Source organism: Procambarus clarkii, chromosome 22 (assembly GCF_040958095.1).
Source record: "Procambarus clarkii isolate CNS0578487 chromosome 22, FALCON_Pclarkii_2.0, whole genome shotgun sequence".
NCBI classification, from domain to species: domain Eukaryota; kingdom Metazoa; phylum Arthropoda; class Malacostraca; order Decapoda; family Cambaridae; genus Procambarus; species Procambarus clarkii.
Window position 1 is genome coordinate 34,320,284 of NC_091171.1, and position 72,089 is coordinate 34,392,372.

General features: G+C 44.6%; 1 protein-coding gene across 2 annotated transcripts; it reads left to right on the forward strand.

The window, feature by feature from the left end:
- Positions 1 to 14,467: 14,467 nt before the first annotated feature.
- On the forward strand, positions 14,468 to 41,089 carry LOC123758745 (roundabout homolog 1). Of its 2 annotated transcripts, XM_045743394.2 has the most exons (4): positions 14,468 to 14,767; positions 34,601 to 35,179; positions 35,559 to 37,094; positions 37,252 to 41,089. In XM_045743394.2, exons 1-4 carry the CDS (start codon positions 14,716 to 14,718, stop codon positions 38,337 to 38,339), a joined length of 3,255 nt encoding a protein of 1,084 aa, XP_045599350.2. In that variant the 5' UTR covers positions 14,468 to 14,715; the 3' UTR covers positions 38,340 to 41,089. The 2 variants fall into 2 exon arrangements, with proteins under 2 accessions (XP_045599350.2, XP_069184934.1); XM_069328833.1 differs by lacking the exon at positions 14,468 to 14,767 and having other exon boundaries at positions 33,604 to 35,179.
- Positions 41,090 to 72,089: the final 31,000 nt, after the last annotated feature.

Consider the following 72,089-nt stretch of genomic DNA (forward strand, 5'->3'; position numbering starts at 1 on the left):
GCCCAGACAGGTACAAAAGGAGTGTTGTTAACGCATATGTCGACCGTGCTCTCAGCCACAGCTCAGAATGGAAGCAATTCGACGAAGAACTCTGTAGGGTAAGGCAGGTCCTAGTCAACAACGGCTTCTCCAATGGTTTCGTCGAAAACATCATAAGAAGGAAAGTGAAACGCCATGCAACCTCTGAAGAGACAACTAACACAACACCTATACCCCCTATTAGACTATTTTACAGGAACTTCTTTTCCACAGCTCATAAAACGGAGGAAAGGGTCCTGAAAGATATTGTTAATAGAAACGTTATCCCTACAGACAAAAATCAGAGGATACAACTGACGATTTACTATAAAACCAGAAAAACGGCCAGCCTACTCATGAGAAACTCTCCAGACACAAAGCAGAACGCTTTAAAAGAGACCAACGTCGTATATGCCTTCAAATGCCCTCTTGGGGACTGTAAGCTCCAAAAAAAACAGTATATAGGCAAGACAACATCTCTTTCTAGGCGTTTAACGATGCATAAGCAACAGGGCTCCATTAAGGAACATATAATCTCTTCCCACAACCAAACCATCGCCAGAGAAATCCTAGTAAACAACACAGAAATCATCGATAGATACAGCGATAGCAGACGGCTTGACGTTTGCGAGGCACTACACATTAAAAAGTCAACACCAGCAATCAACAGCCAATTAATGCACAACTATATTCTACCCACCTCAAGACTCCTCTCCAATATATATAGAAGCATCAAGAAATATGGACCAATAGGCTTTCTACAATCACTTCCATTCAATACCCATTGTTTCGTGTTCTGTCTTGTGTTGATGAAATTAATACCCTATTAATACCACCTCACCCCATCCACCTCACTCAAATGTAGATATATATATATATATATATATATATATATATATATATATATATATATATATATATATATATATATATATATATATATATATATATATACATATATATATATATATATATATATATATATATATATATGTATATATATATATATATATATATATATATATATATATATATATATATATATATATATATATATATAGATATCACAATGAGGATGATGAGAAAATTATCAGTAGAACTAACATAAACTAATCATACTATGACTTTGTGGATATTTGCACACCCTCAGCTTTATACATCAACACATTCTGGGACTATCCTGGCTCAAAATGACACCAAACACACACACACACACACGTATATATATATAAGCTAGGGGCCCGGTGGCTGAGCGGACAGCACGCTGGACGCGTGATCCTGTGGTCCCGGGTTCGATCCCGGGCGCTGGCGAGAAACAATGGGCAGAGTTTCTTTCACCCTAATGCCCCTGTTACCTGGCAGTAAACAGGTATCTGGGAGTTAGTCAGCTGTCACGGGCTGCTTCCTGGTGTGTGTGTGTGTGTGTGTGTGGTGTGGGGAAAAAATAGTAGTTAGTGACAGTTGAGAGTCGGGCCGAAAGAACAGAGCTCAACTCCCGCAAGCACAACTAGGTGAATACACACGCACACACACACACACACACACACACACACACACACACACACACACACACACACACACACACACACACACACACACACACACACACACACACACACACACACACACAATCTCCCATTGTTAGAAGAAATTACCCTAGATGGAAGACTATCAGATATAGAGGTGACAGCAGAGGAGATAATGGAACAGTTGACAACACAGGATGCAACTAAAGCGGTTGGACCAGACAAAGTATCACCGTGGATACTAAAAGAGGCAGCGCAGGCTCTCAGCGTGCCTCTGGCAATGATCTTTAATGAGCCACTTAGGTCGGGAGAATTTGCCTCCTTCTAGTTTCTGGAAGGAGGCAAATGTCGTACCGATTTTCAAGAAAGATGATAGGGAGGAGGCACTTAACTACAGACCCGTATCACTGACAAGCATCCCCTGCAAAATACTTGAAAGAATAATTAGGCTAAGACTTGTTGAGCACCTGGAGAGCATTGGGTTTGTAAACAAGCACCAACATGGGTTCTGGACAGGGAAATCATGCCTAACAAACCTTTTAGAATTCTATGACAAAGTAACAAGGATAAGGCAGGACAGAGAAGGCTGGGCAGACTGCATATTTCTTGACTGCCAAAAGGCCTTTGATACAGTACCGCACATGAGACTGCTTTACAAACTTGAGAGGCAGGCAGGAGTAAGCGGAAAGGCCCTAGCATGGGTGAGGAACTACCTAACAGGAAGGAGCCAGAGGGTAATGGTAAGGGGCGAGAAGTCGGACTGACGAACAGTAACGAGTGGAGTACCTCAAGGATCGGTGCTGGGCCCAATCCTCTTTCTAATTTACGTAAATGATATGTTTGCAGGAGTAAAATCATACATGTCAATGTAACACCACTCTATTGTAACACCACCCTAAAGTGTACCACTATAATGGAACACTAAACTATCCTGAGTAACACTTCCTCATCGGTTGCACTTAATAACACTGTTATGAGCTGACATATGATGGTTACACCGGAACCAAAGGTACACTGCCAATAAGGAAATGCTAACACAAGGATTAAATACGCTGCCACCATCTGCCTTTGACCATTGAAACTATATCAAGCAACGAGGCAAGAAACATTGCTTGACTAGGAGAGTACTTTCTATGACTGTCATTAATTATGAAAATGGTTGTCAGCCACTATATCCAAAAGGCTAAGAGGATTCAACAATTGACAAAGACGGGAAATTTAACGAGTTTATTGAGACCAAAATTATGTCAATCACCACTTATAAATGCTACGCTAACACTGGCAAAAAGTTAAGAAATTTGGACATGGAACAAAGAACTCAGAGATCACACACATTACCTTAAGCTATCTGTCTCTCCCTGGCTGAGATGTTCTTCACAGCCCCGTTCTCGATCCCGGTGTACCGCCCTCTGCCCTCCTATGTTCCTACAGGCCCTCTATATACAACCCCCCACAGGGGGGAGGAGGAGATCTGCTGTTGCTACCCACCAAAAGTGTACAAACACTCAAGAAATATTTCAATAAGCTTGTTTGACATTCACCATACACTCTTCAAGAGAGGAGTTATTAACTACGTGTGTGGCTGACCTCTGACCTGGCCAAAAGGGGGAGATCCAGAGATGTTTACACATAAGAATCTGGAGTCTAATTTCCTTGCATGAAATATTACATACTTGAAACTATGCTGACTAAGACTAACCCAGGAATTTTTAATCAATATACAAGATAAACCGGAGGTCATCTGGGCTGACCTCTTGGAGAAAGCTTCCCTGGGTGTGAACTCTAAGGGGGGGGGAGGTCCTGGGTGTTACATCAATGTTTGCGGATGACGCAAAATTAATGAGAAGAGTTGTGACAGATGAGGATTGTAGGATCCTCCAAGAGGACTTAAACAGGTTGCAGAGATGGTCAGGGATATGGCTACTGGAGTTCAACACCAGTAAATGTAAAGTTATGGGATATGGCTACTGGAGTTCAACACCAGTAAATGTAAAGTTATGGAAATGGGATCAGGTGATAGACGACCAAAAGGACAGTACACAATGAAGGGAAACTGCCTACCTGTAACGATTCGAGAAAGAGACCTGGGAGTGGATGTGACACCTAATCTAACTCCTGAGGCACATATAAATAGGATAACGACAGCAACGTACTCTACACTGACGAAAATTAGAACTTCATTCAGAAACCTAAATGAGAAGTCTTTTAGGGCGCTTTACACTGCCTACGTGAGACCAGTCTTAGAGTATGCCGCGCCATTATGGAGCCCCCACCTGAAGAAACACATAAGGAAACTAGAGAAGGTTCAGAGGTTTGCTGGTGGCTGAGTGGACAGCGCTTGGGCTCGTAATCCTATGGCCCGGGGATCGATCCCCGGCGATGGCGGAAACAAATGGGTAGAGTTTCTATCGCCCTGATGCACCTGTTTACCTAGCAGTAAATAGGTACCTGGCAGATAGACAGCTGCTTCCTGGGTGTTTGTGTGTTGCAACGGCTCACATAACATCGATCTGACTTCAGTTATACTCAAAATGCCTGCCAGTAATCCCTCTCTCTCTGTGTTGACGGTAGATGCTTAATCATTCCAAATATCCAGGTGGTGGTCTCCCTGCTGGCAAGGTGGGCCATCCCGTCCTCTACACCTCCCAAACCGTTAAAAACATCACACATTCTTAACTTGTGTTTCCTATCAATCAAGTTTATATTTCTGGGACAGTAGGACAATTATTTCTTCAAGTCACCAACGCGATTCTTCGCGGCAGGGGATCGTATTCCAGGGACCTTCCCGAAACGCTACGCGTACTAGTGGCTGTACAAGAATGTAACAACTCTTGTATATATCGCAAAAAACAAAAAAAGTGTTGGTGTGGACATGAGGCACCGCTCGCCACCACACCAATAATCTCAATAGCCCTTCCATAAAAAAAAGAGTTGTAAATAACCACATGAATAATAATGTTTGAGGGGAAATACTGAATGAAGAAATATGTGCCAGAGTAGAGCATGTGCGTGAAATAGGTACAAAGTCAGCTTTTTCTTCTTGCTGTTCTCAGAAGATAGAACTTTGATTATTGTTTCATTGTATGAGTTATTGCTCGTGCTTAGCTGTAAAAAAATAATAACAACAGGTAAACTCAATTTGGGTGAAAGTAAAAGTAATCGATTATGTCTGATTCTCTCTCCCTCTCAATCAAAAAAGAGAGAGAGAGAGAGAGAGAGAGAGAGAGAGAGAGAGAGAGAGAGAGAGAGAGAGAGAGAGAGAGAGAGAGAGAGAGAGAGAGAGAGAGAGAGAGAGAGAGAGAGAGAGAGAGAGAGAGAGAGAGAGAGAGAGAGAGAGAGAGAGAGAGAGAGAGAGAGAGAGAGAGAGAGAGAGAGAAGGTGCTCAACGTGTAGCGAACAGGGTGAACACCCTCTTCGTTCTTGTTCATCTCCAAGAAGAACTAATGAACACTCACTTTTTCTTATAAGCCCAACCACTTGGGCTGGACGGTAGAGCGCCGGTCTCGCTTCATGCAGGTCGGCGTTCAATCCCCGACCATCCAAGTGGTTGGGTACCATTCCTGTCTCCCCGTCCCATCCCAAATCCTTATCCTGATCCCTTCCAAGTGCTATATAGTCGTAATGTCTTGGTGCTTCCTCCTAATAGTTCCCTTCCTGTGTCGCCAAGCTTCACCTTCTTGTCACGTTTCAAAGTTTTCCCCTCACAAGCCTTGGAGTTCCTGCAGGTAAATACGAAATAACTTTTTGTGGTTCTTGGCGCCTTCTGTCCCGTGACGACTTTCATTAATTTGGCTGATTAGTCCAGGGGGACAAAATCAAAATACTCAGGGGAAGTTGTACCGTACTTTATAGATCAAAATAATCAGGGGATCTCGTTCTACCGCACTTTATCAATCAAATAACGGGGGGGGGGGGAGAAGTTGAATCATACTTTAACTAATCTGTCAAGAATTTGTTCTGAAATCTTCTGAGATACAGGAAGCATGCAGGCCATTCTTACTACTGACTCCTATTTCACAATCACACTGTTTGAATTATTAAATTATGTCTGTAATTGGCAGTGAGTTGTCAGACACTGGCACCAAACCACTCAACTTGCTGCCAACCAAACTCAGTTGGTATTGGTGAAAAAATGTCCAACTCTTTCGATTTGCCGCTTCGTAAACAAAATGCAACTGTTTTCTCTAACCAGGGTTAGGACTAATCAAGCATTTATGGAGCCACTTTCGAAAGCTCTACATCTTTCCTTAATCAAGGCGGCTTTCTTTACATTTATTAAACAGATGATGACTTCCGAAGCACTACGAGGTTGTTTATAACAATAATAACCTTGGGTTGTGACGTTGCCAATCCCGTAAACTGTTTAATAAATGTAAACAAAGCCGCCATGAAAAAGAGAAGATGTACAGGTTTCGCAATTCGATACGCAAATATTTGGTGAATCCTTGTCCAGCAACGAATGAACCCAAGCAACCCACCTAACCCATCTAGGGCCAATATCTAGAAAACCGTCAAAAATGCGAAATAATAAGTGAGAGGTCAGGGACCTTGTTACTGCTCAAGTCTGAGTTTATTGCAGAGTAGTTATTAAGGAAACTGAGTGTTTTGCGTATTTCTAATTATCTGAATAATTTTGTAATGATTATTTGCCATAATTTCGCTAAAGATATCGTATAGTAAAGCTAATTGTCATTGTATGTTTAATCAGAGAGGTGTGTATACCTCGCTTCTCGGTATATATACACCGAGAGTTTACTTATTTTTTTTTTTATTTGTAAAACATTAAATACAGCATAAAAGATACAGAAACATCAAAGCCAAGCATAATCTCTACACCACACATCAACATACACCATAACACAAAAAAGAAAAACAGAACAATCACAATAACAGCACACAGTAAGCATAGAATAACAAGGAACACAGAATGACAAAAATACAGATAACAAGGCACATAGAGCAATATAACATAGAAGTGAAACAAAAAACAATAAAAATACATAAGAACATACAAAAAAACTGCACAACCCAGACGGGGCGGCCAATGGTGTCAGTAACGACAAATGTGTACAAAGAAACACAATGAAACCATGAGTAAAAACACAAAAAAAAAATACATATATACAACGTAAAACAAAAGCAAAACAAATTACAGAAAAAAAAATCAGAATGCGACACATAACCTGTACAAGAAACACAGGGCATTTATAACAAAACGGAACCACACAAGGAACCGTAAGTACAAAAACAAACAAAAAGAACAAAAAGATATATGCAGACGACCAGAAGGCCGTAAGAACACAAGTACATAACATACTATCACCACACCAAACACACAAATACAGCAGCACAACAAGACAATCAGCCACGCATAATACACACAGAGCCGGAAGTATAAAACCACACCCAACCACACAGAAAATATACAGAAAGACACGGACACACAGACACACACGCAAACCCCACACAAGCAAACCCACAAACAAAAAACCGGAATACGCAGGAACCGGAAAAACAAAACCTGCCCCATCCCAGACACACACATGCAACCCATCCTCACAACCACACACCCATGCGCAAGCAACACCACAACACACAGTAATCATGAAGGAGAATATTTCTCAGGGAACTTCTATGATGGATACTTCCGCTTATAAGCCTCCCAAATCAAATACTCCCGTTCGGTAGGGGAACGGCCCTCACGACACCGTGGGTACGTCATAAACTCAGGTACCACCAAATCCAGCGGAAGCGACCGCCCCCAACCAGAGGACACCGAAGACGAAGAACTAGTCAGATGAGGCAAGAACACCGCCGACGTGGAAGCAGGAGATACCGGAACAGCCGGCAGAGGCTGCCGAGGCAGCAACACCGCTTCTGACAAAGCAGGAGACACAAAAGAAATGGCCGGGGGAAAATCCTCTTCCCAAAACAGATTAACAGGTGCAGCTGCAACCCCAGTGCAAGCAGCTGCCAGGTGCCCCTCAAGGCCACAACGAAAACAGGAGCGAGGCTGCCCTGCATAAAATGCCCTCAGAGTGTACCCCAGCAAGGTAACCGTGGACTTGAGCCTCAAGGGGAGAGTCCGTGTACCACAGGAGAACCACAGCCGGAAGAGCCGGAGTTCATTCGGAGGGAGACCACCGTACCATACTGGCCAAAGAATCTACGAAGCAGAGCCTCCGAAAACTCGAAGGGCACACCATACAATGCCACATAGGAAATAGAGTGGCAGTGGTCGGTAATGGCGACCGTGCCGCTGTCCCCAGGGAGGGTCAAAGTCCATTCATCGTAGCGGGCTACGAACTCCTTGTACACTGCCGCAGAGTTAAACTTCGCTAGTGCCAGGTGGGTCGTCAGGAGCTGGAGCCCGTATACCTCGTCCACATGAACACGCAACATGTCCAACATCATAATCTCAAGAGCAAGGTATGAAGCACATCCTGAAAATTCCAAACCAACGGTCGCCGTCGAACAGGGGTGAGGGGGATCCCCATGGCACCGACACACTAAACAGCACCCTCCCCCATGCAACACCAGGCAGGTCAGGTAGACACGCCAGAGCCCCCTGGCGGCCAAGTCGGCAAACTCCCACCAACTATCGGAGAGGTCAGGCAACAGGTCCTCACCCCACTGTAGCCAGGGCCGGACTCCTCTCGGTGTATATACACTGAGAGTTTACTTAGGTCCTCTTCAGGGCTACAATATACTTGCTGGTTGGTCAGTAAGCTATTGTGGTATTCTTCACTGTCCTACATATCTCCTTACTTGTTCATATCTAGCCTACATATCTCCTTATTTGTTCATATCTAGCCTACATATCTCCTTATTTGTTCATATCTAGCCTACATATCTCCTTATTTGTTCATATCTAGCCTACATATCTCCTTATTTGTTCATATCTAGCCTACATATCTCCTTATTTGTTATATCTGTCCTACATATCTCTCCGTCTTACATATCCCCCTCATCCTACATTTATCTATGATTTGTGTATCTTTGCCAGTGCTCCATTACAATGATTTATGTTCTTAATTGCCTAGCTTGGACCCCTAACTGCATAGCTTTTAACTGCTTGGATTTTTAACTGCCTATTAACCTCTGAACGATTATTAAGGCCTATATCAACCTGTGTAGGAATATTTTGGCTACCACAGTAGCTTGTTGACCAACCAGTAAGTATATATTCTAGATCTGAACATAGCCCAGGACCAAAGTAAACTTTCAGTGTGTATATACAGCGAGGAGGGACACCTCTCGTTGTATACATCCCTGCTTAGAGAGAGAGTTGAAAATGCACATTCAGAACGGCCAAGGGGGAAGGAGGGGAGATGAACTCATCCATCTTTACACAAAGACTAATGAATGGTATTCAAATATTGACATCACTGAGAAGGGGTCCCGGCACGTGTTTACAACTAACTTTACGACCTCATAATTGTGCTGTTTCAGGGAAAGTTGTGAACTTAGTTTATTGCGGATTTTATTACGAATAAAAAAATCTTGTTGTTTGGAGTTAATTAAGGAGGAAGGGAAGAGGGGGAGGTGGGAGTCGTTTTACATTTATCAGGTCACTTTGATAAGATGATAAGACTGGAAGAATATGTGGAAGGCTTGTTGGGGTGACACGAGGCGGGTCCTGTTGCTTCATACCAGGCACCTCTAGTGATGGCTGCATGGGCCGTCCTCTCACCCACTACAGTGATATAGGCTGTGTTACTCCACCCATTATAGTGATATAGGCTGTGTTACTCCACCCATTATAGTGATATAGGCTGTGTTACTCCACCCATTATAGTGATATACGCTGTCTTACTCCACCCATTATAGTGATATAGGCTGTGTCACTACAATCACCTGTGGTTAAGTGCTCAATAACGTACTGCACAAAATTATGTCTAATCAGCCCGCCCTCCTAAGGTTTCCCAACGTCAAGAAAACGGGTCAATTTAAAGTGTCCTCTCCTAACCTACCAGAGGACCCAAAACGGAAAACGGGACAGTACGTCACTTTCGCGAGCCGCTTCCATTTTCTAGTACGATCATTTTTGGCCTTATGTACGCATACGAGGGAAAAGCGATGTTCTCTGTATGAGGACAGGTTGTAGGAGGACAGGATGTAAGATGACAGATTGATGATGACAGGTTGTAGGAGGACAGGTTATAAGAGGAGAAGTTGTAGGAAAACAGGTTGTAGGAGGACAGGTTGTAGGAGGACAGGATGTAAGATGACAGATTGTATGACGACGGGTTGTAGGAGGACAGGTTGTAGGAGGACAGGTTGATCTAATAGCTCTCCAATCCTGTCCAAGGAGGACAGAAGAAAAGTATATATGCTGGTTACCACACGAACGCCCACGCCTATGGTTGAACATAAACTAAAAAGAAAAAATGGACCATTGGGGGATCGAACATCGCAAGAATATTATCCTGCAAGAATTATCCTGCAAGAATATTGCAATCCAAACCACTTCGATTTGCCGTCCAACCAATCCAAGTAGTTGGGACATTAACAGGCAACAAGGCTATATTTCCTCCATGCAGACGGAGCTTACAAACTCTAAGTATGGCAACAGCATAGGACAAAGAGAAGCGATCCACTTGTATCGAGTCCCGGTCTATGTAAATCTGGAGGCAAAAACTAGCGTTAATTTCCGGTAGCATCTCCCACTTGCTTGGCCCACAGCTATGGCTGCCTGTGGTGGTGGTGGTGGTGCAATTACAGGTGATGTAGCTCTAGGTGGTGCTGCAGGTGGCGCAGCTCTAGGTGGTGGTGGTGCTGCAGGAGGTGGAGTCCTAGGTGGTGGTGCTGCAGGAGGTGGAGTCCTAGGTGGTGGTGCTGCAGGAGGTGGAGTCCTAGATGGTGGTGCTGCAGGAGGTGGAGTTCTAGGTGGTGGTGCTGCAGGAGGTGGAGTTCTAGGTGGTGGTGCTGCAGGAGGTAGAGTTCTAGGTGGTGGTGCTGCAGGAGGTGGAGTTCTAGGTGGTGGTGCTGCAGGAGGTGGAGTCCTAGGTGGTGGTGCTGCAGGAGGTGGAGTCCTAGATGGTGGTGCTGCAGGAGGTGGAGTTCTAGGTGGTGGTGCTGCAGGAGGTGGAGTTCTAGGTGGTGGTGCTGCAGGAGGTGGAGTCCTAGGTGGTGGTGCTGCAGGAGGTGGAGTTCTAGGTGGTGGTGCTGCAGGAGGTGGAGTTCTAGGTGGTGGTGCTGCAGGAGGTGGAGTCCTAGGTGGTGGTGCTGCAGGAGGTGGAGTCCTAGATGGTGGTGCTGCAGGAGGTGGAGTCCTAGGTGGTGGTGCTGCAGGAGGTGGAGTTCTAGGTGACGACACCACTCCAGATGGGGTGCCAGGTGGTGCTACAGTGTGGAGAGAGATGATGATGCTTGAGGGTGGGTCATCACACACTGACTATGGCGTTGGTCATCACTGGATAATCACCAGGGAAGCTGGGCGAGCTGCGGCAGAACAACTATCGAAATACACTAGTAAACGAGAGGTAAACAGTCTTCACAGGTAAACAGGCCCCACAGGTAAACAGTCTTCACAGGTAAACAGGCCCCACAGGTAAACAGTCTTCACAGGTAAACAGGCCCCACAGGTAAACAGTCTTCACAGGTAAACAGGCCCCACAGATAAACAGTCTTCACAGGTAAACAGGCCCCACAGGTAAACAGTCTTCACAGGTAAACAGGCCCCACAGGTAAACAGTCTTCACAGGTAAACAGTCCCCACAGGTAAACAGTCTTCACAGGTAAACAGGCCCCACAGGTAAACAGTCTTCACAAGTAAACAGGTCCCACAGGTAAACAGTCTTCACAGGTAAACAGTCTTCACAGGTAAACAGTCTTCACAGGTAAACAGTCTTCACAGGTAAACAGTCTTCACAGGTAAACAGGTCCCACAGGTAAACAGTCTTCACAGGTAAACAGTCTTCACAGGTAAACAGTCTTCACAGGTAAACAGGCTTCACAGGTAAACAGTTTTCACAGGTAAACAGGCTTCACAGGTAAACAGGTCCCACAGGTAAACAGTCTCCACAGGAATGCAACCTGTCCTAAGGGTGTGCTCGCCTAAGCTGCGGATGACTGCTAGGACGCATTCGTCAATTTTAACGAAGTGTGTATTTGCTCTGGCATAAGTTATGACTATTGTATATTATAATGTTGAGTATAGTTAGAAATATATATTAGGTGAGGTGTTTTGGTTCATTTGGAAATATTTGCATTTACCAACTCGTCCTCAGGCCAGGCTCGTTAAATTTAATGTTCTATGTATAGCTAAGCGTAGGTTTGGTTAGGTTTGGTGTTTAAGTTCTGTTGGCGATTATTTGTATTTGAAGTACGTGGGTGAAGCCTTTACAAGTACTTCGGTTCGAGCAGAGGTCGTCAGCGAGGCACTATTCGAGAAATGTTTGAACGTTAACAGTTGTGAGTCGAAAGTAAACCGTTTTAATTGATAAACAAGGGGGTTGGCGGCTGGATTAAGGAGCATGTAGTCTCTGTTTATGAGGACAGGCAGGCAGGTGCAGTACGTGGGTGAAGTATTTACAGAGGTGCGACTCGAAAAAGAGTGAAGCAATGTTCGAGAAAAATTCGAATGACATTAATTGTGAGTCTTGGGTAAGGTGTTTTTCATTCATAAACAGGAGGGGGTTGGGGGGGTTGGCGGCTGATTTAACGAGCACTTGGCTCATTGTTTATGAGAACGGGCTGCGTTTACGAAGGGGGGGAGGGAGCTGTTGGCTAAATTAACCCCCCCTTGTCTTCCCCCTCCCTTGTCTTTTCCCACTTCTTCTCTTCCTCCAATCATCCCTCCCCACCCTCCTCTCTTTATCCCCCCCCCCCGACCTTGGCTTCCTCATCACCCCTCCTTGGCTTCCTCCACACTTTGTCTTTCCCCATGACCCAATTGTCTGCGTTACGAATCTGAGCTCTGAATATTTAACTTTAGCAAACAATGTGTGTGTTGAACCAAGGACAACACCGAGGAACAGAAGCCACTCTCCACCGAGCTTCTGGGACCTGCATTAAGAATCTTTTATTTTGTTTTATGATCATACTTTGATACATCTGTATTTATGCAGCTAGGCTTAAATAGGGTTACATAGTGTGTGTCAAGAGCTACCCTCAAGGCCTAGACTGAATGGTGGGTAATATAGTGTGTCCCATGACCTCCTCTAGGCCTAGACTATATGGAGGGTTACATAGTGTGTGTATAAAGAACTACCTTAATTAGGCCTAGACTACATGGAGGATTACATATAGTGTGTGTCAAGGGCTAACTATATGATACTCAAATCTACATCAGACAGGATGGTGCAACACAGCTTCCCTCCCCCGCCCCCAGCACCTCCCAAGCTTCCCTCCCCCGCCCTCAGCACCTCCCAAGCTTCCCACCCCCGCCCCAGACCCTCCCAAGCTTCCCTCCCCCGCCCTCAGCACCTCCCAAGCTTCCCAGACCCTCCCAAGCTTCCCTCCCCCGCCCCCAGCACCTCTCAAGCTTCCCAGACCCTCCCAAGCTTCCCTCCCCCGCCCCCAGCACCTCCCAAGCTTCCCAGACCCTCCCAAGCTTCCCTCCCCCACCCCAGCACCTCCCAAGCCTCCCACCCCCGACCCAGACCCTCCCAAGCTTCCCTTCCCCGCCCCCAGCACCTCCCAAGTATCCTCCCCGTCCTTAGATCTCTCTCCACCATTACCCTACGAGCAGTGGTCTTCCTCATCAGATTGTTCACTGTATGCGCTCATGTATCTGTCCCAGCCACACCCTGTATAGTGTATGTGCTCCTGTATCTGTCCCAGCCACACCCTGTATACTGTATGTGCTCCTGTATCCGTCCCAGCCACACCCTGTATACTATATGTGCTCCAACATCTGTCCCAGCCGCCCACTGAACACATGCTGGCTGGGATAAACAAATCCCAAGAATAGTCAGCCAACAGGTGCCGCCAATTTGGGTCATTGTGTGGCCCATCTGTCCCAGGGCAGTGGGCCTCCACGCCTATTACGGGGATGTGTCGGGGGATGTTTGGGATGGGACGTTAAGGCGGTTATGTTGATGTGGATGAGGTGGGGGAAGAGGTCCTGGTTGTGGGTGAATGTAATGGTTTTTTGTTTCTCCTGGGGGAGAGTGTATTGGGCAGCGTCATCCATCCATCCATCCGTCATGGGGAGCCGGTCGGCCGAGCGGACAGCACGCTGGACTTATGATCCTGTGGTCCTGGGTTCGATCCCAGGCGCCGGCGAGAAACATTGGGCAGAGTTTCTTTCATTCTATGCCCCTGTTACCTAGCAGTAAAATAGGTACCTGGGTGTTAGTCAGCTGTCACGGGCTGCTTCCTGGGGGTGGAGGCCTGGTCGAGGACCGGGCCGCGGGGACACTAAAAAGCCCCGAAATCATCTCAAGATAACCTCAAGAAGATCCTGCGAGTGTACATATACCACCAATATTATAGAGATATACGACGCTCCACGGCGTTGTTCGTACTGGGAAGAACATTTTCTGGGATGCTTATTGTGTTTGGGTTGCTTGGGTTCGTACGTGTCTGGTTAACCAGCTCGGTTGCATTTTGTCCGGATGGGAAGGGAAGGGGAGGGAACTATCAGGGGGGGAAAGCACCACGCCATTACGACTGTATAGCACATGGAAGGGATCAGGATAAGGATTTAGGATGGGACGGAGGGGAAGTGGCTAATCGAGAGCCTGGTGCGTGAGCCTCACCCGAAAAGCCCAGATGATCTCATAGACGACGGGGTCGTGTCGGGCGCGTGTTTCTCCAGCCCAAATTTGCTTGACAGGTCTGTGGGGAGGTCCTAAGCCCCGCCCCGCCGCCAGCCCGACTCCGCCCACCGCCGCCACCACCACCCTCCCACCACCGGCTCAACCACCACCACCCTCCCACCACCATCCCACCGCCACCACTCAGTGTGAGCCCAGACCGTGGAAAAGGAGGCTGCTGGCTACGCTTCAGAGCGCCCTTACGCTTGTTCTGAACCACCCCCTCTTCCTTTATCCTTGTGTAATGTTCGCATTATCATTTCTCTGAGAGACGAATGACGTCTGGCATGGATGTAAAAGTGAATTGACAAACTCAGGAGGTGCATTAAGTGCAATGTCAATATGGTAAAAGTTTTTGTGCTCCAGCGGTTTCCACGAGTCAGTGAGGATACACTGAATTTGTAACCATGTATATTCTGCCACTGGTGTTTCTACTTGGTGTAACCTACGCCCAAGAAGGTGAGTCTGTTCCCTATTCTACACATAGTTTACAAGGATACTCGGTACACAGAGAGGTGTATGGGGTACGCTCGCTGTTGCCAGTGATGGGTGTAGGTATATTTTCAGGTGTTGGGCGTTACTTAACAGTGACTAAGGGAGGGGGGGAGGGGACGAGAGGTCTAGCTCTTTTATGCCCCGTCTACTAGCCTGGTTATACCTGTTGCCTTATATAATATATCTCTGTTCTGACGTTTGAATTCTTTGTTGAATTCTTAAAGTTATGGATGGAGGTGGCTTCCACAAACCCCGTACAGTGTATGGGCACTCGTTACTACCAGCGTTGGGTATGAGGTGTTGGGTAGTGTATGGGTACTCACTGTTGCCAGTGTTGAGTTTATTTCGAAGTGTGTGGGAGGACACGCTGCCAGTGTTGCATATGTTTTGAGCATGCCATTCCTCACAGGTGAAATGTGTCCGGTTTGTGGCGATTTGACAGTAAAATTTGCATACTAATTTGAATTTTGTAAACAATCCCACTTACAAATGTACAACCATTCATTAATAATGATTTTAAAGTAAATTATTGTTGTTGAATGCCCCGAGGGTTCCTTTGATCCAGAACTGCGTTATTTGATGTTGCGTTATTTGTTCAAGCCGCGTTATTTTGACTTTTTGCAAATGCGCATAATTTCAAAATATTTTTTTTTTGGGGGGGCATATCTCCTCGGAACACCTTATTACCTGAATCTGATTCCGCGAGTTGTTCTGCTTCCCGAGGCTGGCTTGGGGGCCAGACTCGACTTGTTGAAAACAGATAAATATAATGTTTTATGAGTTTTCATATATAATACATGTTTTAAGAGCCATTAGTACGCTAAACGTTTCGATTCTGGCAAATACTCCGTTTAAGATGATGAATCGAGGTCTATTGTACGCATGTATGTCACAGTTGAGCTTCCAAGGGAGGTAATGTGGAATTACCACTAATTGTAGTAATTAGTGAGGTTCATAAAACAGCCAAAGGGCCTAGCGAGGTGTGTTATGTCAGCGGTTATACACACGAGGTCTGGTGTACTTCTTCAAGAGGAAGTACATCTTCATCTGGTACATCAGAACATCTTCAAGAGGAAACTAGATTTATTCCTCCAAGGAGTGCTGGACCAACCGGGCTGTGGTGGGTATGTGGGCCTGCGGGCCGCTCCAAGCAACAGCCTGGTGGACCAAACTCTCACAAGTCAAGCCTGGCCTCGAGCCGGGCTTAGGGAGTAGAAGAACCCCCAGAACCCCCCATCAACCACGTATCAACCAGGTACTGCCTATAACACTTAAGATTTTACCTCTTAGGTGCATCGGGATATTGGCAAAAAGATAGTTTTCTAATTGTTTAAACGTTATATCGTTAGGGTAGGCGGCGTTAACTTAAGTTAGGCTGTGTTAACTTAAGTTAGGCTGTGTTAACTTAAGTTAGGCTGTGTTAACTAAGTTAGGCTGTGTTAAATAAGTTAGGCTGTGTTAACTTAAGTTAGGCTGTGTTAAATTAAGTTAGGCTGTGTTAATTAAGTTAGGCTGTGTTAACTAAGTTAGGCTGTATGTTAACTTAAGTTAGGCTGTATGTTAACTTAAGTTAGGCTGTATGTTAACTTAAGTTAAGCTGTATGGTATGTTATGTTAAGCTGTATGTTGTTGGTATGTGGGCCTGCAGGCCGCTCCAAGCAACAGCCTGGTGGACCAAACTCCCACAAGTCAAGCCTGGCCTTGTCCCGGGCTTGGGGAGTAGAACTCCCAGAACCCCATCAACCAGGTATCAACTAAGTTAGGTTGTATGTTAATTTAAGTTAGGCTGTATGTTAATTTAAGTTAGGCTGTATGTTAACTAAGTTAAGGCATATGTTAATTAAGTTAGGCTGTATGTTAACTTAAGTTAGGCTGTGTTAACTAAGTTAGGCTGTGTTAACTAATTTAGGATATGTAAACTAAGTTAGACTTTGTTAACTTAGGTTAGTCTGTGTTAACTTAGGTTAGTCTGTGTTAACTTAGGTTAGGGTGTGTCAGATTCGTTTGGGTTAGGTGGGGTTTGGCTGGAAAAGATTAGGCAGGTTTAAAATACGTTGACCAACCGTCTTGCGTACGATCTGACTTGTAAACAGGCTTTCCGACCAAGTTAATTGTCAAAACCGTATATCGTTAGGTTTATATACCATAGTCAGGTATATATATACCATAGTCATATATACCAAGTCAGCTGGAGGACGGGTTAGTTGTGGCTGGGGTTCGGTTCGGTTCGTTAGAGATAAATTCTGTTCGGTTAGGTTAGGTAGGTTGAAAATATATTGACGAACCGTCATGTGTTCACTGTGACTTATGTCCGGATTCCGTATCGCAATTTTGACAAGTTAACAGGTTCCGGAAATTCAAAGAAAATACACATGACTTAAGCATTAAGAGCCACGAGTCTTTCGGAATTAATCAGAAGTACAGTTAGAGAGGCTTCATGGAATTTAATGGAAGTATTTATCTTTCATAGTCTTTTCAACATTGTAAGTTTGTTACGTTTTGTCAGTATGAGTCGACGGCTGTGATGGTGAGCTGTAAGTTGTTTCTGTTGCATCTGTCCACTCCAACTCTCATGAATTTCATAACTCACTGAAAATATAATTTCTATATTTAAATCTAAATCTTACTGTATATAAATATAATGATCATGCATTATGCTGATATTATGACTTAGTCATAATATGCCCCTTAGTCGTATGCTTCTTATGACATAAGGGGCATAACTGGCCGACCCCTCACAGTGTTCAAGAGAACTGGATAAGCACCTCCAAAGGATACCTGATCAACCAGGCTGTGACTCATACGTCAGGCTGCGAGCAGCCGCGTCTAACAGCCTGGTTGATCAGTACGGCAACCAGGAGGCCTGGTCGACGACCGGGCCGCGGGGACGCTAAGCCCCGGAAGCACCTCAAGGTAACCTCAAGGTAGTAAACAATGTACTGGAATTTTGTGTAAATTCAAATATAAATATACCAACTTATATAAATACATTCTTTGATTTTGGATTTTTAATTTGAAAGAAATGAAAGGTTTCTTTTCTTCCCTGTAGTGTCTAAACGACTTGGCGATTTATGACAAGATAATATGATGCTGATTAGATTTTGGCTTAAAGAGGAATTTATCTAAGATACAACGGTGCTGATTACATTTTGACTCATAAGCCCAGCCTGCAAGTATGAGAAGTATGTGGTTTCCTGAGGTAGCAATTCTTACTTAGATTTCTATGATTTTTTTATAAAATGAAATGAATTTAATCTATACAGTACAAATCTCCGGATCCATAAATCCTCGTTGAGTCTCCCTTAGCCCAGGTCCTTTCACAGGTGTAGGCCTATCAAAGATTTTGGCATTTTGTCCAACCTTCTTCACTTCAATTAAAAGTGGCATAAAATTAACATTTTCCACGTTAAAAAGTTAAACTGGAAATTTTGAGCAAAAATACAGTATATATTCTATTTGTAATGTTTCGTACATACTGTTGATATGTTTAACGTAGGCCTATAGTCGGAAATCCTAATTAGTAGACATAAAGTGAATCATATAATAACGAGATTTACTGGAGGATGTACCCACCATATATGTACTTCTCATAATTCATACTGCCAGTTCACAATATACATGATGAAATAATTTCATATGATGATTACAAAAATTCCCCGACATGGATCACAACAGTAGTGGTATACCAAAGGATACCTGATCAACCAGGCTGTGACTCATACGTCAGCCTGGTCCAACAGCCTGGTTGACCAGTCCAAGAAATTCCTTCCGAGTTCTTTAACAGTAATGTACAATCTTTGCGAGATTTTACTGAGAAATTAGACAATTACGTAAAAGAAATCAACGTAGCTAACAGTCATCTTATATTAAATAGAAGCTATTGTATATTATTAATGTTTCATTATTACTGAGAGACTTCTCAGTTATTACTGAAACATCTCAGATTACTGATGTTCATCTGGATCTTACCTGAAGAGGTGTTTGGGAGTTCTTCTCTCCAAGCCTGGCCATGGGCCACACTCGATTTGTAATAACTTGGTCCAACAGGCTGTTGCTTGGAGCAACAGGTCCACATATCCATTACAACCCGGTTGGTCCAGTACTTCTTGCAAGTACTGATTTCACCCCCCCCCCCCTTCCACTGCTACGATCACCAGGCTTGGCATTCAGTATATCGCCTATGTGTAGGCCTACATTTTTTTATTTTTAGTTCCCGTATTCTGTTTATTAAAATCTTCACGAATTGAAACCTTTTTTTCATAGCTCCATATAACACTTGTTATAGTTTAACACTTGCTTTCATGGCACTATTACCGCTCAAATACATTTAATAAAACACCTAATATGTAGGGTCTAAGACCGGAAAAAAGTTCGTACCAGCAGCGTCATCACTATAAACAAACCTAATCTAACCTAACCTACTCTAACCTGGCCTAATCTAACCTACTCTAGTCTAACCTAATCTAACCCAACCTCACTTGACCAATTCTAACCTCACCTATTCTAACCTTAAATAACCTAACCTATTTAACCAATATATATGCTTCTGTTGTTCCATGGGAATGACCTTTTGGCTCTGACTCAGACGCCATGCCCACTTACGTAGACACCATGCCCACTGACTCAGACACCATGCCCACTGACGTAGACACCATGCCCACTGACGTAGACATCATGCCCACTGACTCAGACACCATGCCCACTGACGTAGACACCATGCCCACTGACGTAGACACCATGCCCACTGACTCAGACACCATGCCCACTGACGTAGACACCATGCCCACTGACTCAGACACCATGCCCACTGACTCAGACACCATGCCCACTGACTCAGACACCATGCCCACTGACTCAGACACCATGCCCACTGACTCAGACACCATGCCCACTGACGTAGACACCATGCCCACTGACGTAGACACCATGCCCACTGACTCAGACACCATGCCCACTGACGTAGACACCATGCCCACTGACTCAGACACCATGCCCACTGACTCAGACACCATGCCCACTGACTCAGACACCATGCCCACTGACGTAGACACCATGCCCACTGACTCAGACACCATGCCCACTGACTCAGACACCATGCCCACTGACGTAGACACCATGCCCACTGACTCAGACACCATGCCCACTGACTCAGACACCATGCCCACTGACTCAGATGCCATGCCCACTGACGTAGACACCATGCCCACTGACTCAGACACCATGCCCACTGACTCAGACACCATGCCCACTGACTCAGATGCCATGCCCACTGACTCAGACGCCATGCCCACTGACTCAGACACCATGCCCACTTACGTAGACGCCATGCCCACTGACTCAGACACCATGCCCACTGACTCAGACGCCATGCCCACTGACTCAGACGCCATGCCCACTGACGTAGACACCATGCCCACTGACTCAGACGCCATGCCCACTGACGTAGACACCATGCCCACTGACTCAGACACCATGCCCACTGACGTAGACACCATGCCCACTGACTCAGACGCCATGCCCACTGACGTAGACACCATGCCCACTGACGTAGACACCATGCCCACTGACGTAGACACCATGCCCACTGACACAGACACCATGCCCACTAACTCAGACGCCATGCCCACTGACTCAGACACCATGCCCACTGACTATGACACCATGCCCACTGACTATGACACCATGCCCACTGACTCAGACGCCATGCCCACTGACTATGACACCATGCCCACTGACTCAGACGCCATGCCCACTGACACAGACATCATGCCCACTGACTCAGACACCATGCCCACTGACGTAGACGCCATGCTCACTGACTCAGACGCCATGCCCACTGACTCAGACACCATGCCCACTGACTCAGACACCATGCCCACTGACGTAGACGCCATGCTCACTGACTCAGACGCCATGCCCACTGACTCAGACGCCATGCCCACTGACACAGACGCCATGCCCACTGACTATGACACCATGCCCACTGACTCAGACGCCATGCCCACTGACTATGACACCATGCCCACTGACTCAGACGCCATGCCCACGGACGCCATGCCCACTGACTATGACACCATGCCCACTGACTCAGACACCATGCCCACTGACGTAGACGCCATGCCCACTGACTCAGACGCCATGCCCACTGACTCAGACGCCATGCCCACTGACTCAGACGCCATGCCCACTGACACAGACGCCATGCCCACTCACTGACTATGTCACCATGCCCACTGACTATGACACCATGCCCACTGACTCAGACGCCATGCCCACTGACGTAGACGCCATGCCCACTGACTCAGACGCCATGCCCACAGACGCCATGCCCACTGACTATGACACCATGCCCACTGACTCAGACGCCATGCCCACTGACTCAGACACCATGCCCACTGACTCAGACGCCATGCCCACTGACACACACCATGCCCACTAACTCAGACGCCATGCCCACTGACTCAGACGCCATGCCCACTTACACACACCATGCCCACTAACTCAGACGCCATGCCCACTGACTCAGACACCATGCCCACTGACGTAGACGCCATGCCCACTGACTCAGACACCATGCCCACTGACTCAGACGCCATGCCCACTGACTCAGACGCCATGCCCACTGACTCAGACGCCATGCCCACTGACTCAGACGCCATGCCCACTGACAGACGCCATGCCCACTGACTCAGACGCCATGCCCACTGACTATGACACCATGCCCACTGACTCAGACACCATGCCCACTGACACAGACACCATGCCCACTAACTCAGACGCCATGCCCACTGACTCAGACACCATGCCCACTGACGTAGACGCCATGCCCACTGACTCAGACACCATGCCCACTGACTCAGACGCCATGCCCACTGACTCAGACGCCATGCCCACTGACTCAGACGCCATGCCCACTGACTCAGACGCCATGCCCACTGACAGACGCCATGCCCACTGACTCAGACGCCATGCCCACTGACTATGACACCATGCCCACTGACTCAGACACCATGCCCACTGACACAGACACCATGCCCACTAACTCAGACGCCATGCCCACTGACTCAGACACCATGCCCACTGACACAGACACCATGCCCACTAACTCAGACGCCATGCCCACAGACTCAGACACCATGCCCACTTACTCAGACGCCATGTCCACTGACTATGACACCATGCCCACTGACTCAGACGCCATGCCCACTGACACAGACGCCATGCCCACTGACTCAGACGCCATGCCCACTGACTCAGACACCATGCCCACTAACTCAGACACCATGCCCACTAACTCAGACGCCATGCCCACTGACTCAGACATCATGCCCCCAGGATTCACCAAGTATTTATGCAACCATTTACGAAACCAGTACATCTAGGTACCTGGGAGTTAGACAACTGCTTTCTTTGGAAGTGTAAGAAAAAGGAGGCTTGGTGTAGCATCAGTTGATGTTGTTGTAGAATGATTAACATGGTCTGGAGTTTACTCGGTAGTGGGCAGGAATTGGAGTACCAAACGTCCACTGCTTTTCCTTAGTTTATTATATAAATATATATATCTTCTACACCGGGCCAGGAGCTAGCTAGAGTGTGTAAGGTCCGTTGCCCAGGGCTGTCTCTGAAGGTCTGAGGGCTGCAGGCGCAGAGCAGATTGCATTCAAATCTGCTGACAACCTTGTTGATGCCTATTAAGTTGTTTAGCTTAAGAGGGGTATTAGATCACTCTATGTGTATGTCCATGGCGCCTAACTGGCGTCCAACAGTGGTCGAGGACCGGGCCGCGGGGACGCTAAGCCCCGAAATCATTTCAAGATAACGATAACCTCAAGATAGATCAGATCACAATTTGGCAAGCCAACGCTTAGCGGATATATTGCAGACGGCCGGTGGAGGCAGGTGGTCCCCCGGTGGAGGCAGGTGGCCTCCCGGTGGAGGCAGGCGGCGTCCCGGTGGAGGCAGGCGGCCCCCCGGTGGAGGCAGGCGGCACCCCCGTGGGGGCAAGCGACCCGTCGGTGGAGGCAGGCGGCCCCCCCGGTGGAGGCAGGCGGCCCCCCCCCCCCCCGGTGGAGGCAGGCGGCCCCCCCCCCCCCCGGTGGAGGCAGGCGGCCTCCCCGGTGGAGGCAGGCGGCCGGTAAAGGGAAGAGGGAGAAGTCTTCACAACAACAGCTGGGTGTCTGACCTGATGGCCGGTAAGGGTGGCCGCCACAACTTCCCAAGGATATTTTAAGACTTATCCAGAGCAGGATATGTCATGCCTAGATAACCGCTACCAGCCGCTCCAATGCAGGAGGCTTCACTCATCACCACAGCCAGACAGTAAGGTGGAGCGGAGCATGCAACACACGTCTACTGTCTCCCCATTATTTAGAGAACGAACACAGGGAGACAGGACAACAGTGATAAGAATGGGTTAGCCAAATGAAATTGTTTCTCCATATGTAGATAGTATCTATCTATCTAATATATATATATATATATATATATATATATATATATATATATATATATATATATATATATATATATATATATATATATTAGTATTATATATATATATATATTAGTATATTTATTATATATATTAGTATATGTATTAGTATATATATTATATGACAATGTCAGACCACGGAGGAAAAATGAAACAGGAAATTTCCTGTTTCATTTTTCCTCCGTGGTCTGACATTGTCACATTCTTAATAACGTGTTTATTTTCGTGATATACACACATATATATTATATATATATATATATTAGTATATTTTGGTAGCAGTCTTTCCTGTAGACATATATTATTAAATATGACCGAAAAAGTAAGATTAATAATTCTAACACGAATTTTCTCGATCTTTCGTACATTTCTTTTCACTGTTGGTGGTAATTCAAAAATCAATTCTCCAAAATTCATTTTTTATTTCTAGTCTAAAAAAAATAAAAAAAATGAATTTTGGAGAATTGATTTTTGAATTACCACCAACAGTGAAAAGAAATGTACGAAAGATCGAGAAAATTCGTGTTAGAATTATTAATCTTACTTTTTCGGTCATATTTAATATATATATATATATATATATATATATATATATATATATATATATATATATATATATAAATAAAACCTAGAAGGGGTACCACCTCTGGTGCAAGTGTAGGGACCCATAGCCTCGGAGAAGAAAATAAAGAGTACTCAGAGAAGACCTTGTGGATCCTCACTGAACACTTTGATATTTTCTTCTCCTACTATATATATATATATATATATATATATATATATATATATATATATATATATATATATATATATATATATATATATATATATATATATATATTTAGGGGTACCACCACTGGTTTAATTAAAGGGACCCACATCCTCGAAGAAGAAAATAAATAGTGTTCAGAGAAGACCTTGTGGATTCTCACTGAATACTTTAATCTTTTCCTCTCCTACCACCCCTATTATTTTTTTTATTTGATTTTATTGCAATGCTGCAGTTTACAGAAAACACACACTTATACAACAATATACCAATCAGTGTTCGAAGACCTCGTCCAGCTCCTCGGGGGTCGGGTGCGTACCCAAGATACAGCACGCATTTCCCCTCTGAACAGCAACACTGAGGCGCTGGAACATAAAACTGGCCGCTCTTGGGTCTCTAGTCTTCCCAATGAGTTCCTCGCCCAGCTCCTTCAGGAACTTAAGTGCACATTTACCCCAGGCGCCCAGAGTCTCAGAGCCTATTGGCACGAACCTGTAACAACGTTCTAGGTCCCTGTACTTGTTAGTTTTCTGGGTCTCCCTGAAGGTGGCCGCCCCGCCTCCCTCTGCTGCGCTGTAAGGTAGATAGGTATCAGCCAATGTGAATGCACACGTGATGTGATGTGATGCACACGTATATATATATATATATATATATATATATATATATATATATATATATATATATATATATATATATATATATGTATATATATATATAACAGAAAACGCCTCACCTCAGAAGGATTCGAACCCAGACAGCCAGGGGGCTCCATTCATCTTAGCGTGTCACCTTAGGCACGCTAAGGCGCATGGAGACCTGGCTGTCTTGGGGTCGAAACCTTGTGGGGTGAGTTTTCTGTTATATATTGGCTTGGGGACCATTCAAGCTTATTTGCACAAGAGCCGTATATATCAACGTAAGAAATATTGAGAAGATTCGTGTTAGAATCATTAATCTTTCCCTTTCGGTCATATTCAACAACATTTGTTTACAAGAAAGATTGCTACCAATATATTATATATATATATATATATATATATATATATATATATATATATATATATATATATATATATATATATATATATATATATATATATATATATATATATATATATATATATATATATATATATATATATATATATGACAATGTCAGACCACGGAGGAAAAATGAAACAGGAATTTCCTTAAGTACTTTCGTATATTAAATACATCTTCAGAAGGTGTGATTGACAGTTGAGAGGCGGGACCAAAGAGCCAAAGCTCAACCCCCGCAAACACAATTAGGTGAGTACACACACACACACACACACACTATATATATATATATATATATATATATATATATATATATATATATATATATATATATATATATATATATATATATAGAAGGGAGTACCACCTCTAGCTGGAAGAAGGGGGACCCATAGCCTCGGAGGAAACCACGCATAACGCATTAGAAGGAATGTTTAGATCCCCTCCAATACAGTTTCTGTGTGCTTTTCTCCTACCACCCCCTTCCTTTTTTATTTTTTGTGCTTTATTATGCATTTGATGGTTACAAGATATACATGGGTTGATACAAAAATAATACTGCAAAAAGGTGCTTAAAGGTTATGGATCTCTTGAAAAACACAACACTGGGAAACATTGATGAATGTCACAGACGGGTTCGATCATTGTTGCAAGTCAAACACTTCTTCGAATTCCTCTGAAGTTGGACTAGTGCCCAAGACGCAACAGGCATTTCCCCTCTGAATCGCAACACTGAGGCGCTGGAACAAGAAACTTTTTGCTCTCTGGTCTTTTGTAGCGCTGATCAATTTGTCCCCCAATTCCTTCAGGAACTTCAATGCACATTTTCCCCACGAACCGAGGGTCTCCGAGCCGATCGGAACAAAGCTGTAGCAGTGTGCTAGACCTCTATATTTAATAATTTTCTGCGATTCCCTGAAAGAAGCAGCACCACCGCTTTCACGTGTGCTGTAGTGGAGGTAGGTACTGGCCAGTGTGGCAGCGCACGTGTAGTCCCATACCACTTGCTTACCATCCTTCCAAGGTAGCAAGGTGACCCCATCAGGGCGCTTCTGAGGGTCGTTAGGTCTGGATAAGTGTGGTTCTCTTTGTGCCGGGCAGCGGGCTGTGGCGAGGCTCCTCTTGATGATGTCATTGACTTCTTCATGTCTTGCAATTTTACCCTGTGATTTACGACATACCAGACCATGACGACCATATTGGTCTGCCATCGCAGTTCCGCAGATGCACCTATGTTCGGTGAGGATGGGGGCGGCAAGGCGAAGGGCAACTCCAATGCGGAGAGCGTCATGACTGAGGCGAGTTCCCAGGGCTGCATTGGGCACAGCAAATAAGAAATCCCCGGCGTGGGGTGCTGTTACCGCTAGGAGGCGGGCTTTGTTTTCAGCATCAGCGTTGTCAATCATTGCTGTGACAGTCTTTTCCATTATGGGGCTATCCCAGTGGGCCTGCTTGTGGTCTTTTGGGACTTGTGGTCGGGGTTGAGGGTGTGCAATGGTGTCCCATTGTCTGGCTGCTTCGATGAACGTTTGATCATGAGTTCCCGCTGTCTCTCTCATACGCTCTGGTAGGATCTGCCCTACCAATTCGTTGGCTGCTGTACATGAGGATAAGAATGCTGGAAGTGCTACCTCAGTTGCCTTTCGTATGCCTATCCCTCCAAATCTCACTGGCAGTGTTGCTTGGTCCCACTGACTGTCATCTAAATCTAGGTTGAGCGCCTTCCTGAATATTGACCTGAGGAGCTCATCATATTGATTTAGAAGTGGGTTGCCAAAAGTTGGTGCACACCTTAAGAAGTATGTTAGCCTGGGCAAGGTAAGGCACTTTGTGAGAAGGTAGAGGGCATCATGGGAGTCCAAGTCCCCAATTCTCTCTTCCATCCTCTTTAGGTCTCTAAACTTTTCGTCAAGGGCCGCAGCAATAGCATTGTGGCCCAGAGGTGCTCCGAGTAGTGTGCTGTCGGTAGGTTTAACGACTGAGGCTTCTGGTAGAACTGATTTCACTGCTCTAATGATTACTTCACTGGATGCAATAATTTCGCACTTGGAGGGGTTAAGAACGAGACCCATGGACTCCCCCCGTGTCTTCACCAGCTGTAGGTCTTCTAGCAGGGAATCTTGTGTGCCTGCCAGAGTGCCATCATCCAGGAACCAGATGTTGAGCTCGCTGGACAGTCTGGCTGTAATTTCTCGAACCGCTATGCAAAAGAGGATATATATATATATATATATATATATATATATATATATATATAAGGGCAGGTCCTTAATCCTAATTTTCTCTGGAATATTGCCCGCCAAATCGTTTAACAACCAGGCACCCATTTACTGCTGGGTGAACAGAGGCTACAGTTAAGGATTCGCGCCCAGTCAATCCTCCCCGGCCAGGATAGGAACCCAGGCCAGAGTGCTCGCGAAGCGCCGGGCGAGTGCTTTACCACTGCGCCGTGGGAACTGCGGGGAACAAAGTACAAGACATAAATACTTCTACTTCACCTTCTGAAGATGTATTTAATATACGAAAGTACTTAAGGAAATTCCTGTTTCATTTTTCCTCCGTGGTCTGACATTGTCACATTCTTAATCACGTGTTTATTTTCGTGATATACACATATATATATATATATATATATATATATATATATATATATATATATATATATATATATATATATATATATATATATATATATATATATATATATATATATATATATATTTAAATGGAGACCATTCAAGCTAAACATTTACTTCTGTAATGCTGAGCGAGATCCCAGCATGTTCAATTCCTTAAACATTCTGAGGACAGCTATACTGGTCTAGGATGCATGTGAGACCCCAACAGGGACCCAGGACCGTCCCTACGCGCACCACACACAGACACGTGTGTACTACACACTAAAGCTTAAGCCTGCTAGTGCTCGATACTTTTATTTGGCATACAAAACTAGTTCACGTATCTTATATGCACGTCTCTTCAATGTCATACTTGACCATCAGTGTTAAGTACAGAGACTACTCGCCATAAAGAGCATTACCTCGCCATATGCCACGGAGTGCGATGCCGGCCGCCAGACACGCATGTGATGACTCCCCAGGATGATCTTATCAAGGAACCATTATATAATAGCTGACGAGTCTAGTTTTTGTTGAGTGTTCCTGTACTGACCGCAGGTGGATACCAGGCGGGTCTGTGTGGGTGGGTATTCTGGAGTACACTGAACAGCTGTGTGGGTGGATGTCGCTAAGTACAGCTGTGTGGGGTTGAAGTTGCTAAATACAGCTGTGGTGGTTGAAGTTGCTAAGTACAGCTGTGTGGGTACCTGGAGTGGGTTCTGAAAATTCTACTCCCCTGGCCCGGCCCGGAGCTAGGCTTGACTTGTGTGAGCTTGGTCCAACAAGCTGTTGCTTGGAGAGACTCGCAGCCCCACAAATCCATTACAACCTGGTTGATCCGCCATCCCTTACTGAGAAGTGCCTTGTGATTGGATCCCTGGATTTAAACTTTGAAGGTTCTCATAATCTATCCAATCATTTTTCTATCTGACGTTATATTTGCCTGGTTACGCTCCCTAAACGTTAGGTTGTCAGACACCACCATTCCCAGATTCTTTACGTGTTGCTTTCCTACTATGAGTAGAAGTATTTGTCTTGTACTTTGTTCCCCGCAGTTCCCACGGCGCAGTGGTAAAGCACTCGCCCGGCGCTTCGCGAGCACTCTGGCCTGGGTTCCTATCCTGGCCGGGGAGGATTGACTGGGCGCGAATCCTTAACTGTAGCCTCTGTTCACCCAGCAGTAAATGGGTGCCTGGTTGTTAAACGATTTGGCGGGTCATATTCCAGAGAAAATTAGGATTAAGGACCTGCCCTTATATATATATATATATATATATATATATATATATATATATATATATATATATATATATATATATATATATATATATATATATATATATATATATATTTTGTGTGTGTGTGTGTGTGTGTGTGTGTGTGTGTGTGTGTGTGTGTGTGTGTGTGTGTGTGTGTGTACTCACCTAATTGTGCTTGCGGGGGTTGAGCTTTGGCTCTTTGGTCCCGCCTCTCAACTATCAATCAACTGGTGTACAGATTCCTGAGCCTACTGGGCTGTGTGTGTGTGTGTTTGTGTGTGTACTTACCTAGTTCTCACCTAGTTGTGCTTGCGGGGATTAAGCTTTGTCTCTTTGGTCCCGCCTCTCAACCGTGAATCAACTGGTGTACAGATTCCTGAGCCTACTGGGCTCTATCATTCCTAAATTTGAAACTGTGTATGGAGTCAGCTTCCACCACATCACTTCCTAGTGTATTCCATTCATTAACTACTCTGCCACTGAAAAAGTTCTTTCTAACGTCTCTGTGGCTCATCTGGGGACTTAAGTTTCCACCTGTGTCCCCTTGTTCGTGTTCCACCCGTGCTGAAGAGTTTGTCTTTGTCCACTCTGTCAATCCCCTGAGAATTTTGTAGGTGGTTATCATGTTTCCCCTCACTCCTCTGTTTTCCAAAGACGTGAGGTTCAACTCCTTTAGCCTTTCATTGTAGCTCAACACAAGTTTCTAAAGGCAGTTCTTATGTTGGCTAACCTAGCATATGCCGCTGATGATATCCTTTTGATTTGCGCCTCTGGGGACAGGTTCGGTGTGATATCAACCCCCAGATCTTTCTCTCTATTTGACTTTTGCAGGATTTCACCTCCCAGATGTGTGTGTATATATGTGTACTCACCTAATTGTGCTTGCAGGGGTTGAGTTTTGTCTCTTTGGTTCCGCCTTTCAACTGAGGCGCGTGTGTGTGTGTATATTTCATTTAAGGTAACTATCCACACCTAATTATCTGAAATTTATCATTGTTAAACACAACCTGCCCTCAGGGGGTTACATACCCTCGAGGTAATCATTAATAACCACTTCATATTTAACGCTATAATCTACTCCCTGTTTATGGCTAGATTAAGGTTAGGTCTGGTTAGGTTAGGTTAGTTTATTACTATAATTCTCAGACATGTGAGAAAACACCCTCTCTCCAAGTATGTGAAATAGGAAATTCAAAAACTATTTGAGTATCCCCTAAACTATGACATTAAAGGAAACCTACGCCATAGGGCTTATCAAAGAAAACTAGCTTACCATTGACATTTAGTTCCTTAATCCCAAGATTTTTAATACAATACAATTAGAACTTGAGAATATTCTATGATTAAGTCAAAGATCCCCTTGCCTATTTACACGTACAGCCGACCATTATTGTAACGGTAATATACTTTCAGACCATCGCGAATATCAAGATAACTATCCAGGTAGTCTGATAGAGAGGTTGGTATCTCCATGTAATCATTTCACCCTGAGAATCGGTTGGTTAAAAACATCATGTTATTTTCCGCTTCCCAATCAAAAACTTTATTAATATCAGCTTGTGTATCTTACAAGTAATTTTCATGCTGATTTTTGTGCCATGTGCAAAAGATGACACGACTCTGTGATTTGGATTTTATCTATATCTGATATGAGAATAAGAACAAGCAGCGGTGCAAGGCCCGGAGGTAGAGAGCTTTTCAGTGTGCTTGGACTTGATTCTCTTTGAATTCAGTTTGACAAGAAACTGGATATCCATCGTCTTACTTTACCTGTTATTGCCATTGTCCTCAATTTATGGGCTGTCACTCCACGGTCACATTTATTAAATACCTTTGCGAAGTCCGTGTGTATAACATCTTGTGCACAACCACGTGAACAACAGTTGAACATCGGTGGTGGCACGATGTTCAAGTGTTACATATTTTTTTTTTTTTTTTTTTTGAGATATATACAAGAGTTGTTACATTCTTGCACAGCCACTAGTACGCGTAGCGTTTCGGGCAAGTCCTTAATCCTATGGTCCCTGGAATACGATCCCCTGCCGCGAAGAATCGTTTTTTCATCCAAGTACACATTTTACTGTTGCGTTAAACAGAGGCTACAGTTAAGGAATTGCGCCCAGTAAATCCTCCCCGGCCAGGATACGAACCCATGACATAGCGCTCGCGGAACGCCAGGCGAGTGTCTTACCACTACACCACGGAGACTGCTAATAACTGCTAATATTGAATAACTGTTAAACGTGGAATGTAAGAACATAGAAATATTGAAGTAAAATGAAAATCTTTTAAGAAAACAAAAACTGGATAGTTTCCTGGAAGAGGTGCCAGACGAACCGAGCTGTGGTGGACATTGGGCCTGCGGGCCGCTCCAAGCCTGTTGGACCAAGCTCTCACAAGTCAAGCCTGGCCCCCGGCCGGGCTCGGGGAGTAGAAGAACTCTCAGAACCACATCTAGGTACAATCCAGGTAGAGGAAACTTTACAGAGCACATGTACCCCTGTTGTGGAAACAGGCAGCCTGTACCTAGGCAAATCGAGGAATCTCCAGGCCAACTGCTGACCTGCCCCAGGATGCAACCCACAACAGTTCTCTAAATCCCTGGTACCTATTTACTGCTGGGTGAACAGACACACCAGGCGAAAGGAAACCGCTGGTATGCTCCAGCACACACCCACCAGGTATGCTTCTGGAGAAAGGACATTTGCCCGACCATATCCGCCCCGTTTGGAGATCGAACCCGTGATCCTCGCGTGTGTGTGTCTAGGACTTGGACCACTGTATCGAATTATGAGGCAATTCCTTTCTTAGTGCCAATAAAACTGCCCCTCTGCTCGCAGGCCGCTGTGCAGCTTCCGGTAAATCATGCATTACTCATTGAATTAAGTAATCAGCAATTTGTCTACCGAACACTCACTAAGACATCTTCAGTGATGGGTGAAACCGTATGTTCACACGCCTTAGTTAATAATATGAAGTAAACATTATATGAAATGAAGTCAGTTACGACTTAATAATGGACGACTTGATAAGAGTCCAGGACTTGATAAGGGTCCAGGACTTGAAAAGGGTCCAGGACTTGATAAGGGCCCAGGACTTGATAAGGGTCCAGGACTTGATAAGGGCCCAGGACTTGATAAGGGTCCAGGACTTGATAAGGGTCCAGGACTTGATAAGGGCCCAGGACTTGATAAGGGTCCAGGACTTGATAAGGGCCCAGGACTTGGTAAGGGTTCAGGACTTGATAAGGGCCCAGGACTTGATAAGGGCCCAGGACTTGATAAGGATCCAGGACTTGATAAGGGCCCAGGACTTGATAAGGGCCCAGGACTTGATAAGGGCCCAGGACTTGATAAGGGTCCAGGACTTGATAAGGACCCAGGACTTGATAAGGACCCAGGACTTGATAAGGGCCCAGGACTTGATAAGATCCCAGGACTTGATAAGGGTCCAGGACTTGATAAGGGTCCCGGACTTGATAAGGGTCCAGGACCTGATAAGGTCCCAGGACTTGATAAGGGTCCAGGACTTGATAAGGGCCCAGGACTTGATAAGGGCCCAGGACTTGATAAGGGCCCAGGACATGATAAGGGCCCAGGACTTGATAAGGGCCCCAGGACTTGATAAGGGCCCAGGACTTGATAAGGGTCCAGGACTTGATAAAGACCCTGGACGGACTGAAGCACCGTGACATTCTCAGCTTCTGATATATGTGGTTTGGGTTATTTAACATAACAACGATATTAGACATTTGATATTAGACTGACCGCTCTCCGGCATCAACTCTTTATGTCTGGAGTGAGAGGCTTTTACCTGGGGAGACTCAGGCTCTGTTTCCTGAGTCTATAGGTGGCAGCGCTCGTGTGCTTGTGTACTATTTACCCCTAAGTGCTACAGCTATTTTAAAAGTAATACATCGAGGTACGCCTGTTTAAAGGCAGTTACCAAATCTAATGGTAAAAAAAGTAACATGACAATTTAAGCATTGGAGGTAATTACAGATAGCGACAGTAGCGGTGTAAGGGTTAAATAGCACAAACTATTCTGATTTGTTTATCGCCAGTCCTTCAGTGTTTTAACTGACCGCCTGAACTGACCAGGCATACTGGATTGCATGTTGCAATCCAGCCAACCCACCGAACAAAAAACAAATAGTATCCACCAAATAAAATCGAGTCCAAGTGCAATTAAAAGCTTGGTACCTCAGGGTACAGTCCTTGCACCACTGCTTTTCCATATTCTCATATCATATATATAGACAAAAGTACAAGGCACAGCTTCGTATCATCTTTTGCAAATGACATAAAAATCAGCACGAAAATTACCTCTGTTGAAGACATTGAAAAACTACATGCAGTTATTAATAAAGTTTTCGACTGGGCAGCAGAAAATAACATGATGTTTAACCGTGATAAATTCCAGGTACTCAGGTACAGTAAAATTCAGGACCTTAAACATAATACAGAGTACAAAACACAATCAAATGTGCCCATAGTAGGAAAACAGCGTGTAACTAATCTGGGAATAATGATGCCTGACGACCTACGTTTAGGGAGCATAACCAAGCAAATATTGCGTCAGCCAGAAAAATAATAGGATGGATTACGAGAATTTTCAAATCCAGGGATCCCATCACAATGGCTGTACTCTTCAAATCACTTGTGTTGTTCCGTCTTGAGTACTGCTCAGTACTCACTTTCTCCTCCAGAGCAAGAGAGATTGCTGAAGTAGAGGGAATACAGAGGACATATACGACAAACATAGACGCACGCGATAAAGCACCGAAACTATTGGGATCGTCTCAAAGTTCTCCAAATGTACTCACTAGAAAGGAGACGAGAGAGATATCAAATAATATACACGTGGAAAATACTGGAGGGCCAGGTACTAAATATATACAGTAAAATAATATCATACTGGAGTAAACGATATGGATGAAAAGGCAGAATAAATCCAGTGAAGAGCGGGAGTGCCATAGGCACAATCAGAGAACACTGTATAAACATCAGAGGTCCGCGGTTGTTCAACATCCTCCCAGCAAAAATAAGAAATATTGTCGAAACAACCGTGGACATCTTCAAGAGAAAACTAAATAGTTTTCTTCAAGAAGTGTCGAACCAATAGGCTGTGGTGGATGTGGGCCTGCGGGCAGCTCAAAGCAACAGCCTGTTGGATCAAGCTGTCACAAGTCAAGCTTGGCCTCAGGCCGGGCTTGACGAGTAGAACTCCTAGAACCCCATCAAGCAGGTATCACGCAGGTATGACGGATGCAAATCCCCCTAAACTATCAATAATCCCATTACTCTGATCCATCGTTCAGAACATATTTATTTTCTTTGCTAAACACATTTGAAATAAAAAGTGCTGAAAACTATGGCCATCTTATTGAAATTTTTTCTTGCGTTATTTTATTTCAAACATTTTTCTAAGTTTGAGCATTTGCCTTAATACCAGCAGTGAATAACATGTTAACAAAGGTCAGCAAATGGGATCATGCTCTTGCAGGATAGTGACACATGTTTCTGTATCACATTTATCATGCACCTGCAATGGGAACTGCGAAATGTGACGTTGTTGCAGGCGGGCGCCTATTAACATGGAATCTTTCTTTTACAGAAGGACCACCGGTGATCAAGGAGCACCCCAGTAACGTGGTGGCTCGCCGCAACGACCCCGCCACCCTCAACTGTGCCGCCTCTGGTGCCGCCCGCGTCAGGTGGTTCCGTGACGGAGAAGAGGTGGTCACCTCCACACAAGACCCTCGCTCCCACCGTGTCCTCCTGCCCTCTGGTTCCCTCTTCTTCCTCCGTGTCACTGCCACCAGGAAGGACAGTGACACAGGCACCTACTGGTGCGTGGCGTCCAATAGCTACGGCACTACACGCTCCCACAATGCCACACTGACCGTGGCCACCCTTGCGTATGACTTCCAGAGCCAGGCAGAGCCCACGGTGAAGGCCAGGGTAGGTGACTCTGTCAGCCTTCCATGCCGGCCGCCCAAAGCCACTCCTCCGCCAGAGCTGACCTGGCTGAGGGACGGCCGGCAGGTGACCAACTCCAGTCGTGTCAGCGTCACTGAGGCTGGAGACCTGGTGATCAGCCAGGCCGTCCAGGAAGACTCTGCAGCCTACGTGTGTCGAGCCCGTAATGCTGCTGGGACCAGGGAGTCTGCTCCAACTCAACTCACAATAATGAGTAAGTGTTTAAATATAGTTATTGTACTTTATTTACCTCTATATGATATAATTCCACTCACCTTTTTTTTGACTAGAAATTACTTTTTGCCTGCAGGCGTGAGCGATTTATTCAAATAAAAGCCATTGTAAGCTTTACATATTGAAGGCCTTACAGACAATCAACATTTATCTTCATCATCGCCATATATATGTGCACTCTTCAACCCACCATTTTCATCGCAACTACACTTATGTTATAATTTTGTGATTTAACAGTTTCCTAATGCTTTAATACAGATCACTTTCATATATGTTTACAAAATATATCAACTTAAAACTATGTAATGTGAACATATTAGCCACGCAGTTGCCATAATACAAACAAATTCCATCCTCAGCTCCACCGCTATTTGAGGAGAAGCCAGCCAATGTGACTGCTCCGTCAGGAGTGGTGGTAGTTCTGATATGTCGGACACAAGGATCTCCAGTTCCCACAGTGACATGGCGGCGGCTGGATGGCAAGATGCCACTGGGACGAGTCAAAATGGAAGAAATGCAACAACGTCTGGTGTTGCAACAGGTGACAGTTGCTGATTCAGGCATATATGTGTGTGAAGTGGAGAATGAGGCGGGAATTGCTATAGCACAGGCAACTGTCACCATCGTTGATGCTCCGGAGCTGGCTGATGCACCACAGAACCTTCAAGTTATGGTTGGTGAAAGAGCAAAGGTTTCATGCCGCATGAAGGGTGAGCCTCAGCCATTGGTGTTGTGGCGTCTGCCCACACTAGACAGAACGGCCCTCCTCACCACAGGCCTGTCAAGGGGTCATACCTCTGTGTCTGATGATGGACACCACCTCCTGTTGGAGAATGCAGCTACTGAGGACAGTGGTACTTACTATTGCTGGGGTGTTAGCAGTGGTGGCGGTGTAAGAGGGCAGGCAGAAGTTGTAGTGGTGTCAGCCCTTCCACCACCTGTGATGGGCACTGAGCCCAGAGATCTTATGGTTGCCCCAGGAAGTACTGCCTCTTTTCCATGTGAGGTAGTGAGTGAGGCCGCTGAGGCTACCATTTCCTGGTGGTACAGACCGGCTGTTCATTTGCCGTCCCGCCAACTTACCCAGGACTCTGATGACCCCCGGATCTCTCTCCAAGAGAATGGTGCCCTGATTCTCAAGAATGTGCATCTAGATGATGCAGGCATATATACGTGCCGTGCTATGGCAAACACTGGCACTGTGGAACAAGCAGCTGTACTGAAGGTAGAGCGTGATGCTCACATCCTTAAACCATTACTGTTACCAGCTCCTCCCACAAAGCCCCGTCTTATGGCAATGAACCAAACAGCAGTACAGCTGAGTTGGCTTCCTAACTCTCAAGTGAGTGGGGAGTCTGGTCAGTGGTACACAGTAGAGTACTGGAGGCAGGGCTGGGATGAATGGCGAGTGGCTGATGCCATCATAATCAAGGAGTCGTGTGTGGTGAGTCGTCTCACACCTGGACACACCTACACTTTTCTAGTCCGTGCTGTTAACAACATAGGACAGTCATTTCCAAGTCCTTGGTCAGATCCAGTCACCACCCGCTCTCCTCGTGATCCCAACCTTACTGTCAACCAGGTCCGCCAAGCCCGGCGCCGCCTTGCTCGGCCCATTGTCACCCTCACTGATGCCGCCATCACGGCACCTGACAGTGTCCTGCTCACCTGGGACTTCCTGGCCCCAACAGATGGAGCTGTGGAGGGCGTGTTGGTGTACTCCATAGCAGAGGTGGGCACCGTGCAGGTGGCTACTGTCCTGGGTGCATCATCTTCATCCCACCTTTTGCATGACTTGAGTCCCAACACCCCCTACACCTTTTTCATTGTCCCTTTCTGGCACAGTGTTGAGGGCACACCCTCCAACTCTCGCTCACTCACTACGCCTGAGGATGGTAAGTTGCTTAAATTTTCTGTTTCATCAAACCTTGTACATCGTTTATAGTTATAATTGTACTAGCATATTTAATCCATATCTTTGACATTATGATTGTCTGGACAAAATTTATGTACAAATATTTGTATCACAATATGTTGGTTTTTTGCTCACAGTTCCTGCGATTGCTCCAAAGGATGTGCACATCACGGTGCATGAGGAAGGCTCTGTACTCATCAGGTGGGCGAGTGTGAGTGCCGAGGAAGCTCGTGGGGACCTGGTGGGTTACCAGGTAACAATAAGCCACAATGGTAGCCAGACCACAGAGACGGTGGCAAGCCCCTGGCTGGAGGCCCGCAGCCTCCTGCCTGGTCGCCTCTACACTGTGCGCGTGGCAGCCGTCACGGGCGCGGGTCCTGGGCCCTTCAGTGACCCTGTCCTGCTCGATGCTGGGCCCAGTGATGCCCACAGCATTCAGAGGGTCAATAAGGATGATGATAGTAGTAGTTCTGTAATGTATGCTTCACCACAGCCAGAGTGGTTGATGTACTTACTAGTTCCCTTAGTACTATTGGTGCTGGTGGTCACCTTGTTGTATGTAAAGCACTTGCGTCAAAAAGCACCACCTTCCACATCACCTCAGACACCTACCCTCTACCAAGACGCATCCATCTACCCAGACCATCATTCAGTCAACATGTACAGCGAGCAAAAATTATGGCATCCTTCAGAGAGTGACAAAGATTCTAGTTTGTCATCAGCGCGACTCGTGCGTCCAGACCAACTCGTGAACGAGTACGCAGAGCCACGTGTACATAACGATACAATGACGGAACCGTATGCCACCACAGCATTATTGGCTCCTCCATCACCCTGTATGACCCACGGCACTCCCTGGCAACACCATAGTGATGACTCTGGCGTACAGGTCAACTGGGCTGCATTTCTTCCTCCTCCACCTGCGTGTCCCCCACCAATTAACCTGGGAAACCCAACTAGACCTGGAGGCAGTGATCAACAGGAACCCCGGATGAGGTCGCCTCCTGCGTCACAGTATGACAACAGAAGTAGTTCTGAGCAGTATGAGAGGCCATGCGATGCTGCCTCAGAACACACATATGACGTATATACACATGTGACACCTGCTGACTGCAGAGAAGGGTTCCTTACCTTCAGCACTTTGCAGGGTCATGGTTGTCAAAAAGTTCACGCTGATTGCCACCCTCCACCATCTGCTGACCTGCCACACAGTAACACGCACTAGTGCCATTGTCTCACACGTCTGACGAACTGGCAGATTTCCCTCATAGAATCCACCAGCACCACCTTTGTCTCCTGGGTCAAAGATACCTTCACTCAGGATGAAGTCAGAGACCTGATGGTAGTCCTTGAGACATTCAGTAGCGTACAACTCATTGGATTCAGAGTTTAAATAAGTGTTAAAAGGTAAGATTCCCAGTAGACATTGCCATCATGATCAGACAAAAGAAATATGTAATTCCTACCACTCCTTCGGTCATTGAAGACTGAAGAGTTGTTCATTGACAATGTCCTCCAGGTCATCCACAGCCTGGATGACAGCCATGTCATCCACATTTGGTCGTGTATTTAAATCACCCATAACCCCTTTGTTAGTCCACTCATGCTCATCACAACCCCTGTGCTGGTACACTCATGCTCATCACAATCCCTGTGCTGGTACACTCATGCTCATCACAACCCTTGTGTTGGTACACTCATGCTCATCACAACCCTTGTGTTGGTACACTCATGCTCATCACAACCCCTGTGCTGGTACACTCATGCTCATCACAACCCTTGTGTTGGCACACTCATGCTCATCACAACCCTTGTGTTAGTCCACTCATGCTCATCACAATCCTTGTGTTGGCACACTCATGCTCATCACAACCCTTGTGTTAGTACACTCATGCTCATCACAACCCTTGTGCTGGTACACTCATGCTCATCACAATCCTTGTGTTAGTCCACTCATGCTCATCACAACCCTTGTGTTGGTACACTCATGCTCATCACAACCCTTGTGTTGGTACACTCATGCTCATCACAACCCTTGTGCTGGTACACTCATGCTTATCACAATCCTTGTGTTGGCACACTCATGCTCATCACAACCCTTGTGTTAGTCCACTCATGCTCAACACAATCCTTGTGTTGGCACACTCATGCTCATCACAACCCTTGTGTTAGTACACTCATGCTCATCACAACCCTTGTGCTGGTACACTCATGCTCATCACAATCCTTGTGTTAGTCCACTCATGCTCATCACAACCCTTGTGTTAGTCCACTCATGCTCAACACAATCCTTGTGTTGGCACACTCATGCTCATCACAACCCTTGTGTTAGTACACTCATGCTCATCACAACCCTTGTGCTGGTACACTCATGCTCATCACAATCCTTGTGTTAGTCCACTCATGCTCATCACAACCCTTGTGTTGGTACACTCATGCTCATCACAACCCTTGTGTTGGTACACTCATGCTCATCACAATCCTTGTGTTGGCACACTCATGCTCATCACAACCCTTGTGTTAGTCCACTCATGCTCATCACAATCCTTGTGTTGGCACACTCATGCTCATCACAACCCTTGTGTTAGTACACTCATGCTCATCACAACCCTTGTGCTGGTACACTCATGCTCATCACAATGCTTGTGTTAGTCCACTCATGCTCATCACAACCCTTGTGTTGGTACACTCATGCTCATCACAACCCTTGTGTTGGTACACTCATGCTCATCACAACTCATGTGTCAGTTTGCTTACCCCTTTACAGTCCTCACTGTGTCACAATAGTTCTGCAGTTAGCAGCACAATGGGTTCACGTCCAAAAGGTCCCAGGTTCGATTCCCACCCAGAACGGAGGCATTTGAATACAGGTGTATCCTTTTATCGGATGCTTCTCTTCGCCTAGCAGTAAACAGATACCTGCAAGTTAGATAGCTGTTGCTGATTGTCCTTTAAAAAAGGTCAGGCGCTGACCTATGCTGTCGTAAAAAAATGCTTCCCGTTCCCAACACAACAACAAAAGAGTTCATGACCCCTGTGGTCAAGACCTGCACCATCTTCACTTGCAGCAGTACACTCACCCTACACTAATGATACACTTGCCCCCTTGAGGTCATTGCGAAATTGCTTTTGCACTCACAACACTTATCAAGATTCATTTCTCAAACCTGTCACACCCACCTAGGAAGGTAAGTCAGACACATGTTTACCGCACATTTCACACATCTTCATCACATGTGAAAAGGGCACTACTTCCAGTGGCTTCCTCACACTACATCACTCTGGTTCACTTGGAAGTTGCCTTATACCCTCGTTACTTTATTTATACTTTACTTCCACATGTTAATAAATTTGGTTTACTGTTTATCTATACCTGTTACTCGTATTCTTAATAACGTGTTAATTGTGGAATTATTTAAATCAGGAGAGGTATGTGCTTTTCCGAGCAAATTAGAATGCAAATATCCTAACCCACACATATGAAATGGTATGAAAGTTATGACGTTTCAGTCTATCCTGGACCCTTATGAAGTCACACTTTGTACGTGATAAGGGTCGAGGGTGGACCGAAACCTCGTCATTTTCCTTCTTTTCATATGTGTGGGGTTGAGTGTTTATTGTTTTTGCAACATTGTTTCTTGTTAAAGTTTTGACCATGTGCAGAATTACCTCCTGTTCTATGCCTCTGTAATTTACACCCACGATACCACCTGCATACAGCGCCTGTGTTAACACAACACACACCAGTGTCACCTTAGGCTACTACACCCTCGAGTAACGTTGCCCCCGTCAACTGCTACACTACCAGTAGCTTCTACACTCACCACCTACACCAAGTGATATACTATGTACGTTAGTGCCAAACACTGCCTGCCAGTTACATTACATGATCATTTCTATGTTATTTGTTGCTAGTCACTGAATGTATATATGTAAATTAAAAATTTATATTTTTATTAAACATTGTAAATAATGTGCAAATGTTTCATATATCCCACTGTTATATACACATAATGCTGCATACTGTTGTTCTAGGGAATGTGAACATTCCGTTAAAAGACTTGAAAGTTCGTGTCTTCTGGCTTCATATCTTAAATGGAAGATAAAATTTCAGCCATCAAATATATTTAAATATCTAAGATTTAATATACCTTTGAGAAAAGAGATGGGCCGGGAAAAGCTAAATCTATGGAAAGTAGTTCTAAAAAAAAAGCCTGAAACATGAGCCAGATAAGATTTAAAATACATTGAATGCGCAGCTCTGTGAAAGTGTGTTTCCATTCAGTAAGTTGCCCCTCGACGAGCGGCACCCGGGTGCTGTGATTGTGGAGTTCCTGGATAATTCTGTCTGTCAGTACAGCAGATTCACGAAGCAGTTACACAAGCACTTACGAACCTGTACATCCTTTCTCAATCTTTGGCGGTTTTGTTTACAATTATTAAACAGTTAATGAACTCCGAAGAACCAGGAGGCTGTTTATAATAATAACAACAGTTGATTGGGAAGTTTTCATGCTTGTAAACTATTTAATAAATGGAAACAAAGCCGTCAAGGATTGAGGAAACATGTACACGTTCGTAAGTGCTTGCGTAACTGCTTCGTGAATCTGGCCCCAGGTAGTAAGAGCTGTTAGTAAGTGATTATGAAGTGAAGCCACCAAGCCGGAGGACTGTAGTACCGTATGGAACCCGTGTTGTTATTTATTGCCCTTTGTCTGTGTGTGTGTGTAATTACCTAAGTGTAGTTACAGGATGAGAGCTACGCTCGTGGTGTCCCGTCCTCCCAGTACTCTTTGTCGTTTAATGTTTTGAAACTACTGATGGTTTTGGCCTTCTACCACTTTCTCATTTAACTTGTTCCAACAGTCTTCCACTCTGCAAAATAAAACTTTCCAATGTTTTTTTTGGCACCTTTGTTTCCTTAGCTTCAATCTGTGCTTGAATCTGTGTCGTCTTGTTCTTGAAAGGGAGAGAAAGAGAGAATTTACAAGCGGGTGCTTATCGACTGGGTATTTTTAAACAGCTTTGCAGTTCAGGAGTTAATAATATAAAAAACCTGCGTATCGCTGCGTCTCATCACCTTGAACACTGAGGAAAGACACGTGGATGTTAGTGAAGGAGTTAATCTTGTCATACATTAATGAGAGTAAGTATACAATTTATTCGTCTACCTCACGAAGGGCTCGTACAGTCTACCTCACCTTGAGAGCAGGGTGTCAGGGGTTGAGAGCAGGGTGTCAGGGGGGGAGATGAGGGGGTTGAGAGCAGGGTGTCAGGGGGGAGATGAGGGGGTTGAGAGCAGGGTGTCAGGGGGGGGGAGATGAGGGGTTGAGAGCAGGGTGTCAGGGGGGGGAGATGAGGACTTGAGAGCAGGGTGTCAGGGGGGAGATGAGGGGGTTGAGAGCAGGGTGTCAGGGGGGGAGATGAGGGGGTTGAGAGCAGGGTGTCAGGGGGAAGATGAGGGGGTTGAGAGCAGGGTGTCAGGGGGGAAGAGCAGGGTGTCAGGGGGTTGAGAGCAGGGTGTCAGGGGGGAGATGAGGGGGTTGAGAGCAGGGTGTCAGGGGGGAGATGAGGGGGTTGAGAGCAGGGTGTCAGGGGGAAGATGAGGGGGTTGAGAGCAGGGTGTCAGGGGGGAGATGAGGGGGTTGAGAGCAGGGTGTCAGGGGGGAGATGAGGGGGTTGAGAGCAGGGTGTCAGGGGGAAGATGAGGGGGTTGAGAGCAGGGTGTCAGGGGGGAGATGAGGGGGTTGATGTAACAAACTAGGCTGTTGTAAGAATTATCCAGAGTGGTTTATCGACAAAAGAGAATGGGAAGCTGAGCCGCATGGTGACCTGACCCCCAGGGGAATTCGCGGTGGAAATAACCGACGCTTTGTTCATATCTGCGTATAATGAATCATCCTATAGTATTCAGTAATTTAGAGAAAATTAGCCTTTATTCATTTTTATTAAAATTGTATTGTATAATAGTACTGGATACAACATCAAGAGTATTCTAATTATTGAGTTTAAGTCACCATCAGTGACGTCACGAATCAGATCTAACTTTTAAAGCGGAGTGACCGGCGGTCATAGGTCAGCAGGGTTGACATGTCTAATATTTCTCAAAGTTTTAATAACCATTTTTGTGATCGGGAACAGCTCTGCCGTTAGATGTTTGTAATTTAATTCAGTAAAATAATTCAACCAGTCTGGATCAATTAAGTACAACAGAGTTTAATTGTTATAACTTAACCTTGCTAAAGTAACTGGGTAAGCGATGCGGAACAATACAATACTCTGTCTGGGGTAGTCCAGACAAGGAAAAAATCAGTGTGGTCACGGAAGCAGCTGGGATAAGAGGTCAACATCTTACCTCTCCCCAAGACCAGCACAACACCCAGAGCTGGTCGCCCAAGGTATAGTTGCTATTGTAAATTATAGGGATAGTCTTCTCATTTGCCATTCAGGTCAAGTAGGGAGTGTTAAAGTGATAGGGAGTGAACATTTTTAGATTTTGTTTTAGTTTTTCTTTTAATAAATTAAATTTGTTAATATTTTGCATTTCATTATTTCCATGTGTTTTATGTGTAAACTTGTCCTGGTCACGTGGTCCACACGAGGCAGAGTTGTATTGGGCGCCGATTCTAACATCGAATCGGAATTATCATTACCGTGTAATTTATTCCACACTCAAGGTCATCGTTTATAGTGGGGATCAAGCCCCTAGGTTGATTAATTAGCGTGATCGATCCAGACCTCGATCATTGCTCTTGTATTACTGGTCTGGTGGTGGCAGCAGAGGTGACTCTAGGGTTTTGTTCAGAGCTTAGGTCACGTCATACTGGGTGTAGAATCCTAAGTCGGTCAATCGTCTTAGGACCACGTGGCGTGGAGTTGGCTTTGTTAAAAGTTTTGGAGTCCCTTGGTTTAGAAATAAAAGTAAGAATACGGGTAGAGGGTAAAGAAAGAAGGAAGTAGAGAGAGGAACCCGAACCCGTGTTACAATGGTGCACAGCGGTGGTTTCAACAATTTGGTTTGAAATTGTTGAAAGGCTCACGCGTCTAGCCGTTCGAACACGTGCGCGGATGCTAAGGAGACAGCCGCGGGCCAGGATTAGCAGTGCGCCCCACAAGTGCGTTTGAGTGGGGATTGGCGAATCTTGGGTCATGCGGGCTGATATGATTAAGGTTTAGTTAGTAAGATTAGGTTGTTAAAATAGATTTATTGAAAAGGAGACCGCTCCGAGTTGATTGGACTGGGTACCATACTCGACCCATTGCAATTAATTCAGAGGTGTTGGGAGCCACCATACTCTCAACAGCAGTTCCTTGAGGGCTGTCGGGGGCGGATATATCTGTGGGACGCCAGTAGATAGTCCGAGGGCGTTATTAGACGACCCAAAACGCTAGGAAAAACGTAATCCGTGAAGGGCGTTGCGGCCTCCGAGGGACGGACTAGTAACCTACCTAGCAGCGATTCAACAACTAAGTGATCGCACACTTAGTGGAGGTTGAGTCGTCCCTAGTCATAATTGTTGCTGAAAGCTGCGTGTCGCTCTGTTGGAACCTAGATGGTGTGGCCTCTAGGCTAGGTGTGGTACGGCGAGCCGGTAGGAACAATTATAAGATTAAGTCGAGTGCATTTTTGAATTAAGTATACTTCAATTTATAAAGTAATTTTCCGATTATTTGCGTTGTTCTAGATTAATTTTTTTCCCCTAAATTCAATCCCCGGTTAAAATTTTTCCCAAGTGTTAAGCGTTTTCTTGCATATTAGGCTAAGTGCGTACGTTAAGTTTTGCAATTCCCTGTTGTATTAGTCTAAGTCAGAGGCGTTGTTGCTAGAGTGTAGTTAATCCTCTGGACTTAGGGCTATTGGTCGGTCACGATAGATAAGTGAAGGAGTTTAAGGGATAGTAAGTTGCGTGTAAATGTTATTTGTCCGCGGAATATTTCTAAGTATTTTGGGATAAGTTTTCGGCTAAGTCGATGTCGGAAACTCGTTAACTGTAATTAATTTGTATTCGTGGGTCACGTGTATGATCTGGGCGTCATTAGGATTCTCCAGTCGATGCGAGTGATATTTTCTAGTTTTTACCAGTAAGACGGTAGAATTGTGTTTGTAGACTTAGAATTCTGTTTTCAGTAGAAACGTAGGTGGAAAATTTTCTAAGTCCAGCTTGGGCTAGAATCTGACTTTTTGGCGGAAATTCTAATTTTCATGTTTCGTGTATATCCTAGGGTCAGTATTACTCTCTAGTGCGCGCAAGGGACGTAATTCTGTTCGTAAAGCATTAAACAGTGATAATTACATTTTTGCCGAATTTAGTTATTTTTCGAGAAAATCGTGTCGTAATTTTGTCAGAGTCCATTTGAGGTGAAAATCTCTGATTTTGACGAAAATTCGAATTAGTGAGTGTTGAAACCGCCCGAAGTGTCAGTATTGTTCTGCATACAACGTCAGTAGTAAATAATAACGTATTTATATCTGAGAACGAGAAACCCAAATTTTTGTGAATTAAAGGAGTTTTGTGATATTTGGGGTGATAGAATATTTTTCCCTCGGAGTCAGAAAAATTGGCAGAGTCCAGCAATGGAGTAAAAACGCAGTTTTTGATAAAAATTCAATTTTTAGTAAGCATTTATAGGTCCTGGGTGTCTATATTAATCGCTAGAGCGGTTTATTAACGTAAAACTAGTTATTTTCCTTCAGAACAACAATTTTGATTTTTCAGCGTTTAAGCAAAAAAGCGCGGGACTTAGTTTTTCAGCGCAGCTGGTCCCGCTCCATCAGTCATCAGTGGCCACGCTGCTCACTTCAAGCGCGTTTAGTATTCAAGTACAGTAAATATTCTTTATTAATCCATCACGAGTGCTGTGCATTAGTTGCGTTATCATTTAAATTGTTTTATATAAATTAGATTCTTTAATTTTTTTTAACGTAAAGGACTTAGGTTTCAGCAATAGAACTGCGGGATATTTCACGGTCAGACACGAGTGCGGGGCAGACACTCATTCATTGGATTCACTTCAGCGATTCTCTCGATAAATCGTTGTATTTCCTATTTTGGGAATTTAGTAGTTTTCTCTTAGAAAAGAGTTGTGATTTTTTTTTTTTGTGTAAGATCACGGTTGTAGTGAGTCCGGGTCGAGGGTGTACTAAAGGGTAGTTTAGAAGAGACGTGGCACACCAGGAATCACAGAAAATGTTTAACCCAGATAATGACCAGTCAGTAGGGACCAGTGGGAATGGGAGTGTAGAGGATAGAACCTCTTCCGACACCACTGGGGATCGCTCAGGTAGCTCAACTGGCACCACAGGTGGGGTCAGTGGGACTGAAGCGACGAGTTCACGGGTTCTGCATGGGACTGGGCAGTCGAGGGTATCTTTCCATCCCAGTAGCGATACTATTATTGACATGAGTGGGGAGTCTTGCGAGGAGTCGTCCCATGAGTGGGGAGAGCCGTCTTGGGTTCCCCCACAAAGAACATCGACGCCATGCCAGCAGGGCAGACAGGGGGCCTCAGTTAGTATGGCAGGACGTCCCACTTCGCTCGGTAGAGAACAGCAACCCGTTCAACGGGAACATGAACAACCACACCAACAGCAGGAACTACCCAACATAACACCAATACCACAGCACCCACAACACCTAGGTACACCTCATCCGTCACTACAACAACCCCAACCCCACCTCCCATACCTACCCCATCCTCAATTCCCATACCAACCCTTCCCCCAACCCCAGGCCACTCCATACCCATTCCAACCCCAGGCCACCCCATACCCATACCCATACCCATTCCAACCCCAGGCCACCCCACATACCCATGCCCATACCCATTCCAACCTCAATCCACACCCCAACCCGAGGCCACCCACACCATACCTCAGCCTCAACCCCAACCTCAATCCACACCCCAACCCGAGGCCACCCACACCATACCTCAGCCCAAACCCCAACCTCAACCCAGTTCCCAACCCCAGGACCCACCCACTGCCAGTAGCTCCGCGTCACATACAGAGGGACTTGTGAGTCTGATTCCCAAGTTGACTCTGCCGACACTCAGAGGTAGGGAGTTGTCGCTTATTAAGGTGGAACGCAACCGCCAGGTGGAAGACTGGCTTTGTGAAATTGGTTCGATGCTAGAAGCTGTCCCGGGGGATAGATCGAAAATTGCTCTCGCTATGGGGGCTTGCGTGCACGTAGCCGGTCCACTGGCGGGATTTACAGAGTTTCAGCACCTGACATCTTGGCCTCAGTTTGTCCAAGCGATTAGGGACAGATTCAAAGACAGGGTTTCGGAGGATGAGGCTTACTTTTATCTCGAGTCACTTAAGAGGGATGACCGAAGCACTGTCAAGGATTTCGGGTCAATATTAAAGAGAAGGGTTGACGACCTCACTAAGGAACTGGGGTTCGATTCGAGTCAGGCAGAGCAATTCGCTAAAGAGTTGTTCTGCAAAACGTTACCTTCCGATATGGGGCCATTGTTCCTTGCGGGGAGAGCGGGTGTGAGTTATGAAGACCTAACCCCAGGCCGCCACAGCCTTAGACAGGCAGATGCGCACGGAGACGCCGGGCACTCAGTTGTCGCCATACGTAGAGGCGTTAAGTAAAGGCGAGGGAGCCAAGCCGAGTAACTGTGGCGCGGGTTCATCAGGCGGGAAGCAGCCCTCAGCTGCAAGTTCGAGCCACCCTGCGCGGGGTACCAACAGAGATCCGCGGAGGTGTTACTCCTGCTGGAAGCGCGGGCATATACAGAGGGATTGCGAAGTCACTCCTACGAAAGCATGAAAGCAGGCTCCTAGTGATGGTAGGCCTACTTTTGAGGTGAAAGTGGAAGGTGTGAGATTGACAGCTTTTGTTGATACAGGAAGCCAGGCAACGGTAATTAAAAGGTCAGCCTTCAGCAATTTTAAGTATGCACGTCTTCAACGTTGCGCAAAGACATTAACAGCAGTCAATGGGGAAAAGATTGAGATCGTAGGTCAAGGTACAGTTAATTTTGAGATTGATGGGGCATTGCAGCCTCACACATGTACGATCGTAGAGAACCTTGATTTTCCTGGTCACATCTTAATGGGAACTGATTTTCTGTCGCGATTTAATTATTCCTTGTCTGCTCAAAAAGGGGCTAGGAACTGCAGGTTGCAGTTGGGACAGACTTCCTACCCAGTGGAGATGATCGACCATCCCCCAGTTGTAGCTTCAATTAAGAGGAAGCTGAAATATAATGCGCACTATCCAAAATTGATTTTTAAGTCTCTTCCAGACACAGTTAAGAGGTCATGCGCCTTGCATGCATTGACCAAACAGAGTTGCCCACCACATTCTGTTAAATTTATTAAAGTAGCCGTGGGACGTCACATACAACCAGGTACCACCCTTCAGGTGGCTGGGAGATGTGATAGTTTATTAATTCCTCATCACTTAGTTGTAGTGCTCGATAAAGGTGCACTCATTCCAGTTGTCAATCTTTCACATAAGACTTTTCGCTTCAGGGCAGGTGATAGGGTATCTCAGGGAACCATGGTGGAGGACACAGAAATCTTTCACCATGAGTCAGCTGAGACGCCAGCCGTCACTGCACAATGTAGTGCACTAAATATGTTGAACACTAAAACACCATCCAAAGTACAATACCAGACGAGAAATGTTGCACAGAATGTTGAGGAAGTGGAAAAATTAATTTCAGCACTTGATTTGCAACATGTTGCACAGGCAGATAGGAAGGCACTGAGAGGAGTTTTACGAAAATTCCCGAAATTGTTTGCGACAGAGGATGACCAGATTGGTCTCCTTGATAAGATCGAGCACACCATTCCAACTGGTGACCATTTGCCTGTGTACACAAGACAGTGGAGGTTGCCGGAACAGGCAAAGAACATTATCAGGGAGGAGTGCCAGAAAATGTTGAGACAGGGCGTAATAGAGCCTAGTACGTCACCATGGCTCTCTCCTGTTGTGCTAGTTCGGAAACCGGACGGTAGTTATCGTTTCTGTGTTGACTACCGGAAGGTGAACGAACTAACTAAGGGTGATGTGTATCCGTTGCCCCGAATACAGGAGATAATAGATCAATTTGGTGCTGCTAAGTATTTCTCAACTCTTGACGCAAAATCGGCGTATTGGGCGATTCCGGTGGCAGAACAAGATAGGGAAAAAACAGCATTCTCGGATGGTAGGCACACTTATCAATTCCGTAGGATGCCGTTTGGTTTGAAGACAGCGCCTTCGTCGTTTCAGAGGGCCATCAACTTTATCCTTAGTCCGGTACTGGGTAGGCATTCTTTAGCGTACCTGGATGATGTTGTGATATATTCCAGGACGTTTGAGGAACACCTACAGGACTTGACTGAGACTTTGAAGTTGTTAGATCAGGCAGGTTTCAGGCTGAATGTTCAGAAGTGCACCTTGGCGGCTCAGAAATTCAAATTTCTGGGGTTCCAGGTGTGCCCAGACGGTATCCGACCTGACCCAGATTCTTGCCGCGCCATTGCTGACATGCCTACTCCAAGGACAGCAAAGGACGTGCGTAGGTTTTTGGGGGCGGCCGGATATTTTCGTCGTCACATTGAAGGTTTCGCTGGCATTTCAGCACCCCTGACTGATCTGACAAAGAAAAATGCGAAGTTTGTGTGGAAATCTGAACATGACGAGGCCTATCGCAAACTGAAAGACCAACTAATCACGACACCGGTATTGGCTATTCCTGATTTTGAGAAAGAGTGGGAAGTGCACACTGACGCCAGCGGTATTGCTATTGGCGGGTGCTTAATTCAGCGAGACGCAGATAATTTACCCCATCCAGTAGCCTATTTCAGTAGGAAGGTCAAAGGACCTGAAGTTCGTTATTCAGCTACGGATCGGGAGGCACTGGCAGTAGTAGAATCAGTTAGGTATTTCGAGCCTTACCTATTTCAGCGGCATTTTGTAATCTACACAGACCATCGAGCGTTAACACATATATTTAAAAAGCGAACGAAATGCCCACGAATGTCACGCTGGTCTCACGAACTTTCGGCCCACTCATTCCAGATCTTGTACAAGCCTGGTCCAGCACATGTTGTGCCAGATACGCTAAGTAGAAATATAGCGGCAGTTCAAATTAATGAAAACATTGAAACCATTCCATCAGATAAAATGAGAGAATACCAGATGAACGAGCCTAGATGGAAAGAGATTATTGAGTATTTAGAGGGAGGAAAATACCCCAAAAAGAAAAAGAATTTACCTATTCATGATTTTGAGATGAAACAGGGCGTCCTGTATTATGTTAATAGCCAGAATGATAGGGCAGTATTTCAGCTAGTTATTCCGGACGCGTTGCGGTCATCAGCGTTAAAGCTTGCGCATGCTTCAAAAATTGCAGGGCATCCGGGGATCTTTAAAACGCACTTAAAAGCAAAGTCTCTATTTTATTTTCCAGGATTACTTTCTGAGGTAATCAATTTCGTGAAGTCGTGCCCTCGTTGCCAGAGGAGGAAAGGTACCCTTAAGGTACAAGCCCCACTTCAGGAATTTCCTGAAATTCGTGAACCGTTAGATCGTGTGGGGGCCGATCTGATTGATTTACACCACAGTCATTCAGGTAACAGATATGTGTTGGTGCTAGTTGACCATCTGTCTAGATACACTACACTAGTTGCATTACCTCAGAAGGATTCTCGTACGGTTGCAGATGCGTTCTTGCGTAGGTTCGTTACTGTATTCGGACCTCCTAAAGTTTTAGTCTCTGACCGGGGTCAAGAATTCAATGGGAATATATTTAGAGAAGTTTGTAAGATTTTAGAGACAACTTCGGCTTTTACAACGGCCTACCACCCACAAGCAAACGGAATGACGGAACGGACTAATCGTTCAGTCAAGGATATGCTTGCAATCCTTGCTGAACATGATGCAAACACCTGGGATGAACACCTACCCTATGTTCAGTTCGCCTTGAATACTGCCATCCACCAATCAATTAACACCCAACCACTTCATTTGTTTACTGGTAATTCATGCAATTTCCCGTCAGGTCTGCTTAACAGACATAATGTTGCATACGGGGAGGACTATCCTTCAGAGGTCCTTGGAAAAATGAGAAATGCATGGAATATTGCAGCTGAAGCGTCCAAGAAGGCACGGACTCGGTATGCTCATTTTTATGACAAGAAAGTGCGCCCTCTTGAGTTGAAGGAAGGAAGCCTCGTATTGAGAGTGAATGAGGCTGCGCCCGCCAATCAGAGCAGGAAACTAGCTCCGAGGTGGCGAGGACCCTATAGAGTAATTAAAAGGGCGGGGCCGGTTAATCTTGTTATAAAAGGAGTGTTCGAGGACCAGGTGGAAAGGACAATTCATGTAAATAAATTGAAACATTATCATGCTAGAGAGGAATTAGAACTGCCTTCAGCGGGTCTAGTTCCTGACTCAGCAGTGCTGACTCATGGCTTCACCGACGAGTCAGAAGATGAGGATGACCCTCTGTCATCGCTCATCAGTAGTCAGGTGCAGTCTCGCCACCCTATGGTGACGAGATCTCGCGCTGTACAGTAAAGTAACTTCCTTAGTTAGTATAATTTAGTATTGATTAGATTTTCCTGTAAAGGCAATGAGATGTACTATGTCTATACTTAACTCAGGTAGCAACTTTTACCGTGCTCTGGGGTTCCACCTCCACCAAACCCAGAGTATATCTATGCTTCCGCTGTGTTGTGTCTGTCTGTTCCCAGGTCTGATTGGTACACCGACCCAGTTGTTCCAGCCACACGTGAACCCTTGTCTGTAAAGACCGAGGGGGGAGGCACGTTACACAAAGCCCTCCCCCCACTAGACCCAGTAACCCATACATCAGTTACTTTGGGGATGAGTGACTGTCCAAGAGTCACCCGGCCGACGCCTCACGTCACTAACGAGGTTGTCAGGGCCAGCGAGCTGTCCACATTATAGCAGTCACCGGAGGTGCCATACAACGCCGGGGTAGCTGTCTCGAGATCACCACTACCCACCTGCTGCGTCATCAAGACTGCAGCCATTCCAGCAGTGTTGGAGGAGAGGTCAAGAAATGGAAAGCACGTAGCAGTACTCAAGAATTTCGCCGGAAGATTAATGATTACGTCATCTGAAGTAACAAGAAAGCAGAAGTAAGGCGGTCACAGGTGGAAGGCACGGTTTCCCTACAGAGTACCGGGACTCGCCAATAGAAGGTCGCAAAATTGTCTCCTTTGGCCTAAAGTCGGCGGTACGAGGGTATACACAGTTGGTGTTTACGGCCTAGTAACCTGGTGACATCAAGAAACGCCTGAGATGACGTGAGCAATGATGGAAGACGAGATTCACCTGTTCTGCAAACAAGCAACCCGCCTCTACGACCTTCTGACACCACTCCTGCTAAGAGACACCGTTGGTACATCCAGTCCTGCTCTGCTGTGGTCATCTGCGACAAGTTTAACATCCAGACTACCGTGTGAACTGTGATTGATATGAAGGCGTGTGGACTGTCGAGAGCAAGATTAATGGCCGAAGTAACAGTATTCTACAGCTGTCACTTGGCACTCCGCTCTACTACACTCTGTCGTCATTCAAGAGTACCGGATGGGAGTACAAGAGGACCAGGTATTGATGTCTACACACGGGGAGAAGCAAGATCGACACCGTCATCGTCAGCGACTACATTCAGCATCCAGCAGCATCGATTTTTTTTTTTTTTTTTCGTTTACTCAATATGAACAATTGATACAAACAACAAAGTTGGCTCTGAACATCTGTGTAAAGAACATCTGGACACTTTTGTTTAAATGTTGAAAAACAGATTTAGAATCAATACTTTATAAATGTTGAAAAACAGATTTAAGATAATAATTCTGGTATAATATATGAAAATTTAACTATAAATTGGTCAGTAATCAAAATCGAAGCCCCTGTGTAATTGTCTCAGCCCAGAACAAACGGTTATGGAAAATTATGTTGTGCTATTTTTTTTTTCAGAATGTTTGAACACAGGAGAGGCGGACCAATATAAACATTAACACTTCTAGTGAGTGAGAACACTTGGCTGTACAGTCAGCCGTAACCTGTGATATAGTATAGGAATTTTTATTTTTAGATACATGTAATAAACGTTAGGTGTGTTCCTTGATGGGGAGTGGTTAGTACACGGATGTGTACCTGATAGCTCCGTAGTACGCTCCCGGATGACTGAAAGTTCAGTCTGATGATATAACTTTAATGTTTGGTTGAGCACGGTGTGGCCGGCTCTAGAGGACACATGGACTTGGCTAGTGAAGAGCCAAGAGAGTTTAGTAGCTAGTCTTTGATGGTAGAGTAGGGACATGTTATTTAGCTATGTCAGTAAGGATAGGATGTATGTTTCCTGATATTAGAGGATTGCTGTCAGTGGACAGCTGAGGAATTTATGAAATATGAACATGTTTATTATGATGTTGGACTATTATTTGTCAAATTTTATTAGTTAGGTTAGCTTTTGTTTGTGGCATGAGTTGAATTGTGGGTTTGGATACTAAACCTCGTGAATTTTAACAAATTAACAAGGTTTACTAAGTGTTTGTGCGGGGGGGTTGTAACAAACTAGGCTGTTGTAAGAATTATCCAGAGTGGTTTATCGACAAAAGAGAATGGGAAGCTGAGCCGCATGGTGACCTGACCCCCAGGGGAATTCGCGGTGGAAATAACCGACGCTTTGTTCATATCTGCGTATAATGAATCATCCTATAGTATTCAGTAATTTAGAGAAAATTAGCCTTTATTCATTTTTATTAAAATTGTATTGTATAATAGTACTGGATACAACATCAAGAGTATTCTAATTATTGAGTTTAAGTCACCATCAGTGACGTCACGAATCAGATCTAACTTTTAAAGCGGAGTGACCGGCGGTCATAGGTCAGCAGGGTTGACATGTCTAATATTTCTCAAAGTTTTAATAACCATTTTTGTGATCGGGAACAGCTCTGCCGTTAGATGTTTGTAATTTAATTCAGTAAAATAATTCAACCAGTCTGGATCAATTAAGTACAACAGAGTTTAATTGTTATAACTTAACCTTGCTAAAGTAACTGGGTAAGCGATGCGGAACAATACAATACTCTGTCTGGGGTAGTCCAGACAAGGAAAAAATCAGTGTGGTCACGGAAGCAGCTGGGATAAGAGGTCAACATCTTACCTCTCCCCAAGACCAGCACAACACCCAGAGCTGGTCGCCCAAGGTATAGTTGCTATTGTAAATTATAGGGATAGTCTTCTCATTTGCCATTCAGGTCAAGTAGGGAGTGTTAAAGTGATAGGGAGTGAACATTTTTAGATTTTGTTTTAGTTTTTCTTTTAATAAATTAAATTTGTTAATATTTTGCATTTCATTATTTCCATGTGTTTTATGTGTAAACTTGTCCTGGTCACGTGGTCCACACGAGGCAGAGTTGTATTGGGCGCCGATTCTAACATCGAATCGGAATTATCATTACCGTGTAATTTATTCCACACTCAAGGTCATCGTTTATAGTGGGGATCAAGCCCCTAGGTTGATTAATTAGCGTGATCGATCCAGACCTCGATCATTGCTCTTGTATTACTGGTCTGGTGGTGGCAGCAGAGGTGACTCTAGGGTTTTGTTCAGAGCTTAGGTCACGTCATACTGGGTGTAGAATCCTAAGTCGGTCAATCGTCTTAGGACCACGTGGCGTGGAGTTGGCTTTGTTAAAAGTTTTGGAGTCCCTTGGTTTAGAAATAAAAGTAAGAATACGGGTAGAGGGTAAAGAAAGAAGGAAGTAGAGAGAGGAACCCGAACCCGTGTTACATTGAGAGCAGGGTGTCAGGGGGGAGATTAGGGGGTTGAGAGCAGGGTGTCAGGGGGGAAGAGCAGGGTGTCAGGGGGTTGAGAGCAGGGTGTCAGGGGGGAAGAGCAGGGTGTCAGGGGGAAGGTGAGGGGTTGAGAGCAGGGTGTCAGGGGGGGAGATGAGGACTTGAGAGCAGGGTGTCAGGGGGGAGATGAGGGGTTGAGAGCAGGGTGTCAGGGGGGAGATGAGGGCTTGAGAGCAGGGTGTCAGGGGGGAGATGAGGGGTTGAGAGCAGGGTGTCAGGGGGGAGATGAGGGGTTGAGAGCAGGGTGTCAGGGGGGAGATGAGGGGTTGAGAGCAGGGTGTCAGGGGGGGGAGATGAGGACTTGAGAGCAGGGTGTCAGGGAGGAGATGAGGGGGTTGAGAGCAGAGTGTCAGGGGGGAGATGAGGGCTTTGAGATCACCTTCACAAACGCTTTGTTCAGAACACTATTCTTAACACCTCGGAATTCTCAGTGATTAAAACCAACACAAAGATTATCGCAGCGATGCACTCTCTTGCATATGCCAATTAATCCCCATCAATTCATATATTGCACCCATGACACATTCATATGGGGCCCTAAAAACACAGTGGTCTACGTCCTAGACTCACAACCGAGAGGACTCAAGTTCAACCCTCAAGCTGGACAGAAACGGTTGGGCACATCTCCTTTCACCTGTTTCAGTAAATAGATACCCGAGATGCAGACGAGGAGTCACAATAACGTGGCTGAAAAATGTTGACCAAACCACACTAGAAAGTGAAGGGACGATGACGTTTCGGTCCGTCCTGGATCATTCTCAAGTCGATTGTGAGAATGAACCAGGACGGACCGAAACGTCGTCGTCTCTTCACTTTCTAGTGTGTGGTTTGGTCAACAGATACCCCGAGAGTTAGGCAACTGTTGTGGGTTGCATCCAACAGAAGTTCACCAGTAGTACATTTCACATGTGAATCTTAGCTTCTCTCAGCATCTGTGTCCAAAATATAGACGCTGTTCTGACGTCTCTAGAAATGCTCATCAGGTTTTGTAAGTGGTTGAATAAATGCTTGAGGAAACCTAATCTTTCACACACTGATGTCTGCGAAACAGTAGAGAAACACCCAAGGAGATAAGAGGTCTTAACCCTGACAATGCTCCAAGCCCCACGTGTGATTTTCCCATTTGATTTGTTAACTATTTTTAGACATGTAGTAGTACCTTGATGTAGTACTTTTAAATAGCTACACAATGTAGGGTTTAATAGAAGACTTTTAGCCATGCGAGGTTTTATCAACTTAAAAAGTGATTACAAGTGATAGATTAGTGATTAAGTGATTAAAAGTGATACAACCATTACAAGTGATAAGTGTTATTAAAGCCTAGCTTCTCTTCTGGGTGTTTTTCTACATCAGTATCATCCCTGTGCATTTTGCTACCTACTAGAGAGTTATATATCAATTATTGTATTAACATGCAGGCGATGTCACAATAACGTGGCTAAAGTAAGTTGACCAGACCACACACTAGAAGGTGAAGGGACGACGACGTTTCGGTCCGTCCTGGACCATTCATTCTCAAGTCGATTGAGAGACGCTGTTTGCATTAACATACTTGACATGCATATTTATACAGCTACCCAAGCCACTATGAAGGGTTACATAGTTTGTGTGAAGAGCTGGCTATGTGATACTAAGGAACAGGGTCATATATACATGGCTACCCTAGACTATACACTCCTATGGCGAGTTACATACTTTGTGATATTATCATTTCCATGTCGCAGGATGGTTAGTCTATCCTCAAGGATACGAAAGTGAATAAAGTAATTGCTATGCTCCTTATTCCTCAAACTAACAGGTCTAATGACCGGATCTCCAGAAATATTATGTGGGAGATTATATCTCGGTTAGCATTCCCAGACTTTGCACGTGGATTACTCAGGATTGGGAGATTAGACACTAGCAACTGCCTGTTGCAATAGGTAAACAATAGCCCATTGCGGATCCTGGCATTTACTATGCTACAGAGGATTTATTCATTTATTCGCAACATTTTTAACAAATCGTTACTACTATTCTGGATGGACAAAACAGGTGCACAGCATTGTAAATCAAACTTACATTTTCAGACTTAAATTGAACAAAATAAAATAAAATGGAGTTTACAACTGGAGTGGGCTAGGGCCCACCTCACCCACTCATGGGTCACGACAGCAGCAAACCACAGTGAGTAAATATGACATCCTCTTGAAGTTGGGGAAACTGATTCAGCGTAAAAGATAAGAGGGAACGGAGGTCCTCGTCCACCTCTTGCACCACAGCCATCACCGTCTGCGGGCGTCTCTCAGCACGAACAAGTGCTTGTCTCAATATGTACACAGCTAAACAACATTTATTTACCACAATATGCAAGGAACACACACATACCAAATAGTATGTGTGTGTGTGCCACACATACCACACATCATTTACCAAAGAGCCAGAGCTCAACCCCCCCCCCCCCCACACACACACACACACACTAGGTTCTGAAAAATTTCAGAGGTGTGTCACTAGGCTAGTCCAAGTAGAGGCATGCATTACGAGGAAAAGCTGCGTGAAATACACCTCACGACACTGGAAGACAGAAGAGTAAGGGAAGACATGACCACTACCTACAAAATTCTCAGAGGAATTGACAGGGATGAAGAGGATAAACTGTTTAACACTGATGGAACGCGAACAAGGGGGCACAGGTGGAAATTTAGTACCCAAATGAGCCACAGGCATGAGAATTTTTTCAGTGTCAGAGTAGTTAACAGATGGAATGCATTAGGCAGTGATGTGGTGGAGGTTGACTCCATACACAGTTTCAAATGTTGATATAATAAGAGCTCAGTAGGCTCAGGAATCTGTACATCAGTTGATTGACAGTTGAGAGGCGGGACCAAAGAGCCAGAGCTCAACCCTCGGAAGCACAACTAGGTGAATACAGGATATCATCAGCGGCATTTGCTAGACTGGACAATATAAGAACTGCCTTTAGAAACTTGTGTAAGGAATCGCTCACGACCCTGTATGCCACTTATGTCAGACCAATCCTGGAGTATGCAGTTCCAGCCTTGAGTCCATACCTAGTTAAACACAAGACAAAGTTAGAGAAGGTACATATGTACACTTCTTATATTACACTTCTTATATTACATATTACATATATTACATATACACTTCTAATTGTAAATATTTAAGTGAACGATTCACTATTACGTGTCAGGTAACGAGTTATCAGCGAATGAGGTGATAATTCGCCTGGTGTGTCCGGACTGTATGTGAGAGGTTCCCTGGTGGATGGCGGAGTTTATCTCCTATTTTACGAGGTTTTCTACAAGGTAATTTGTCAAGGCGATATCTTTAATTACCTAACTTGTTGTAGGGATCTGGGTGCTGACTCTTCCTCGTCTGACTTGTTGTAGAGACCGCTGCTATGTCTCCTACCTTCACCTGATGTTGTAGAGACCGCTGCTCTGTCTCCTACCTTCACCTGATGTTGTTGTAGAAACCGCTGCTCTGTCTCCTACCTTCACCTGATGTTGTTGTAGAGAACGCTGCTCTGTCTCCTACCTTCACCTGATGTTGTTGTAGAGACCGCTGCTCTGTCTCCTACCTTCACCTGGTGTTGTTGTAGAGACCGCTGCTATGTCTCCTACCTTCACCTGATGTTGTTGTAGAGACCGCTGCTCTGTCTCCTACCTTCACCTGGTGTTGTTGTAGAGACCGCTGCTAGAGAACGTGTGGCTGGGGATGGAGACAGGGTGTTGTGTGATGTTGTAGAGAGAAAGGAAGGGTGTCATCTTAGGGTGAAAGGGTAGGGGAAGGGGACGCGGAAAGGGTGTCACCCCACCTGGCAGAGGAATGGTATTACCAGAGGTGTTGTGAGGGGGGGGGGCGAGGGGTGATAGGAGGATGTCACATAAGGTAGTGAGCAGGTGAATGTAAACAAAAACATCTTTTTAAAACATAATTTCTTGGCCGCCAGATGTTATCTTCCGGCACTCTAGCGTGATGCTGATGCTGCGGGTCTCTTACGTCTTGAAGGTTTCTTTCCTATCAGTGTCTACGGGGGAGCAAAATATGGCTCTTGGATCCAGCCTCCTAACTGTACCTACCTCGGAAAGTGCCCCTCTCTCTCTGTCTCTCTCTGTCTGTCTCTCTCTGTCTCTCTCTCTCTCTCTCTCTCTCTCTCTCTCTCTCTCTCTCTCTCTCTCTCTCTCTCTCTCTCTCTCTCTCTTGCTCTCTCTCTCTTGCTCTCTCTCTGTCTCTTTCTTGCGCTTTCTCTCTCTCTCTCTCTCTCTCTCTCTCTCTCTCTCTCTCTCTCTCTCTCTCTCTCTCTCTCTCTCTCTCTCTGTCTCTCTCTCTCTCTCTCTCTCTCTCTCTCTCTCTCTCTCTCTCTCTCTCTCTCTCTCTCTCTCTCACTCTCTCTCTCTCTCTCTCTCTCTCTCTCTCTCTCTCTCTCTCTCACCATTTCAAATCCGCGTCACCTACCATTCGATCCCCCGCGCTAAATATGGCTCCCCCTCCATATAAAACCCGCACGATCCAACATATATCAAAGAGCGAATCGCCCAATGCTTTTCACACATCTCCGACAGGCGTGGAAACAGTCCCGGGCCCTCGACACACTCTCGGACCGCTTACACCGCTTATGATTCTCATCCAATCACGATTCCCGTAAAAGCGCAAAAGGGAGGGATGGGATGATTGGGGGGGGGTGGGGGTGTGAGGGATGGAGTGAGATAAAGTGAGGGATGCCCTCTTAGTGGCCGTCATTTACCGTATCTCCCCTAAAATCACTTTGTTGGAGTAAGCAGTGATGCCGTGGATGCTGGGAAGGAGTTTGGGGGATGAGGGAGATACATCATCTTTACACGGGGTTATCACAGGGCGTAGACTATTTTTTGTGTGTGGTTTCCTTTAATAACTGATCTAAGAGCATCAGCGGATCCGAATTTACGGATACTGCAACATCATCGGATCTAATTTACGGATGACTCGGCTTTATTGAAAACACTTGAACTGCCTTTTGTCGTACGTTGACCGACAGCAATTAATAAAACTTAATTTAGTGACATAATCTATGCATCAGAGATATTTAATAGTAATATTATTAACATTATGATCCTTGATAAATGTAAATATATTATTGTTGAATATATACATATTCAACAATTCATATATTGTTGAATATGACCGAAAAGGTAAGATTAATAATCCTAACCCGAATTTTCTCAATATTTCTTATGTTTTTCTTCACTGTCGGTGGTAATAAAAGTGAACTGTAAGGTAACTGTAGTGAAGAAAAACATAAGAAATATTGAGAAAATTCGGGTTAGAATTATTAATCTTATCTTTTCGGTCATATTCAACAACATATGTTTACAAGAAAGACTGCTACCAAAATATACTGATATATATATATATATATATATATATATATATATATATACACACACACACACATCGAGAGTAATAGAGATGATATTATGAGAGCTGTCATAGCTGTGTTATTAGGAAAGCTGTCATAGCTGTGTTACTAAGAGAGCTGTCATAGCTGTGTTACTAAGAGAGCTGTCATAGCTGTGTTACTAAGAGAGCTGTCATAGCTGTGTTACTAAGAGAGCTGTCATAGCTGTGTTACTAAGAGAGCTGTCACAGCTGTGTTACTAAGAGAGCTGTCATAGCTGTGTTACTAAGAGAGCTGTCATAGCTGTGTTACTAAGAGAGCTGTCATAGCTGTGTTACTAAGAGAGCTGTCATAGCTGTGTTACTAAGAGAGCTTTCATACCTATGTTACTAAGAGAGCTGTCATAACTGTGTTACTAAGAGAGCTGTCATAGCTATGTTACTAAGAGAACTGTCATAGCTGTGTTACTAAGAGAGCTGTCATAGCTGTGTTACTAAGAGAGCTGTCATAGCTGTGTTTCTAAGAGAGCTGTCACAGCTATGTTACTAAGAGAGCTGTCATAGCTGTGTTACTAAGAGAGCTGTCATAGCTGTGTTTCTAAGAGAGCTGTCACAGCTATGTTACTAAGAGAGCTGTCACAGCTGTATTACTAAGAGAGCTGTCACAGCTGTGTTACTAAGAGAGCTGTCATAGCTGTGTTACTAAGAGAGCTGTCACAGCTGTGTTACTAAGAGAGCTGTCACAGCTGTGTTACTAAGAGAGCTGTCATAGCTGTGTTACTAAGAGAGCTGTCACAGCTGTGTTACTAAGAGAGCTGTCATAGATGTGTTACTAATAGAGCTGTCATAGCTGTGTTACTAAGAGAGCTGTCATAGCTGTGTTACTAAGAGAGCTGTCACAGCTGTGTTACTAAGAGAGCTGTCACAGCTGTGTTACTAAGAGAGCTGTCATAGCTGTGTTACTAAGAGAGCTGTCACAGCTGTGTTACTAAGAGAGCTGTCACAGCTGTGTTACTAAGAGAGCTGTCATAGCTGTGTTACTAAGAGAGCTGTCACAGCTGTGTTACTAAGAGAGCTGTCATAGCTGTGTTACTAAGAGAGCTGTCATAGCTGTGTTACTAAGAGAGCTGTCACAGCTGTGTTACTAAGAGAGCTGTCATAGCTGTGTTACTAAGAGAGCTGTCATATCTATGTTACTAAGAGAGCTGTCACAGCTGTGTTACTAAGAGAGCTGTCACAGCTGTGTTACTAAGAGAGCTGTCACAGCTATGTTACTAAGAGAGCTGTCACAGCTGTGTTACTAAGAGAGCTGTCATAGATGTGTTACTAAGAGAGCTGTCATAGCTGTGTTACTAAGAGAGCTGTCATAGATGTGTTACTAAGAGAGCTGTCATATCTATGTTACTAAGAGAGCTGTCACAGCTGTGTTACTAAGAGAGCTGTCATAGCTGTGTTACTAAGAGAGCTGTCATAGCTGTGTTACTAAGAGAGCTGTCATAGCTGTGTTACTAAGAGAGCTGTCATAGCTGTGTTACTAAGAGAGCTGTCATAGCTGTGTTACTAAGAGAGCTGTCATAGCTGTGTTACTAAGAGAGCTGTCATAGCTGTGTTACTAAGAGAGCTGTCATAGATGTGTTACTAAGAGAGCTGTCATAGATGTGTTACTAAGAGAGCTGTCACAGCTGTGTTACTAAGAGAGCTGTCATAGCTATGTTACTAAGGGAAGATATTTTAGTCTGCCGCTCACTCCTTCTTAATTTCTCTCCCCATATTATGTACGTCAACCTTCATCAATTCTCTCTCTCTCTCTCTCTCTCTCTCTCTCTCTCTCTCTCTCTCTCTCTCTCTCTCTCTCTCTCTCTCTCCTAATTTTTTGTGTGAGTCTGGCAGCTCTGAGGCACTAGAGGAGAGAGAGGGGGGGGGGGGGCGTGGTCGACAGCGTATCCAAGTTATGAGATAAATTTGCTCTTCCTGGGCACGCGTGAAGGGGGGACTCTTTAAGTGATGTATTAATGGATTGTATTAATACATTAAGTTAATGTATTTTGGGAGCTGATGCCCCCCCGGGAGGGGTCTGAGATCCAGCCTCCTAACTGTACCTACCTCGGAAAGTCCCCCTCTCTCTCTCTGTCTCTCTCTCTCTCTCTCTCTCTCCCTCCCTCTCTCTCTCTTGCTCTCTCTCATGTATGCAATCCTCTGTACGTCATCGCTACTCTATTTTTGTTTTGTTTTTTGTTTGAAACAAACCTATCCTAACCCAGCGTGTTCTGTCTTTAGTATCCTGATCCAACACTGTCTTACCTCGCCAATCCTTTCCTTTCTTAACGTAATCTAACACAACGAAAATCAAGAAAGATTTTGTGTTAAATGTCTGTAATGGTATAGATGGTGTGTCACTATGATGTCATATGTCACTATCAATCATGTCACCATTTCGCTAACGCCACTTCGCTAACGTCACCTTGTTAACGCCACTTCGCTAACGTCACCTTGTTAACGCCACTTCGCTAACGTCACCTTGTTAACGCCACTTCGCTAACGTCACCTTGTTAACGCCACTTCGCTAACGTCACCTTGTTAACGCCACTTCGCTAACGTCACCTTGTTAACGCCACTTCGCTAACGTCACCTTGTTAACGCCACTTCGCTAACGTCACCTTGTTAACGCCACTTCGCTAACGTCACCTTGTTAACGCCACTTCGCTAACGTCACCTTGTTAACGCCACTTCGCTAACGTCACCTTGTTAACGCCACTTCGCTAACGTCACCTTGTTAACGCCACTTCGCTAACGTCACCTTGTTAACGCCACTTCGCTAGCGTCACCTTGTTAACGCCACTTCGCTAACGTCACCTTGTTAACGCCACTTCGCTAACGTCACCTTGTTAACGCCACTTCGCTAACGTCACCTTGTTAACGCCACTTCGCTAACGTCACCTTGTTAACGCCACTTCGCTAACGTCACCTTGTTAACGCCACTTCGCTAACGTCACCTTGTTAACGCCACTTCGCTAACGTCACCTTGTTAACGCCACTTCGCTAACGTCACCTTGTTAACGCCACTTCGCTAACGTCACCTTGTTAACGTCACTTCGCTAACGTCACCTTGTTAACGTCACTTCGCTAACGTCACCTTGTTAACGCCACTTCGCTAACGTCACCTTGTTAACGCCACTTCGCTAACGTCACCTTGTTAACGCCACTTCGCTAACGTCACCTTGTTAACGCCACTTCGCTAACGTCACCTTGTTAACGCCACTTCGCTAACGTCACCTTGTTAACGCCACTTCGCTAACGTCACCTTGTTAACGCCACTTCGCTAACGTCACCTTGTTAACGCCACTTCGCTAACGTCACCTTGTTAACGCCACTTCGCTAACGTCACCTTGTTAACGCCACTTCGCTAACGTCACCTTGTTAACGCCACTTCGCTAACGTCACCTTGTTAACGCCACTTCGCTAACGTCACCTTGTTAACGCCACTTCGCTAACGTCACCTTGTTAACGTCACTTTGTTAACGTCACCTTGTTAACGTCACTTTGTTAACGTCACTTTGTTAACGTCACCTTGCTAACGTCACCTTGTTAACGTCACTTTGTTAACGTCACTTTGTTAACGTCACCTTGTTAACGCCACTTCGCTAACGTCACCTTGTTAACGCCACTTTGTTAACGTCACCTTGTTAACGCCACTTCGCTAACGTCACCTTGTTAACGCCACTTTGTTAACGCCACTTCGCTAACGTCACCTTGTTAACGCCACTTTGTTAACGCCACTTCGCTAACGTCACCTTGTTAACGCCACTTCGCTAACGTCACCTTGTTAACGCCACTTTGTTAACGCCACTTCGCTAACGTCACCTTGTTAACGCCACTTTGTTAACGCCACTTCGCTAACGTCACCTTGTTAACGCCACTTCGCTAACGTCACCTTGTTAACGCCACTTTGTTAACGCCACTTCGCTAACGTCACCTTGTTAACGCCACTTTGTTAACGCCACTTCGCTAACGTCACCTTGTTAACGCCACTTCGCTAACGTCACCTTGTTAACGCCACTTTGTTAACGCCACTTCGCTAACGTCACCTTGTTAACGCCACTTCGCTAACGTCACCTTGTTAACGCCACTTTGTTAACGCCACTTCGCTAACGTCACCTTGTTAACGCCACTTTGTTAACGCCACTTCGCTAACGTCACCTTGTTAACGCCACTTCGCTAACGTCACCTTGTTAACGCCACTTTGTTAACGCCACTTCGCTAACGTCACCTTGTTAACGCCACTTCGCTAACGTCACCTTGTTAACGTCACTTTGTTAACGTCACTTTGTTAACGTCACCTTGTTAACGCCACTTCGCTAACGTCACCTTGTTAACGCCACTTTGTTAACGCCACTTCGCTAACGTCACCTTGTTAACGCCACTTTGTTAACGCCACTTCGCTAACGTCACCTTGTTAACGCCACTTTGTTAACGCCACTTCGCTAACGTCACCTTGTTAACGCCACTTCGCTAACGTCACCTTGTTAACGTCACTTTGTTAACGTCACTTTGTTAACGTCACCTTGTTAACGCCACTTCGCTAACGTCACCTTGTTAACGCCACTTCGCTAACGTCACCTTGTTAACGCCACTTTGTTAACGCCACTTTGTTAACGTCACCTTGTTAACGCCACTTCGCTAACGTCACCTTGTTAACGCCACTTTGTTAACGCCACTTTGTTAACGTCACCTTGTTAACGCCACTTCGCTAACGTCACCTTGTTAACGCCACTTTGTTAACGCCACTTTGTTAACGTCACCTTGTTAACGCCACTTCGCTAACGTCACCTTGTTAACGCCACTTTGTTAACGCCACTTTGTTAACGTCACCTTGTTAACGCCACTTCGCTAACGTCACCTTGTTAACGCCACTTTGTTAACGCCACTTTGTTAACGTCACCTTGTTAACGCCACTTCGCTAACGTCACCTTGTTAACGCCACTTCGCTAACGTCACCTTGTTAACGTCACTTTGTTAACGTCACTTTGTTAACGTCACCTTGTTAACGCCACTTCGCTAACGTCACCTTGTTAACGCCACTTTGTTAACGCCACTTCGCTAACGTCACCTTGTTAACGCCACTTTGTTAACGCCACTTCGCTAACGTCACCTTGTTAACGCCACTTTGTTAACGCCACTTCGCTAACGTCACCTTGTTAACGCCACTTCGCTAACGTCACCTTGTTAACGCCACTTTGTTAACGCCACTTCGCTAACGTCACCTTGTTAACGCCACTTCGCTAACGTCACCTTGTTAACGTCACTTTGTTAACGTCACTTTGTTAACGTCACCTTGTTAACGCCACTTCGCTAACGTCACCTTGTTAACGCCACTTCGCTAACGTCACCTTGTTAACGCCACTTTGTTAACGCCACTTTGTTAACGTCACCTTGTTAACGCCACTTCGCTAACGTCACCTTGTTAACGCCACTTTGTTAACGCCACTTTGTTAACGTCACCTTGTTAACGCCACTTCGCTAACGTCACCTTGTTAACGCCACTTTGTTAACGCCACTTTGTTAACGTCACCTTGTTAACGCCACTTCGCTAACGTCACCTTGTTAACGCCACTTTGTTAACGCCACTTTGTTAACGTCACCTTGTTAACGCCACTTCGCTAACGTCACCTTGTTAACGCCACTTTGTTAACGCCACTTTGTTAACGTCACCTTGTTAACGCCACTTCGCTAACGTCACCTTGTTAACGCCACTTCGCTAACGTCACCTTGTTAACGCCACTTTGTTAACGCCACTTTGTTAACGTCACCTTGTTAACGCCACTTCGCTAACGTCACCTTGTTAACGCCACTTTGTTAACGCCACTTTGTTAACGTCACCTTGTTAACGCCACTTTGTTAACGCCACTTTGTTAACGCCACTTTGTTAACGCCACTTTGTTAACGCCACTTTGTTAACGCCACTTCGCTAACGTCACCTTGTTAACGCCACTTCGCTAACGTCACCTTGTTAACGCCACTTTGTTAACGCCACTTTGTTAACGCCACTTTGTTAACGCCACTTTGTTAACGCCACTTCGCTAACGTCACCTTGTTAACGCCACTTTGTTAACGTCACTTTGTTAACGCCACTTTGTTAACGCCACTTTGTTAACGCCACTTTGCTAACGTCACCTCGCTAAGCTCAATGCACTACACTAATAAAATATAATCAATCTCCATTGAAACGAATTTCGAGAGCAAGTTACTTGCATATACATACCTATACATATATATACATACCTATACATACCTATACATACCTATACATATATATACATACCTATACATACCTATACATACCTATACATATATATACATACCTATACATATATATACATACCTATACATACCTATACATACCTATACATATATATACATACCTATACATATATATACATACCTATACATACCTATACATATATATACATACCTATACATACCTATACATATATATACATACCTATACATATATATACATACCTATACATACCTATACATATATATACATACCTATACATACCTATACATACCTATACATATATATACATACCTATACATATATATACATACCTATACATACCTATACATACCTATACATATATATACATACCTATACATATATATACATACCTATACATACCTATACATATATATACATACCTATACATACCTATACATATATATACATACCTATACATATATATACATACCTATACATACCTATACATATATATACATACCTATACATACCTATACATATATATACATACCTATACATACCTATACATATATATACATACCTATACATACCTATACATATATATACATACCTATACTTACATATACATACCTATACTTACGTATACATACCTATACTTACATATACATACCTATACATATATATACATACCAATACTTACATATACATACCTATACTTACATATACATACCTATACTTACTTATACATACCTATACTTTCGTATACATACCTATACTTACGTATACATACCTATACTTACATATACATACCTATACATACCTATACATATATATACATACCTATACTTTCATATACATACCTATACTTACATATACATACCTATGTTGACCAGACCACACACTAGAAATTGAAGGGACGACGACGTTTCGGTCCTTCCTGGACCATTCTCAAGTCGATTGTGAATGGTCCAGGACGGATGGTCTCACAATCGACTTGAGAATGGTCCAGGACGGACCGAAACGTCGTCGTCCCTTCAATTTCTAGTGTGTGGTCTGGTCAACATACTTCAGCCACGTTATTGTGACTCATCGCCTGCATATACATACCTATACTTACATATACATATCTATTCACACTTATACATTCTTAACAAGCTTTGATTTATCTAATTTCGTGAAGCTTCGTAGAGCATCAATCTTCTTTTAAGCTTATAAATGAAGAATTTCCTTTGTTTTCCCAGATGAAAAATGTATTAATAGAAAGTCAGACCTCACGAGAAAGCTTGGACGACTCAAACAGAAAACGGAACAGTACGTCACTTTTGTGAGTCGATTTCATTTAAAATTACGTCCAAATTTGGCCATAGCGCGCATACCAGCGGAAAGTGACGATATTTGTAAGAGGACGGGTTGCACCAGAGCTTGTAAACTGACGATAAAATATTGAGGCTGCAGAATGGTATCGAACCCGGCATCCTGATTTGCTTGGAGTTTGTGTCTTCTAAACTTTACTACTTCTTAGTAGAAGTACTAAACTTCTAGTTTAGTACTTCTAAAAAGTACTAAACTAGTACTACCTGGTACTAAAGTACCAGGTAGTACTTAGGATTGAGATACTCTAGCTCATCATGGTTCGGTCGATTGTGTGTACCTGAGGAGTCCAGGAACGCGGGTTAGATCCCATTGCACAGCCCCAATATCATCTCATGGATACGTCACGTTCGTGTAAAGCACTTTTTAGTTTCTTCCTCGGCGAGGAGTCATCAAACATTTCCGCGTCCACTTACGAAACCTGTATATCTTTCCTTCAATCAAGGCGGCTTTATTTGACTCTATTGAACACTTTACGAGCTCCGAAGCGCTGGCAGGTTATCTACAATAATAGTAACTTTGGACTGAAAAATAACGAGGAAAAGATGTACAGGTTTCGTAATTGGACAAGTAAATGCTAGATCAATTTTGGCCCCTTGTCTCCTCCCAATTATCTTAAAAGTCTCGTACCAGGCACGCTAAGTCCCTCTTGATAAAGTCTAGAGTAACGAGACTTCTCTCTATTGATCCAACTCTGGCTTGCCGGCCCTCGCTTCCTCACTATGTATTATACAGCAACCTGTACTGATCTCAGCAAGCTGGGATGGATCAATACACGGTTGAAATGTCACGCAATCCCTTCTCCATCTCCTCTCTCCCATCTTTGTCCTCCTGCGGCTACTTTCCTGCAATCTCTAATGTCCTGTGACTACTTTCCTGTTATCGTTAATGTCCTGTGACTACTTTCCTGTTATCGTTAATGTCCTGTGACTACTTTCCTTCTATCGTTAATGTTTTGTGACTACTTTGCTGCTATCTATAATGTCCTGTGACTACTTTCCTGTTATCGTTAATGTCCTGTGACTACTTTCCTTCTATCGTTAATGTTTTGTGACTACTTTCCTGCTATCTATAATGTCCTGTGACTATTTTCCTGTTATCGTTAATGCCCTGTGACTACTTTCCTTCTATCGTTAATGTTTTGTGACTGCTTTCCTGCTATCTATAATGTCCTGTGACTACTTTCCTCTTATCTCTAATGTCCTGTGACTACTTTCTTGTTATCTCTAATGTCCTGTGACTACTTTCCTGTTATCTCTAATGTCCTGTGACATTACACATGGCACCAGGTCAGGTTAGATCTAGATGACACGATATCCAAGAGCAGCGACGATTCGACGCCGAATCAGCACAGAATCAACGTTGAATACGTCTATTCAACGACGAACCGGCCCCGCTCTTCCATATTGCGCCCACTGTGGATCTGAATGGCATCAAGTTAGCTTTTTGTGAACGTTGTTATGTAAACTTTGTCTTAACGACGTAAGTTAAGCTTTGTCAGCATACATCTGCTGAGTATACCCGGGGTGGCTTCTGGGAGTTCTTCTTGGCTTCACTTGTGATTCTTTGATCTAGAAGGCGTGGGGAAGCCCATATATACATTGCAATCCGGTAGGTCCGGTACTTAATGCCGGTAACTTGTCTTATTGTTTCTTGAAGACTTCCACCTTTGTTCCGGCAATATTTCTTACATTTGGATGGAGAAGATTGAGTATCTGTGAGACTTCTGATTAATTTCTTGAACATTTTGCATCGAGTGGCGAGTTTATTGGGCAGTGCCACTCATCCTGTGAGTGGACATACCGCCAGAGCACCATTTACAACACTCCAATAGGAAGAAAACCCGCTGAGTTGTTCATCCTGTCATCTGTACCCAGACACAGCTGGGACTTGCTTAACTGTCTCAAGTGAACAGCTTCTCAAACAAGGAGAATAACATTTGTACCTCTGGTGTTCGCAGTGTTCTCTAATTGTGTCTGTGGCACCTTCACTTTTCACTGGCTCTATTCTGCATTTCCTGCCATATATTTCTCTCCAGTACGTTGTTATATTGTTGTATTAACTTAAAAGACTTAACCTTCCAGAATCTTATGGCAGTAACTGTGAGTACATGATCTACTGCAGCAGCAGCAATAAAATACAATAAAATCAACATAACAAATTTATTATGTAATAAATTTGAAAAAAATTACTTAACGGATACGACAAGAGATCCTGCAAGTATATATTATTTTGGGTCTTGTCTCTCGTCTTACCATTATACACAAAAATAATTGCAATTATGACGAAAAATTTAACAACCCGTAAGACTCATGTAGGAGACTAGTCAGTAATAATAATAATAATAATAATAATAATAATAATAATAATAATAATATTAATAATAATAATTTAGACAAAATATGACCTCGATTGGAATTCGTACCCTAATTACCTACCATATATAAGTGAGAATGCATGTTCAGATGTATCTTACAGATGAGTATATATATATATATATATATATATATATATATATATATATATATATATATATATATATATATATATATATATATATATATATATATATATATATATATATATATATATGTCGTATCTAGTAGCCAGAACGCACTTCTCAGCCTACTATGCAAGGCCCAATTTGCCTAATAAGCCAAGTTTTCATTAATTAATTGTTTTTCGACTACCTAACCTACCTAACCTAACCTAACTTTTTCGGCTACCTAACCTAACCTAACCTATAAAGATAGGTTAGGTTAGGTTTGGTAGGGTTGGTTTTTTCGGCTACCATAACCTAACCTAACCTATAAAGATAGGTTAGGTTAGGTTAGGTAGGGTTGGTTAGGTTCGGTCATATATCTACGTTAATTTTAACTCCAATAAAAAAAAATTGACCTCATACATAATGAAATGGGTAGCTTTATCATTTCATAAGAAAAAAATTAGAGAAAATATATTAATTCAGGAAAACTTGGCTTATTAGGCAAATCGGGCCTTGCATAGTTGGCTGAGAAGTGCGTTCTGGCTACTAGGTACGACATATGTCTATATATATATATATATATATATATATATATATATATATATATATATATATATATATATATATATATATATATATATATATATATATATATATATATATATATATATATATTATTCACATAAATATAGATCCAGCAGACACACAACGAAACGTCGAGTCAACGTCCATTCACTGGTGAAATGACGTTTCAACGCCATTCCAACGTCGAACCAACGTCATTCCTGGCTATTATGCCCACTGGCAACATATATATAGAAGCTGTGGCCAAAATTCTTGGGGGTTGGAAGCTATACGACCTCCGCCCCGCCACGGGCGGCGGGTAATTAAGATAAGAAGTTGATAAAGAGATTTAGAGGGGTCGATGTGTCTCCGGGTGTCATCCTGGTGCCAGGGAATGATCTCCAATGTCTCCTGCTGCTGCTGCGGGTGGGGTAAAAACGTGTTCGAGCGACGTTAATCAACGTAGAATCTTCGTTATCAACGCTAATTGCTCAGGTTTACAAAAGGGAGCTTTTCGAGTGCCAAGAAACAATGACCCAGCACACACACCGTAATTTAAACTAGTGTTAGTTTGTTAAACACAATAACAACGTCATTGCAAACGCAACGGCGTTAAAAGAACGTCGTGGTTAGGTTGCGTGTGTGTGGAGGGTCGACTTGTCTGCTTCACAGACGGACCACGAAGAGTTATGAGGGAATTATTTCCTTAGTGAGTAGACACGTAACGAAATACCGGATTAGAATGATACATATGTAACAGGATCCAGCTGCGGCAGGAACAGTGTCCAGCTAGGCCAGGTACAGCGTCCAGCTGCGGCAGGAACAGTGTCCAGCTAGGCCAGGTACAGCGTCCAGCTGCGGCAGGAACAGTGTCCAGCTAGGCCAGGTACAGCGTCCAGCTGCGGCAGGTACAGTGTCCACCTGCGGCAGGTACAGCGTCCAGCTGCGGCAGGTACAGTGTCCACCTGCGGCAGGTACAGCGTCCAGCTGCGGCAGGAACAGTGTCCAGCTAGGCCAGGTATAGCGTCCAGCTGCGGCAGGTACAGTGTCCACCTGCGGCAGGTACAGCGT

Excerpts from the sequence above, each read along its gene's own strand:
- LOC123758745 (XM_069328833.1), top strand. The coding sequence starts at position 34,501 with ATGTTTCTGTATCACATTTATCATGCACCTGCAATGGGAACTGCGAAA. Across the intron at positions 35,180-35,558 it reads AACTCAACTCACAATAATGA|CTCCACCGCTATTTGAGGAG; the intron begins GTAAGTGTTTAA and ends TTCCATCCTCAG. Across the intron at positions 37,095-37,251 it reads ACTCACTACGCCTGAGGATG|TTCCTGCGATTGCTCCAAAG; the intron begins GTAAGTTGCTTA and ends TTTTGCTCACAG.